The sequence below is a fragment of the Cynocephalus volans genome, chromosome 16 (assembly GCF_027409185.1).
Source record: "Cynocephalus volans isolate mCynVol1 chromosome 16, mCynVol1.pri, whole genome shotgun sequence".
NCBI lineage: Eukaryota > Metazoa > Chordata > Mammalia > Dermoptera > Cynocephalidae > Cynocephalus > Cynocephalus volans.
In genome coordinates, this window is record NC_084475.1 from 30,959,363 (window position 1) to 31,031,451 (window position 72,089).

The following is a 72,089-nucleotide window of genomic DNA, read 5'->3' on the forward strand; positions in this document are numbered from 1 at the left end:
GATTATTTGCATACAAGGTTTTGTGTGGACTTGTGTTTTCATTTCATTTCTCTTGGGTATTTAGGTAGGAGTGGTATTGCTCAGTCAAATGGTAAATCAACACTCAGGTATTTGAGAAACTACCAGATGGTTTTCCAAAGTGGTTTTCCTTTTTTTACATTCCCACCAGCAGTGTATGAGGGTTCTAATCTTTCCACACCCTTTCCAACACTTTTTATTATCTTTTTTATTATAGCCGTGCTAGGAGTGGGTGTGAAGTGGTATTTCATTGTGGTTTTTATTTGCATTTCCCTAATGATTATAACGTTAAGTATCTTTTCATAGGCTTGTTGGCCATTTGTATATCTTTATAGAAATGTCTATGGAGTTTTGTTTTTAATACAGTATTAGAGTCATTGCTTTTGAAGACAGAAGAACAACCTATTTATATTCACCGGCTAAACCAATATTTGTTTTCTATCATATTATGTTTTTTGATATTTTACTATACAAACTTTAATTTTTGGGGGGTTTTCCGAGTGATTTGGCAATTATGATTTTTAATTATTCTGATGGTTTTATTCAAAATTTGTATAAAGTTTTACTTACACATCACTAGTTTTTAAAATAAAACGAGAATTCAAAAATATCTCCTGAGTTCCACTCAGGTAAAATGTTTACTTCTACTTCTCACTCCACCCCCAGATTTTGAATATAGAAGCTTAGAATATGAGGACCAGCTTATTGCTATTAGATTAATGTATAATCATTTACAAACAGCCTATTTTTAGAATCACTGTGCATTCAATTCACATTTAGTAAGATTCACTTCTATTCTACATTTGATTCAATACAAATTTGTAGTTTTTAATTGTTTCTTCATTAGTATACTATCATTTTTGGTTCATCACTTGGTCAATTGTTGTGCATTGTATAATATATAATTTTTTTCAAAAAAAAGGCACAATCTGAACACTGGCATATCTGGAAAAAGTTGTTGCTTTCACATGTAAATAACAAATTAGATAGCAATAAAAGTTTGGATCTATAACCTTTTGCTTCAAAGATACATAATGAATTATTGACCTATTGTCTATTAATATTCGAGACTGTAAAATAAGCTTGATGATATAACATTATTTTTATGTATTTTTTCTTCTAATATGTTTGAGGATATTTTTATTATTCTTATATTCAATATTTTTTCAGAGTATGTTTACACATAGATTGTTTTTTTAAAAATAATTTTTGCCCTTCTTTGGTGAAACTTTTTGTTCTTTTAAATTTTTGCAGTTCCTAGAGGTATTTTTAATTATGTCATTGCTTTGTTTTCATGTCAAAATTCCTCTTTTGTTCTTCAGCATTAAATATTAAACTGACTGTTCTCTTTCAATTCAGTCCAATTTAATGTTATTAAATTATATTCAGCCAATAGGTACTGAGGATAGATGACAGGCCAGGACTTGTTCTCATGGAGCTTGAGGTCTAGTTGACAAAAACAGGAAAAGTAAATAAGCATAAAGTGAGGAATCTTATGTTATCAGTGAAGGCAAGAAGGTCTTCCAGAGAGAGTAAAAAATCAAGTGAAATTTAAGGATGAGTAAGATTAAATGAGGGTCATGGTAACATATTAGTAGTGTTAGTAGTAGGGGACAGAGAGATTACTTAGACTTCTTGGAAAAAGCAAAGTTAAACAAAACCTAGACATGCCATAGAGCAGGGATCACAAAACTATAAACCATCATCTGATTTTGTAAACTAAAGTTTTACTGAATGACAGTCATGCCCATTTTTTTACATATTGCTTGTGGCTTCTTCCAGTTTACCAAGGCAGAGTAGAATAGTTGCAGAAAGGATTTACGACCTGCAAAACCTAAAATATTTATCAGCTGGCTCTATACAGAAATTTTTTTCAACCTATGCTATAGAGGATAAACATCCAGTGTTTATCTATATTTCTGTCTGTCTGTCTATTTTTCTGTCTATCTGCCTATCTATAACAGTTGAAACACACCACAGTATTCTTAGCCACTAGGCATATACTTTGTGCGAGGCCTAATTCATATTCTTACTTTCTTTAAGCCATATGGGTAAAATACCTATTCCCCCTACCCCCCACCCCTGATATTCTCTGTGGATTTGTTGTTTATGGAAATCCTCAGATCCTGGCAGTAACTAGTCTGTCAGCTTTTGTTTCTTCTGCATAATGATATTTATTTTCAAGAGAAATTATGAGAAGCCACAGCAAGAAAATCTGCACAGATATAATTGTACCACTGAATTATGTGCATCACTTGAAATGTTAATAATAAAGGAATCTATCTTTGTTGAGTTAGGAATTGTTGACCTGGTCTAATCTTCACCCTGTGGGCTGCTATAATCTATTATTCCTTCAAATATTTAGTTTTAAAATACTCCAGTTAACTTTGACACTTTTTCTTTCTATCCACGGCATTCCTTTCTTTCTGCTTAACAAAATAATCTGAGCTTTTATGCATTGACATTGGTGTGCTCTTCTTGTCCGTTTCTCCAGTTGCCCTCCTGCAAGTACCTGTTCGTGCGCTTTGCCAGACTAAATTGCACAACACTAATCATCAGCCCTGCTGCCCCAGTTCCTACTCCATTCAGAAAACTCCCAGGGTGTTCTATTGCATCTAGCAGGGTCTGGCAAACTATGGCCTATGGGCCAAATCTGACCCACTGCCTGCTTCTGTATGGCCTGTGAGCCAAAAATAATTTCTACATTTTTAATACTTGCAAAAATAAAAAGAATAATGTTATTTCCTGATATGTGAAAATTACATGGAGTTTAAATTTTAGCGTTCATAAAAACAGTTTTATTGGAACACAGACATACTCATTTGTTAATATTTTGTCTATGGCTGCTTTTGACTATAGTGGGCAGAATTGAATGGTTGCAACAGAGATGGTGTGGCCCATAGAATTTAAAATATTTACTAAATGGCTCTTTACAGAATAAGTTTGCCAACCCCTGGCCTATAGGATTAGTTCCAACTCCTTCTCATCTCATGTTTTATGTAATCTGACTTCCAGTACTTTTCCAATCCCAAATCTTCCTACACAAATATTGCACCAAGTTGATTTTTTTGACCTTTTGTAAATGTGAGCATTTCTGCTTTAGCTTTGCTCATGCTGTGGCCCCTGCCTTTAATGTTTGGCTCCATGTTTCTTCTTAAGTGCTGCTTTTCCTTCATGATCAATTAAAGTGTCACCTCACTTATAAAATCTTCCCTTATTTGTCCCATCTTCAGAGCTTGACACATAATAGTTGCTTCTTTAGTTAGGGTAATTAATTTCCAAATTTCAGTGCTTCAACTCAGTAATGATATATTTCTCAGTCATGCCATATTAGGCAGCCTTCCACGCGGTAATTCAGGGATCGTGTCTTCTATGTTGTGGTGCTGCTAGCTGCTAAAACTTCATGTGAATACACTGTCGGAACCTCTGCATTCAGCATCAAATAGAGAGAGTGAGGAAGACTCAAAGTCTATTTGATGGCTTGCCTGAAGTGACATTCATAATTTCCACTCATCACCTTGAGCAGTATAGAATTACATGGCAGCACCTAAGTGCAAGGGGCACTGGAAGATGCAGTCTTTCTTGGCATCCTGGAAGAAAAAATAGAATTGGTGACCATCTAGCTGGGTTTTACCACATTGACAAACAGATGTTAACTGTTTTGTGACTCCTCAAGGCAAGAATTTATACTCCTATTTATATCGCCAGCCATGTGGCACAGCACATTGTAGAATCTAAGTAAATATATCTTAAAGACGCTTATGCCAACTCTATGTCCATTTTAAGTCTGTAAAGTCATCTTCTTTTTAAGTTACTGGCTCATTTGAGATGCCAGGCTAATTTCAGCCACCGTTTTGTGCACTGAAACACTATCTTATTTTAGTGACTTGAAAGAGACTAGGTAATACCTATCAGCAAAAGCTTCTTTAGGAGCATCCTTGCCCCAGAACTTCAGTCTTCATCGTAGGGTCACAACATCATCAGAGTGGTTACATTTGTACTATTTAGCCAAATGTCTATTAGATCATAATCTGTGATTAAGATTATGTTAGAAAGTATTTTCAGTCTTTAGGTTGCACAATAAAGCCAATGATAAAAACAATTTCTAAATATACTTTGGATGTAAGCTTTTCCACAGGAATGACAAAGTTGTCCAAGACTGAGCAATAATAACAAATATTCCTCTTACTCAGATGAACCCCGTGCGGCATTGTTCATGCACATAGGAGCAGTTGCTTTCTTCTTGCACTCAAGATTGACTCTTCATTATTGTTTAGTTCCTAATGAACCCTGGAAAAATATTCAGTGCTGCCTGAAATTTTTATCTTTTTCTTAAAGGAGCTTTGAAATGATGCTCTAGAGTGTATGACTAAAGGTATCCTGTAATAAAAGTACATAAAAATGGGTTAACAAAATGAAAGCATCAATAAAAATCGTCTCTGCAATGACTTCTAAAGGATGATTGCTGCTGACCTGACTTTTATTTCTTTAAATATTAATTGTTGATTTGCTGGTTTGAAAGCTGAGCTTTGAGTACTGATAGGTTTGTAGCTACAAATTTCTTACTTTTTTTTTATTTGAAAGAGAAAACTGGATTCTACTACTCCCATGAGGAGTGTTGGGGTTTGTGTGCTAGTTCTGCCTGTATGTGATATGTTGTTACTACACTTGCTTAGTCTCCATATTTCGTTTTAATGCATCGCTGTGTTAGAAATGTGGGTGAGGAAATTTGCCCATGGAAAATAGCAGAGCAGTAAAAATAAAAATATAAAGAGCAAAGGCAGCACTTTTTCCATCCTGAATGTGTTTCTTCCTAATCCTGGCTCAACTCCTCACATCCCAAAGAGGTAGTTCAATATAATGGAAATCACAAACTTTGGCGTATAACCACTTTTGACCCTGCAATTTAAAAACAATATAATTATCAGGAAGATTCTTTATATATAAAATTTGGGATATCTATCTTACAAGGAATTTGTGAGAATTAATTTTGATAATGGGTACAAAGCAGGTACCAGCCATTAAAGCATGAGTTTTGTATATTCATAAAATCTCTGGTTTTAGCCTGGTTTTCCTACCCTTACATATTATTGACTATGCTCTACTCACATATTCATTCTTATGTTGCTAAAGGACATGTGCCTTTGAAAGCTGCCTTATACTTTTGGAAGAATTTTGGGTGTGCCATTATTTACTGTTTCTCAGCACCAAGCCCATACATCCTTGTCTTATACTGTGCTACTCGAGCTGGACTCAGCAAACAACATCTATTCTTTGCTTTTGGGCTCAGTACAGCAGGAGTTTGTGAGGCTGGAGGAAGAGGAAGGGACTTGCTTCCTCTTGGTGTTTGGTTTGCTCATGGTGATGAGTGGCTCAGACTGTGCAGCGCTCTGTGGGTTTCACTGCATAGGTGGGCGAGGATTCTTTCCCTCAGCCCTGACAACTCGTTGGAGGTCTGAATCTTACCTTCATAGTCTCTCTGTTCCTCCTTATTCACTTTTCTCTTACCCTTAGGGGAGGCAGCTGCTCCTGTAATTCCTATTTCTATTACACCTTAGAATTCTCTTCTGCCCCACCAGTTATTAACTCCATTTTACCCTGGTCAACCACCATAGTTAACAGTTCTTTACTCCCTATTCAAAGGACTAGTACAGCTTCTCTGTCCCAACTAGACCCTGATGGATACACAGAGAATAAGCATGTCTGGCAATATTAAATTCAAAATGACTATTTTCATTTGAGACAGGTATTTCACTGGAAGTATAAAAATGAATAAGAGAAAGCCCCTCCTGTTAAGGAACTCACAGCATAGTTGATTTATTTTGTATCACAGAATCATATCATGGAAGAAATGTCTGAGATCTGTTTGTTTAGTTTTCCAACTCATTTCCCACTTGCTTCTAAAACAACTATGGTAGGTCATTTTCAATCTGGGCTGCAGCACTTCATGAGACACGCCTGCATCTCTGCTTTCACAGATTATTGTCCTGTTCTTCCTCATATTCAAATGAAACATATTGTCTTATAATTTCCATTATTAAAACAAATTCTACCTTTGGATATAATTGATTAATTCAATAAATATTTACTGGGCACCACCTACATGCCAAACTCTGTTCTAGATCCTGGGGGTGCACTTATGAATAAAAAGAAGGGTTCCCTGCCTTCCTTGAGCATATGTTCTTGTAAAGAGGCAAAAAAAAAAAAAAAAAAAAAAAAAAGGAGTCAATGAACAAATAAAGAAATGTACTGAGAGGGAAAGAAATAGACCAGGTAGTGCGTACAAAGTGCCAGAGGGAGATAGAATACTCCCTTAGAGAAGGTGGTCATCAAAGTCCTCTTTAAAGGACATCGTCAAGAAGGGTTCAGCATGTCAAAGACGGAATGGAGTCCTAAGCACCTAAGCATGACAGCAGTGGGACAAGATGAGGGCAGAGGGACTGCAGGGCCAGATGGCTTTAGGAACAGTGCACAATGGGAAACCAATGAGGATTTTAAGCAGGTAGTGCCATCACATGCTTTGCAAAAAAAAAAAAAAAGTCTTTTTCCCCCCATAAATGTTTGTTCCTAGCTATCTTCCTTGGACCATTTCCCCTACTCTTCCCTGTGTCCCACCCCCTAGTGCTATCCCTCTCCGTGTTAAAAATTCTCAGCTCTTTCAGCAGTCCTAGCTTTCTCATACACGTGTTGCCCTGGCCCCTATCATCTTAACTGTCTCCAAGACTTGTACTATGTATTTGTCTAGATCCCTGAATGAAACACGTTATTTTAGATTCTAAATATGATTTAAGCAATGTATATTAAGGAAGCCTGTCAACTGATTAGGGCACCAGCCAGGTATTTAGTTGTTTTTTTAATTTTCATTTTATTTTTTCAGAAGTAAACCCTTGACTTTTGCTGAGCCATTGCTTATCTAAGATGGAATATGGTGAAGTCAGATTGTTCTCATCTCAAATTCCATCTTTATGAATTGAGTTCTTATATCTGAATACAGAAATATGCATTTTTTTTCAGTTTTAAATGTTGTCTGGTTGGTATTATCAATGTGGCATTTTTGTCCTAATTATCTCTTTCTTTGGCAGCATATAGGTAAGAACGAATTGCCCTTCAGACACTTTCACAATTAAAAATCAGATGTGAATGATTGTGAAATATCTGAATGAACTTTAGAAATTAGCACTAGAATTCTGGCACTGTCAAAGTGGTTCATGTAATTTCAGTTTCTGAGAATTCCTCAAAATTATTTCATGTTTTTCTCTACCAGATACTCTAGGAGGAAAGTTTTGTTATGGAGAAAGAAGGTAGTCCCTAGATTCTATGGCAAAATATGAGGGTACTTCAAAAAGTTCATGGAAATATTTTTATTATCTTTCAATTCTATTTTCCGTGAACTTTTTGATGTAACTTGTACATGAACAATCTTTTTGTTAACCTGTATTTATGGTAACGTATGTGTAGAGCCTAGAAATAAGGGATAGGCTTAAAGTCAATAGAGAAATCTGTGAGAAATATTTCCTATTTACACTGAGAGAAAGAGTTACACTTGTAGTAGAAGGCATCTGAGAAATAGGATCATGAGTGTACTTGAAAAACACCTCTCAGAAATTATAATACACTTGGAAACCAACTTCTTAAAAAATATTATTAATGTCTACCCACACTAGCAAAAAAGTAAAAAAGTCTAGGATGTTACACTGATTGTGGCTATGGACAACCTGGATTTTCTACAGCTCTTAGGGATTCACTAATGTTTCCAGAGACTATGGATGAAAACACCATATCATAACATGTAGAATACTTTGCATTCTATTGGAATCTTTTTCAACTTTGAAAAAAGCTACCTTCCTGGCTGCTTTGCAGCTATGGGTAGTCATGCAACTTAGCTGAAGCCAATGAGATGTCAATAGAAGTCAACCATGTTGGGATTCTGGAAATGCTATGACTTCCCTGTTTTACAAATTTTTTAAAGACAGTTGTGCTGGGGTGTTTTCTTTTGTGTCTTTGAACTTCCTTTCTTAACATGTGAATTTGAGGCTGAAGAACCTTCTTGAAACCATGAGCCAACAAGTAGAAAGAGGAAAGTCTCAAAATAAGGACAGTGTAATAGACAGAGAAAGAGGTTGTGTGGGCAATATTGACATAGTGGAATTGCTGATCAGCCAGGGGCAACTGTCTCTGGGCTTCTTATTTTGTGAGCAAACTTAAACCTTATTATAGTAGGTTTTCCTTTATATGTAAATGAATGCAATTCTAACTAATTGAAAATTGTGGCCACAAAATATGGACAAATTTGACTTGATGTTTTACAGGAAATGTCTTCCGTGAAGTCAGCAATGGTAGACTAAACTGAACCAACTAAATGTCTAACTTGGCTTGTTTGATGGTTTCAGCAAAACTTTTAAATCAATATTATCAAGGAAAATGTATCATGTTTCTATTTCTATGGCCTCACAGGAGGCCAAAAACGCAGGTTGAGTTTAACTATTTTTTTTTACTAAATATTACATAGTTCATATCATGTGAAAAAATAGGGGAGCAAATAGACTTCTACTTGTGGTTTTTCTTTTAGCTTTGCTTGCAGGCACAAGTGTACACACACACACACATGCACACACGCATAGAAATACATAAAGCATTTTCTGAAAACCAGTACCTTGAAAATAAAAATGGTATCTCCTCTTTCTTTTTTCCAAGTCCTTCTAATGCACATAGGGTTATGGGCTTGGGGCTGTTTGCCTGCTTTTCAGTGCAAATTACCTTTAAGATGAGGACCCTTAATCATAATGGATTTAGCCTGCCCTTGCTATACAATGCTGACAATCACGTCTTGTTTATGAGTATTTCAAGAAACCATTTCTGTATATCTTGTAATGGGTGACAGGAAAACATACCAATAAATCTTTTCTCCTCAGTTCATCACAGGTTGTGATAACAGGAGTGTGAGCAAAGACACAGAGGCATGGAGCTTACAGAGATGTTGCTGCTGTCCCACAACTTATATCACAGAAACTCTCCTCTCTTAAACTCACAGGTAACTGTTTAGTGTTAGCAATGGTAACATTGCTAAACAGCAATACTGATTTTTTAAATTGCCAGCATAGTCAACATCAATTAATTCTACTATACCCAGCATGAGAAGAACTGATCAAAATTCATGTTTCATAAGGTCTGACTACAAAAGCACGTGGCTTAGGCACTATCTGTATTAAGAATCTTCCATCATGATGATAGAATATTGTACCCATAAGCTTGTGAAATTCCACAGGAAACATTAAAATAGTTTCAATCTATTGTTTTCAGCAAGATTACTAGCAATGTTTATTGATTCTTAGCAAGATGAATACCTATAACACCTATGGTTCTTTCTTTCTTGTACAATAGTGGTTGGCTGATGATTGCTGAAGATGATTTTTTTTTTTGCCAAGCCAGAATTTTAAGGAATTGACTTATCTTCTCTTTATCTGTCACCCCTTCTTACCAACCATTTTATACTTTCTCTCTCTCTCAGTCAACAATTTGATTGAGTCTACATCATCAAAGTCTTCTGAACTTCTCAATTCATCCTCATTGCTTTACCTTATTTCAAACCACCACCATCATCCCCTAACTTAACCCCAGGAGGTTTCTAATCGGTCTCCTTGCCTTCATTCTTGATGCTTCTTCAATTTGTTTCCATATTCATCACATGTTAATCTTGTTTCTTAATTAACAGACTTTTTATAACAGTTTTAAATTTACAGAAAAAATGAGCAGATAGTATAAAGATTTCCCATATACTACCCCCACCCCACAGTTCTCACAATTATCACAGTTATGAACAACACCTTGTGGTCATGTGGCACATTTGTTACAATTTCTTTTTTGTTTTCATTTGTTGCAATTAATGAACTAATATTGGCAAATCATTATAAACTAAGACCCATAGTTCAAATTGAGGTTCACTCTTTGTGTTCTACAGTTCTACGGGTTTTCACAAATGCATCATGTCATGTAACCACCGTTACAGTCCAAAGGAAATGAAATCAGTATGTCAAAGATATATCTGCACTTCCATATTTAATACAGCACTATTCACAATAGCCAAGATAGGAAAGCAGCCCATGAATGAATGAATGCGTAAAGAAAATGTGTGATATGTACACAATATAGAATACTCCTTCACCAGGATAAAGAATGAAATTCTATCGTTTGCCACAACATGAATGGACGTGGAGGACATCACTTTAGATAAAATAAGCCAGACCCAAAGTGATTTGAATTTTAGCCATTCTAATAGATATGTAGTGGTATCTCATTGTTGTAATGTACAGTTAGATTACATGTAATGATGGTCATCTTTTCGTGTGCTTATTTTTTATAAGTATATCTTTCTTAATTAGGTATCTATTCTGATTTTCTGTCTATTTTTAATTGGACTTCTTGTTTTCTTGTTGTTGAGTTTTAAGAATTCTTGTATATTTTGGTTATAATTCCTTTATCAGACATGTGTTTTGCAAGTATTTTCTCCCAGTCTATGAATTGTATTTTCCTTTCTTAATAGTGTTTTTCATAGAACAGATGTTTTTATTTTAATAATGTCCAATTTATCAATTTTTTTCTTGCATGGAGTTTTGCTTCTCATTTTACCCCTGAAGTCTCATCACCAAAACAAAGGTCACCTGGATTTTCTGCTATGTTATCTCTGAGAGGCTTGTAGTTTTGAATATTGAATTCAGGTCTATGACTCATGTTGAGTAAATCATTGTGAAAGGAGTAAGGTCTGCATTTAGAATAATTTTTTTAATTATTATTTTTGATTATTTATTTTTAAATAAACTAAAATTATTATTTTTAATTTATTTTATTATATACAATAATACTTGTATATATTTATGGTTGCAGAGTGAAATTTCAATACATACAATGTGTAATGATAAAATCAGGGTATTTAGAACATCCATAACCTAAAATATTTATCATTTCTTTGTGTTGAGAACATACAAAAGCCTGTTTTCTAGCTATTTTCAAGTAGCTAGATGCCATATGCAATAAATTTAGTGTTAACTATAGTCATCCTGCAGTGCTGTGGAGCACTAAAGCTTATTCATCCTATCTAGTGGTAATTTTGTATCTTTTAACCGACCTCTCCCTTTCCCTGACCCTCTAGATTGATTTTTTTAAAACATGTGGATGTGCACATTTTGTAGCAGCATTGGTTAAAAAGACTGTCCCTTCTCCATTGAACTGTTTTTGTTTTTTTTTTTGGCAGAGATCAGTTGTATCTATATGTGTGGGTGTATTTTGGGACTGTCTATTTTGTTCCATATTTTTTCTAATCACACTGTGTTGATTATTATAGCATCATAATAAGTTTTGAAGTTGATTATTGACAGTCTTCCTACCTTCTTCTGGTTCTTCAGTATTTTGTTAGCTATTCTGGGTCATTTGCCCTTCTATATAAACATTAAAATAAATTTGTTGATATCAACAAAATAACTTGATGGCATTTTGGGTGAGATTGCATTTGAATCCATAGGTCAAGCTGGTAAGAACTGATGTCTCAACTGTATTGAGTCTTTCAATCCATGAACATGGAAACTTGGAATAACTCCACTTAATTATATCTATTTTGATTTATTTCATCAAAGTTTTGTAGTTTTCTTAGATATATCTTGTACATATTTTGTTAGATTTATTACTAAGTATTTCATTTTTAGGGTGCTAATGTAAATGGCATTATATTTTTAATTTAAAATTCCAATTGTTCATTACTGGTATATAGAAAGGCAAATGATTTTTTTTATATTAACCATATATTCTGTAACTTTTCTAGAATTGGTTATTAGTTCCAGGAACTTTATTTTGTTGGTTCTTTGATATTTTTTACACACACAGTTATGTATGTGTGAACAAAGATAGCTTTATTTTTCCCTTCCTAATATGCATACCTTTTATTTCCTTTTCTTATCTTATTACATTTTCCTTTTTTATCTTATTGCATTAGCTAGAAGTGTCAGTATGATATTGAATAGGAATATTTGAAGGGGACCTTCTGGACTTGCTGTTGCTATTGTGATACATATCTAGTTTAATACCATTAAGTATGATATTAACTGTAGGTTTTTTTGTAAGTTTCCTTTATCATGCTGAAGAAGTCCCCCTTTATTCCTAATTTCTGAAAGCTATATCATAAGTAGGTTTAAATATCCATTGCTTTTTATGCATCTAATGATATGATCATATAATTTTGCTTATTTAGCCTGGGTTGTGATGTATGGATTATATTGATTTTCAAATTTTGAACTAGCTTTGCATATCTGAAAAAAATCCCACTTGGTTATAGTGTATAGTTACACACTATTCTTATACATTGTTGTTCTAGATTTGCCAAAATTTCATTTAGAACTTTTACATCTATGTTCATGAGAGAGACTAGTCTGTAGTCATCTTCCTATCCTGTAATGTCTTTGGGTAGTGCTGGTCTCATAGAACAAGGAAGTGTTAACTTTGCTTCTTTATCCTGAAAGAGAATACATAACAGTAGTATCATTTCTTAAACTAGTGGAATTCATCAATGAAATCATCTGGGTGTGCTTTCATTATTGGAAGTATATGAATTATTGATCCAATTTCTTTAATACATATAGGCCTATTTAGTTTCCTATTTTTTCTATAAGTTTTGGTAGTATCTGTCTCCAGGAGAACTAGTCCATTTCATCTATTTATCCAATTTATAGATATAGAATTGTACATAATACATGTTTATAGTCTTTTAATGTCCATGTGATCAGTAGTGATGAGCATTCTTTCATTTCTGATATTATTTGTTTCTTCTGTATTTTTTTTTTTTTTGATGGCCTGGCTAAAATTTTGCCAATTTTATTGATCTCAAAAAACAAAATAAGTAACAAGCTTAATTTTCTCCAGTGATTTCACATTTTTAATTTTAGCAATCACAGCTATAATTTTTATTTTTATTTATTTTTTCCTAAAGTGGAAGGTTATTGATTTTAGGTGTTTCTTCTTTTGTAATATATGCAATCCATGCTCTATGTTTTCCCTCTAAGCACCGCTTTTGCTGCATCTCACAAATTTTGATAAGTTATGTGTTCATTTTTATTTAGTTCAAAATATGTTAAAAATTATCTTAAGATTTGCTCTTCGGCCCATATGTTATTGACAAGTTTGTTATGTAATAGTCAAATATTTGGGGATTTTCCTGCTATATTTCTGTTAATTGATTTCTAGTTTAATTCCACTGTGATCTGAGAGCCTGCATTGTATGATTTCTATTCTTTTAAATTTAAGGTATGTTTTATGGCCCAGAATGTGGCCTATCTTTGTGAATACTCTATGTGAGCTTGAGAAGAATTTGTATTCTGTTGTTTTGGATGAAGCATTCTGTAAATACCTAATATATCAAGTCTGTTTATGCTGACGATCAGGTCAACTCTATTCTTATTCATTTTTTTACTGCTAGACTTGTCAGTTGCTGATAAAGGGGTGTTGAAGTCTCCAACTATCATAATGGATTTGTTATTTTCTCCTTGCAGTTCTGTAAGGTTTTGATTCTCTGAGTGCATACATATTAGAATTGTTATGCCATGGTTTTGAACATGAAGTTTTACATTACTCTATACAGGCTAAGCTGTGTTTAATGTTGCTGTAGATGAATGTGATAGAGGATTTAGTTTCCTCTAGCTTCCTTGTTTGTTTCATTTCATGTTGTGTTTGTGTTTTTAAGACCTTTTAAGGTAGAGCCTATGTCTTGAAGATTTCTTGATTTTAACCTACTGTCATTATACTGAAGCTCTGTTGATGTGGTGGTAAGATCTTGAAGCATTCTACGACCTTACCATGATATCTTAGTTTTAGTGGGCTTCAGTCCCTGGGCTGTGACCTGCAGAAGCATGTCTTGGCCTTATTTTCTTCGACTTCTTTAGAAGGAAAGCTAGGGGGGCTGAAGTTGGATAATTGTGCTTCTTCCAGGTCAGATGAGGCTTTAGTATAGTACCTTCCCAAAGAGGACAGAGCTTTCTTATGAAGAACTCCAAAATGTATTTTAAAATGTTTATTTTTGCCCTCCCCTGCCTGAAACTTAAGGGTGTTTTTTCATATTTGCACTTAAAGAGTGTGGTGGAGTTCCTGGAAGTAAAATCCTGAAAAGCATGGAGATTCCCCCTAAAACTAAACCCCCCAGAAATTTTTTAATTTTTAAAAGCATTTGATCAATTAGGAAACATAGTTAAAATATTATAGTACAGAAATCAATAGCATTAATATATTTAAAACTCTTAACAACAATTTTATGAAATTTAGGAAAAAAGACACAAATAAGAAATTTACCCTAAAGATGTATCTATAATTGTGTTTTAAAAGTTCGCCCTTGTCAAATTTTAATTTTATTTTGTTGTGGTAAGAACACTTAACATGAGATCTACCCTCAATAATTTTTTCAAGTGTATAATACAGTATTGTTAATATAGGCACAGTGTTGTACAATAGATCTTTAGAACTTATTCACCTTACATAGCGATTAGAAGTTCCTCATTTTCCTCTTCCACAGAGGCAGTATCTAATAGGAATGCTGCTACAGACTGAATGTTCGTATCCCTTCTTGCAGAACCTTCATGAATGGGATTAGTGCCTTGTAAAAGAGGTACCAGAGAGCTTCTGTTCTTCTGCCACATGAGGGCTCAGTGAGAAGGTGGCTGTCTATGAACCAAGCGGACACAATCTGCCTGCTCCTTGATCTTGGACTCCTAGCCTCCAGAATTGTGAAAAATAAATTCCTGTTTATAAGCCACATAGTCTGTGGTAGTTTTTTACAGCAGCCTAAACAGGAAAAAAAAAAAAAAATACCTAAATGGTAATTTTTATGAATTACTGAAGGCTGAATGTTGACTGGCTTGAGAATTAAAAATTCTAGGAAAAGATACCCCAGAATTTTGAACTCTCAAGCTAGTCCATCCTCAGCCTTCAGCAATTCATAAAAATTACCATTAAAATTTTTCTATCAGTACTGCCTCCAGGGGCTTTTGCTCATAGTAAGTTGATGTTGGCTGTGATTCTCTGCATTTTCCTGTTTCTCCTGATTTGGGGGTAGTAGTTTGTGCTGTGATGTCAACTCTCTGATGGACGAGAAAAGTCACTGATGTTCAGTTTGTTCAACATTTTTGTCATCGTTGTGATGGCAGTGATGACTTCTAAGCTTTTTTCATGTTGGAGCTGAAAGCAGAAGTCCCTGTTTTCTTTTTTTTAGCCTAGTAATTTTTTAGTCAGAGCTTTATTGAGATATAATTCATATACCATACAATTCACCTATTTGTAGTGTATAATTGAATGTTTTTTAGTATATTTATAGATATGTACAACCACCACAGCAATCAATTTTAGGACATTTTTGTCACCTCAAAAAGAAAGCCCTTACCTTTTAGCTATCACTCTATTACCACTTTCTACCAACCTAGAGAGCTACTAATATACTTTTTGTTTTTGTAGATTTTTCTACTCTGGACATTTTGTATAAATGGAATTATGTAACATGTGGTCTTCTATGACTTTCTTTTTTTCATTTAGCATAATGTTTTCAAAATTCACCCATGTTGTAACATGTACATTAATTTATTTTTTAATAATAATAAAAATGAAAAAATATGAAATAATATTTTATTGTATGAATATACCATGTTTTATATATCCATTTGTCAGTTGATGACATATGAATTATCTCTACTTTTCGGATATTATAAAAAATTTACTATAATTTGTGTACAACTTTTTGTGTAAACATGTTTTCATTTCTTGAGGGTATTTACTTAGGAGTGGAATTTCTGGGTTATATGGGAATTCTATATTTAACCTTTTAAGAAACTACCACAGTGTTATTCTAAGTGACTGCATCATTTTACATTTCCACACCTGTGTGTGAGGGTTCCACTTTTTCCACATTCTCAACAATATTTATTATTATCTGATTTTTGAATTATAACCATTCTAGAGGGTATGAAGTATCTCATTGTGGTTTTCATTTGTGTTCCCTTCATTACTAATGATGTTGAGCAACGTTTCATTTCTATTATTGGTCATTTGTATGTCCTCATTTGAGAAATGTGTATTCAGACCCTTTGCCTATTTTTAATTGGCTTATTTGTCTTTTTATTATTTAGTCATAATAGTTTTATATATATTTTAGATAAAAATCTCTCATCAGATATGCAATTTGCAAATATTTTCACTGATTTGATGGGTTGTCTTTTCATTTTTTTGATAATGTCCTTTACAATTCCATTTACAGTGGCATCAAGAATAATAAAACACTTAGGAACAAATTTAGCAAAGTACAAAACCTATATTCTGAAAACTATGAAACAGTGTTGAAAACTTGAAGAAAATCTAAATAAATTGAAAAGCATCGCATATTCATAAATTGGACTTCTTTGTATCGTTAAGATGAAAATACTTCCCAAACTGATTTACAGATTTAACACAATCCGTATCAAAATCTATCTGGCTTATTATAGAAACTAACAAACTCAACCTGAAATTTATCTAGAATTCCTAGGGAGAAAGAATAACTAAACCAATCTTGGAAACTAACAAAGCTGGAGGACTCACATTTCATGATATTAAAAATTACTGCAATGAAAGAATAATCAAGAAAGTATGCTATTGGCATAAGGATACACATATAGATTAATGGAATAGAATTTAGAGTCCAAGATAAACCCATGAGTTTGTGGTCAACTGATTATTGGCAAGAGTGTCAAGATTATTTAATGAGGGAAAGAATAATTTTTTCAGCAAATGGTGCTGGGATAACTGGAGAGCCCTATGTAAAAGAATAAAATTGGACCTTTACTTCACAACACATATAAAAATTAACACAAAATATATCAAAGATATAAATATAAGAGCTAAAACTGTAGAAGTAGTAGAAGAAAATAGGGGTAAATCTTCATGACCTTGGATTGTCAATGGATTCTTAGATATGTTACTAAAGGCACAAGCAACAAAACAGAAATAAATAAATAAATTTGACTTCACCAAAAGTCCCAATGTCTTTTTAAAAAGGACCTGATAAAGTCACTTTCTAGCTCAATATTTTTCAATAGATCCCTATTGCCTTGAAGTTAGAGGCCAAACTCCTAAACATAGATAGCATGTTTGCTTTCTCATTTAAAAATATCACCTAAAGAATTCAATATATTTTAGTGTAATATAATATCTGTATATCTACTTCTTTACTTACATATTGATATCTGTTTATCTGGCCTTATATGAGCAGTTGTTTGGGCATGTTTTAAATTATTCACTTATATACTTATGAAGTTTATTACATAGAAACTCACATATATTCAATAACAAAAGTTTTTGTAGTATCTAAATTATGGAAATAAATATAATAATAGATGTATGATTATTTTCATTCCTCACAGGCTTACCTTATCCTGTTTGCTGCATTTGTCAGACATCAGTCTTGTAGACTGGATTCTTCTGAGAGTCCTAACCTCTGTCTGTCTCAAAAATCTGCCTCCTGGGGAATCCAAATTTTATCAGTTGGTACCAGGAGTACCAAGGTTGGTGTGAGAATATAGATATTAAGATGAGATACAGGAGCTGAATTACATATCATTATATACAATGATGACTTCATCACTGCTGGTAGCTAGACTATGAACAACTCCTAGTACAAAATAGATTTGTATTATTTAAAATTTTTATCAGTGGTTAATTGGGAATGGTATACAAGTTTACCAGTTGTTTCAGTTATGTATTGTTGTGTAACAAATTACCCAAAATTTAATGTCCTAAAACAGAGTTTTGTGGGTTGCCTAGTCTTAGTTGGAGAGCAATAATTTAGGAGGTCCCATGCTGTTGCTCTCTGGTATTTACTGCAACTGCAATCATCTGGCAGCCAATACTGTCTGTCGGCTGGGAGCTTAGCTGGGGCTGTGAAGAGATCTCTGAGGATATGTGGTCTCTGCTTGTGATTTGGGCTTCTCATGAAATGGAGTCTGGGATCAAAGAAAATTACCTAAGAGCAAGTGTTCTAAGAGACCCAGGCGGAAGGTAAAAAATTTTTATAGCCTGATTTCTAAATCACGCAGCATCTCTCCCACTGGATCTCACCAGTCAAAAGCAAGTCATGGGGCCAATCCAGATTCAAGGGAAGAGGCTATACAAGGGTGTGTACAGTGGGATATGTTTTGCACTGTCGGACCTCTTTGATGTCTAGCTACCACACCAGGGGTAATCTACCAAGTATTTGAGAAATTGGGGGGGTGGGGAGGATAATTATAACCATAAGGACAGTAGGATTGGGTGGCTTTCCTAAGCATGCTTGATATTTTGGGAAAAGCTATAAAAAGCAGAACGTGTTTAGTCAGTAATTAGACAGTAAGTGTGTAAAAGCCAGGGGGCCTGGTTAGTAACATGTAAAGGGAATCTCATCTCAGCCAGACAAAAGTAAAAATCATACAATATTTTATCCCAAGCACATATAAATATAAAGACTAAAGGATACAGGGATAGTGGGCTCCCTCATATTTTCACTGTCCCTTAGATCGTAACTTTATGTTGTCCCATAGGGAGTTCCTTGTATCCAGCTGATCAAGAAAGAAAAAAGCCAAGCTTCGTTCATGGATGAGTTGACTTAGTATGTAGGTAAACAAAAAACAACAGTTACTCCAAAACATCCCCAATTGGGGATGGCTTTGAAAGACAGCAATTTGGAGACATCATTGCAATGGGCAAAGTTTTAGGTAAAGTGAAAAGAGAAGTGGCCCATGATAAGAAAGTATACAAACTCATGGGCTGTGGCAAACGGCTTGGCTGACTGACCTAAAAAATAAAAACTGAGAAGATTAAGGGCAAGGAGATCAGGAGTGGAAGCCTGTGGATGTGGCTTTACAGAAGTAAGCACAAAGTATGAAGATATTTGAATTACATTTTAATACCCACCAGAGAACATTGACCATAGGTGAGGTACTAAATGACTGGGAGGGCAATATAGCTCCACCAGCCCCCATCAGCCATCCCAGTGCTGAGACAATGAGCATAATAATTTGATAACCATGGCAGCAGAAGTACAGATTATACATGGGACCTCCTCGCCAATGGTGATTAAGCTATTGTCAATCCCAAATATCTAATTTGTCAGCAACTGAGGTCAGTGACAAGTTCCCAGCCTGAGACCATCTCTTGAGGAGACCTATCAGCATGTGGTGGCAGGTTCACTACATAGACCCCTCTCACCCTGGGAGGAACAGTGTACAGAGGTTTTCAGACTGACAGTAAAGGGATAGGGATGAGGCATCAGTTTTAAGAGGATTCCTTGTGATGATGGGGTGCTGTCCTCCAGGATGTTGTTTATACCCTTATCAATGACATTTATTTGGTGTCGTGTCCTCAGTATAAATCTCAGAACCAAGGGATGACAACAGAAGTTTCTCTGCTTACCATCGCTCCAAGTGACTCAGTTTTGAAATTTGTGTTTTCTGTTCCTACGACTCTGGGCTGTGTGGGTTTAGAGGCTCCAGTTCCCTAAGAGGAAACATTTTCACCACTGGATACAGCAGGGCTCCAGTGAACTAAACTACCAGTTTCTGCCTGGATACTTCCTGCACCTGTGTCAGAAGAACAGCAGTTGAGAAGAGGAATTATCGCCTTGAGAAGCAATTGACCCCAATCATCAAAAAGAACTTGGGCTGCTGTTAAACAGTGGGTGCAGAGAGAAATATGTTTGTCATTAAGGTGATTCATTTGGGAGCTTCTTGAAATTTTCCTGGACAATCTTGATGGTAAATAGACTAGTGAGGTACTCACGGACCCAGCAGCTCAGTTCCTCAGAAATTCCTGTTGAGGTAACACAGCAGAAGTGTTGAATGAGACTGAGGGGAATTCAGAATAGATGGTAGAGAAGGGGGACAAATACCAGTGTGGCCTCAAGGCCACGGCAGCAGGATCCTGTACTTCATCCCACTAACCCTGTCAGTTTTCTCCACAAAAAGGCATGCCAGGATCTTTATATACAAAAAAAAGTGTCTAAGGGGCAAATGGAGTGGGCTATAGTAGAAACGTGGATGAACCTCTAGGTCCCTCTTCAGAACTGATGGATTTACTCTTTGGGGGAGAACTGCCAGCTGCCTGATCTCAGCCATCTTTCCTTTCCAGAAATTGCCCCATTTAGAGAGAGATGCCTGCCCCAGACGATATCCCCTTTCATCCAATGGCTAAACTACGTGGGATATAAAGACCTTGACACCCTCTCCATAATGGGGGATAACTCAGAAGGACCATCCCATTTTTCGAACTCCCTCTGGTTCGGCTGAGGCCTTTATCAAGATCGCATGGGAACCTAGCTTCTTTCTCTGCCTAAATCTTCTGCCTTCCTTTCCCCTCCCAGTTGTTGATTCTAAGAGCACTAATAGATTTTGTGCACACCAACCTCCATCATAATATCTGCTTCCCGGGAAAACTAATCTGAAAGAGCTGGAGTTCAAGCAAGAAAGAATTCGTAGAAGGCATGATCGAGCATTTATGCATTTATTTTTCTAAAGCTGAAAGAGTGATTTAGTAGAAAGATATGAAACTGGAGAACTAACCATGGGTCTTACAGGCTGTTTTAATACTGTGGAACTTTGAGCTAAGTAAAATATGTAGCAACGAAAGTGATTGAAATAAGGGAGAGAGAAGATCACACTCATATTTTTGAAAAATGACTGATATCTTAGTGAAAAACAAATAGTAAAACTGGAGGCAGGTATTCCCATTAGGAGACATTCACAGGATTATTTGAGGGAGATAAGTCTGAACTAAGGAATTGACATTGAGAAGGGAGAACTGTTGATAGATTTGAGATAGAATTGGGTGATGTCTTGTGTGCTTGCTTGAGTGACTGGATGGGTAATGGATCCATTCACAGAGATGGGCAACACAGAAGAAACATCTGGTGTATGGTGACAAAACAATGAGTTTAGTTTGGATATGGCAAGTCTGAGATATCTCTGGGACATTTAAGTGGAGATGTCCAAAAAGCTGTTGGACATACAAAAGTGTAACATAGGACAGAGCTGGTTAAATATAGATTTGAATATTACCAGCCTAACGATGATTGAAGCTAGGGGCACACGAGAGAGTACGTGCAGAGGATAAGATCAGAGAGTGTAGGACAAAACCCTGAGGAGCAGACTATTTACATAATTTGCAGAAGGAAAGGAGGCTTAGAGATGTAGGATGAAAAATGTGGTACTACGGGGACCACGGGAAGAAAACACATCAGAAAGTGGAAAGAAAAGCAGGAGGAAGAGGAGGAGGGGGAAGAGCAACACTGGCTGGCTGTCCTGAGTATTTAGCAAGTGAAGCACCAAAAAGTGTCTTTCGAGTTTAGCAAGAAGTAGAGGGACCTATTCTTATGTGTTAATATTCCGAGGAAATCTAACATTATTTTGACAGTGGTTAGACCCAATGACCTTTAATTTCTCTTTCAACCTTTAAATTCCATTGAAGTTGTTTGAGTTGTGTGTGCTGTCATCTCAGCAAAGAGCTCGGTCTAAGAAATCAATAAATTGGGCTCAAGCAAATATTGCTCTGGATATAACCAGGCCTCAGAATTGTCAATAGTCAGAGCAACGTGTAGGAAGCTGGTAATTTCAGGCTAAATGTGTTTTATCCATAGGCGTACTTTTTTTTTTTTTCTCTCATCATTCAGTGCAACTTCCAAAAAACAAAGTTTAAGCCTAAAATTTATAACATAAATGTACTTAATTTGGGAACCCTTTGAACGCTGCTAGACGATTACATTTACGAAGTGATTAATGTTTACTGACCTTTGAGAAGAGTTGGCAAAAACATTCTATTAAGCAAATTATAACTAAATTGCCTTGGACAAAACTGGATTCAAATCAAAACACCATGAGCAATGGAGAAAAAGACAAAAGTGGAAATATCTACAAATAAAATTTTAGCAGGGAGGATTAATTTGGAAGGAGCATATGTTATGTCATTATTGGAGCTAATTTGTTGCTTAATTTATTAGCATTTCTACTCAATTACTTTGTACACCTTTACTCAATCTGTACTTAAAATGTTCTGACTGCAGAATGTTCTTATACAAGCTTTCAGCTGTGGTGCACTACTAAGAATAGATTAATGTCTGTTATATTTTTAAATTTTATTTACTTTTTAAAATCAGATCTATTTCTCAACTTGATATCATATATTGAGTTGAATTGGTTTCATTATTTTTCCCAGGTATTATCATTACTATTTTTTCTTCTCTTTCTCATGGTGTGATACAGTTGAAAACAAACACGTTAAAAACTTGCGATGTGAAGTACATGTTTAACACAAAAACTGTAGAAATCACTTATCTGGGAAATGAATGATAGAACTGAAAAATTGAACTCAAATATATATTTCTATAAATGCTGCTGTCCTATAGGTGTATATTTTTAACTATCCCACTTCCCTACTATTACTACAGAAACTGAATACATTCATGGAAATAAAAAGGAATTATTTTGTATTTCTTCAGTGTTTCGCGGATCTCAAATATTCTGTAAACCTTTTACAATGAATTAGAAGTCTCAGAACATTCCTTTGAAGTGTTAGAATCTATTAAAAGCAAAACTGAACTAACGTAGTTAAATTTCAGTAATCCAGAATGCTTAGGGTTTGAATTATTCAATGTGGTTCTTTCCTGAAAGTTTTCTTTCTTTAGACAACAAACATTTTAATTTCAATAGTGTTGGTTGGAATTTTTCTTTTCTGAAATAAAATACAAACTTCCCATGCTTTTAAGTAATTAGGGTTTATTTTTACAAAAGAGAGTATGCAGATTAAAACCTCAAATAGTATCTCAAAATTTTTAATAAAAATCAGGAGATCCTTCCCTGTCCCCCTATTCCAAACCTCAATTCTTCCTCCTTAGAGGCAACTACCTACAAACATTTAGGTCATTCTCATATTTACCTCCATTTAATAAATAGTATAGCTATACTATTATTTCTTGATTTATCAAGTTTATACTATAAATTGACATTTTACTGTGCAAGAGTACAATTTATCTCATTTACACCACTGTGCATATAAACTCTTCATTTTCCAATTCTCTCAATTCAGTTATCTGATAATTTGATAAATCAATATGTAGTTTTCAAATCTTATTATGATTACAGAAAATATTTTTCACAACACGGATGTATAGCATACACCAGAATTATATATATATATATATATATATATATATTTTTTTTTTTTTTTTTTGACCAGTAAGGGGATCACGACCCTCGGCACAGTGTGGTCAGCACCACGCTCAGCCAGTGAGTGCACCAGCCATCCCCTGTATAGGATCTGAACTCACAGCCTCAGTGCCACCAGTGCCAGCCATGGGGCCGGCCCCAGAGTTATATTTTCTAATCAAATGTTTTTCCTGTAGTTAGTCATTGATTAATATTTTCCTTACTTAGTGTTCTATCAATTCAGTCCCAAGATTTTAAAATTATGACCAAATATATTATCATTTTCTATTTCCTGTTTTTTATTTAATTTTATTTTTAACTGTTTTATTCAAGTGCAATTTAAATACAAAAAACTATACAATTGAAAGCATACAATTTGATAAATTTTAACACATGTATACATGCCTGTGAAATAATCATCACAATCAAGATAATAGCATCTTTATTCTGTTCCTTTGTCAACCCACTCTCCCACCTGTCTCTTACTCCAAGCCCCTTCTCAAGGCAAACACTGATGTACTTTCTATCACAGTAGCCTAGTTTGCCTTTTCAATGTAAATGGAATCATATAGTATGTACACTTGTTTTGTGTGGTTTGTTTTACTCAGTACAATTATTTTGGTATTTATGCATATTGTGACATGTATCAACAGCTCATTCCTTTTTATTGTTTATTTCTGGGCTCTTTATTCTGTTCCTTGGTCTATTTGTCTATTTTTTATGCCAATGCCATGCTGTTTTGGTTACTATAGCTTTATAGTACATTTTGAAGTCAGAAAGTGTGATGACTCCAACATTGTTCTTTTTGCTCAAGATTGCTTTAGCTATACAGTGTCTTTGGTGGTTCCATACAAATTTTAAGATCACTTTTTTCTATTTTTTGTGAAGAATGTCATTGGTATTTTGATAGGTATTACACTGAATGTGTAGATTGTTTGGGGGTAATATGGACATTTTGATGATGTTAATTCTTCCAACCCAAGAACATGGGATATCTTTCCATTTATTTGTGTCCTCTCCAATTTTTTTTTTAACCAGTGTTTATAGTTTTCATTATAGAGATCTTTTACCTCCTTGTTAGACTTACTCCTAGTATTTCACTTCTTGGTAGCTATTGTGAATGGGATTATTTTCTTGATTTCTTCTTCTATTTTGTTATTGGCATATAGGAAAGCTATTGATTTTTTTGTGTTGTTTTGTATCCTGCCACTACACTGAATTCATATATTAGTTCTAGAATTTTTTTGGTGGAATCTTCAGGATTTACTATGTAAAGGATAATGTCATCTTCAAATAGAAATAATTCAACTTCCTCCTTTCCAATTTGGATGCCCTTTATTGCTTTCTCTTGCCTTGTTGCACTGGCTAGAACTTACAGTACCATGTTGAATAACTAGAACTTACAGTACCATGTTGAATAAGAGTGGGAAAAGTGGGCATCCTTGTCTTGTTCCAAATCTTAGAGGAAAAGCCTTCAAATTTTATCTGTTCAGTATGATATTAGCCATGAGTTTGTCATATATAACCTTTATTGTGTTGCAGTACATTCCTTCTATACCTAGTTTGTTGAGTGTTTTTATCATGAAGGGGTATTGAATTTTATCAATTGTTTTTCTGCATTTGTAAAAATGATCATATGGTTTTTGTCTTTCATTCTGTTGATGTGATATGTCATGTTTGTTGACATGTTGAACCATTCTTGTGTGTGTGTGTGTGTGTGTGTGTGTGTGTGTGTATAGAACATTTCATCCAACAGCTGCAGAATATACATTCTCCTCAGCAGCACATGGAACAGTTTCTAGAGTAGACCATACATTAAGTCACAAAAAACGGGAACATACCAAACCCAAATCAGTAGGAGAGAAATAACAAAGATCAGAGCAGGAATAAATGAATTAGAGATTTTTTTAAAAATGCTAAAGATAGATGAAACAAAGAGTTGTTTCTTCAGAAAGGTAAACAAAATCAATAAAACTTTAGCTAGCCTAACGAAGAAAAAAGATGGCTCAAATAATTAAAATAAGAAGTGAAAAGGAGACATTACAACTGATACCATAGAAATACAAAGGATCATAAGAGACTGCTATGAACAACTATATGTGAACAAACTGGAAAACCTAGAAGAAATTGATAAATTCCTGGACACATACAACTTACCAAGGTTGAATCATAAAGAACTAGAAAACATAAACAGACCAATAACAAGTAATGATATTGAAACAGTAATAAAAAGTCTTCCAACAAAGAAAACCCCAAGACAAGATGACTTCACTGCCAAATTCTATCAAACATCTGAAGAAGAACCAATACCAATTCTCTTCAAACTTTTCCAAAACTTGAATAGGAGGGAATACTTCCAAACTCACTCTCTCGGGTCCAACATTACCCTCATGCCAAAATCAGAAAAAGATACAACAAAAATACCCACTACAGTCCAATATCCCTAATGAACACTGATATGAAGATCCTCAACAAAATACTAGCAAACAGAATCCAGCACCACATTAAAACGATCATCCACAAAATTCTGCCATTTACAGCAACATGGATGAGCCTGGAGAAAATTATGCTAAGTGAAACAACCCAGATTCAGAAAGAGAAATACCACATGGTCTCATTCATAAATAGGAGCTGAATTCATAAATAAACAAGCAATGAAGAGAGACAGAGAAAAAACAAACAAACAAACAAAAAACTACAATAATATGTTGAACTTTTAGAAGGACAGAAAAGAGCTGTAGTTACTAGAGCTGGAAAAGGGGAGGAAAAGGGAGGAGTTTGTGAGAAATGGTTAACAGATACAAAGAATGATTGTGTACTGTAATGATGAATAAGCTAACTATATGGATCTGACCATCACACATTGTACACAACTATTGAAAGTCACCTTTGTACCCCACATATATATAAAATAAATTATCTTAAAAAAATAAAAAGATTATTCACCATGAACAAGTATGATTTACCCCAGGGATACAAGGATAGTTCAACATAGGAAAACCAATAAATGTGACATATCATGTCAAGTGCAAAAAATAAGGAGGTCACCAATCCCAGGTAAGTTTGAAATCATAGAAAAGAAAAGGGTGATGGGTTCCAAGCAAGTCCAAAGCCTAGCAAGGCAAATGCCATTAGAAGCAGCAGCTTTACTCCCATAGCTTTCTGCAAGGGTGCCCCCACATCCTGGCCCACTGAAATCAGAGAGGTCAAATTGGCCTATAGTAGAGATTAATTCTAATGTTTCCTGATTAATTTTCTGTCTAGATGATCTGCCCATTTTCTGAAAGTGGGGCGTTAAAGTCCCCAACTATTATTGTGTTGGAGTCTGCTTCTCCCATTATGTCCAACAGTAATTGCTTTATATAACTGGGTGCTCCAGAGCTGGGTGCATATATATTTGGAATTGTTATATTCTCTTATTGACTTGATCCCTTCATCATTATGTAATGACTTTCCTTATCTTTTTTTACTTTGCTTGGCTTAAATTCTATTTTATCTAATTTAAATATAGCTGTTCCTGCTCTTTTTGGTTTCTATTTGCTTGAAATATCTTTTTTCCATCCCTTCACTTTCAGCTGGTATGTGTCTTTGCAGATGAAGTAAGTTTCTTGTAGGCAGCATATTGTTCTTGTTTTTTAATCCATTAAGTCACTCTGTGTCTTTTAATTGGTGCATTTAATTCATTTACACTTAGAGTTAATATTGACATCTAGGTACTTGTTACTGCCATTTTGTTACCTTTTTCTGATTGTTTTGTTAATTCTTTTTTTTTCTTTCTGATCCTACCATCTTCCTTTGTGATTGAGTGGTTTTCTCTAGAAGTATATTTTGATTTTTTGCTATTTATTTTTAGTATGTCTGATAAGTTTTTGTGTTATGGTTACCAAATTTTAAAAGAATTTTTCATCTGTCTATTGGGAATATCAATATAAAGGATCTTTGTCTTATAATGTCCGGTATTGGTATCAGGATAATGTTGGTCTCATAGAATTAAGAGAATGAAGAGTTAACATGTATTCCCTTCTCTTCAATGTTGTGAAATAATTATTTTTAATTTAAAAAAATTAATAAAATTGACTATCCCTGCAGATTTTCATTATTTTTAAAAACAATTTCTGATTTTTTTAGGGTTTGAATTTTTCTTACTCTTTGTTTTTTAAGGTGAATACTGTCATTGTTGATTTGACTTTTATATATTTTATTTATGTGCATATATAAGTATACATATATATCTACACACAATCCTATATATGTCCTATTAATATATAATATATATATATATTAATATAAATGTATCATACATCATATATGACGGTTCTTCAAAAGTTCATGGAAATATTTGTACTCTTTTATAATTCTGTTTTTTCATACCACATATGCATGTTACATCTACCTGATTTGAAACCCTCTTTATCTATATATTTTTCTCTATTGTTTATATATGTGTGTGTGTGTTCTTTTGATATGGCATGTGCTACAACAAAGTGATATGTAAACCAACAAAAAGAATATGATCTCAAACACAGGGATTCTGCATAGACATGTGACCATTAAATGAGACATCCATGTACAATAAGATTGTTTTAGATTAAACATAAAACTCGATGAGAACACTAAGGGAAGCAAGTCTTAAGAGAAATACAATTTTTAACATGGCTACTCTATATAGTATCAATTGCCTAAGAGAAAATTGTATTAAAAGTTAAATATCTATTACCTTTTGAAACAAAAATATTAAAAAATTAAGACATAGGGCAGGCCAGTTAGCTCACTTGATTATAGTGTGATGCTGCTAAAACCAAGGTCAAGGGTTCAGATCCTCTTACCAGCCAGCTGCCACAATAATAATTGAATAAGTAAATGAATAAATAAATATATTTAAATCAAGCCATAGAAGAAAAAGAAGAAAAGAGAAGAAATATCTAGAATAAATTCTAGAAGAAAAGAGAATCAATTTTTACTTAAAAACCTATAAAATTGAGTCTTCTGCTTCCAAGAAGATGGCGAAGACATACTTTTTCCTCTGAAGAAAACACTAGAGGTATGGCTAAACAACAATTTTATAAGGAAATTATACTAATTTTATTAGTATGGTTATGAATCACAAATCTAATTAGCCATCTTAACAGAAGCCAAGAGTTGAGATGGGATTTTTCTAGCAGATACACTGACAGCTGGGACTAAAGAAAATAGATAAAACAGGATGGAATGAAGGAAGACTGTGAACATGCTTTGTCTTTCAAGAATATGGGCAAATAACCTCAAAGCCTATGTAAAGATCATCGGGTTTCCACTCCCATCACAGGCCCAGGAGTCAGAGCCAGCTCTTCCTCAGTTTCAAAGGGTGAGACCCATTCTCTGATTTCAGTGGGCCAGGATGTGGGGGCCACCCTTGCAGAAAGCTATGGGAGTAAAGCTGCTGCCTCAGTGGGCCTGGAGGGTAATGCATTAAAGCAGAGAGGATTATTCCTGAGCATTAAGATCTAATGGAATTTGCCTTGCTAGGTTTTGGACTTGCTTAGAACCCATCACCCTTTTCGTTTTTATGATTTCAAACTTACTTGGGATTGGTGACCTCCTTATTTTCTCCAGATTTTTTCTTTTTGGACTAACAGTGTCTGTGCTATGCTTGTCTCACCATTATGGTTTGGAAGCAGGTAACTTGTCTTCTAGTTTGGCAGTTCCATAGATGAAGAAGAATTTTGCCCTGAGGTGGATAACTGGAGTCTTAGCAATACCTGACTTACATGATTTAGAAGAAGAGATTTGGGACTTCTTGAGTTGATGATGTTTAGATGAGAGTATGTACTCACAGTTAATGTTCTAATGGGTTAAGGCTTTTCAGCATCTTGGAAAGGGGTAAATGCATTTTGCATGTAGCATGGGTGTCAATTTGGGGGGAAGCAGAGAGTGGACTACAGTGGACCCCAAAAGATAGGTTACATGACCTTTGTGGGTTTTTTTTTAAAAAAAGGGTCTTTGCAGAGGTAATTAATAATATCTCAATATGAGATTATTCTGAATTAGGGGGCTTAAAAAGGAGAGCACGTGACAGTCTCTCTCTCTCCGCTCTGGCATTTTCTGCCACGTGAGACCCCTGCATTGCTGTAAAGCTACTACCAAAGAAGACCCTCACCAGATATGTTCCCTGGACTTTGGACTTCATGGCTTCCAAAACTGTAAGCAATAAATTTTGTTTTCTTATCAATTTCTCAGTTTCAAGTGTTTATATTATAAGCAACATAAACAGACTAATGCAGTCCTTAATCTGTAGGACTGCCGCCTTAGAAGAAGAAAATCTCTCTCTCTCACCCTCTCTCTCTCTGGCTCTGCCATGTGAGGACACAGCAAGAAGGCAACCATCTGTAAGTCAGGAAGAGAGCCCCAACAGAACCCAACCATGCTGGCACCCAATCCTCATCTTCTGGGCTCCAGAACTGCGCAGAAAATAAATTTCTGTTGTTTAAGCCACTCAATCTATGGTATTTTGTTATGGCAGCTTGAGCTGACTAATACAGATGCTTATAGAACAAAATGAAATTTTGCTCTTTCACAATAGCCGCAAATTGGAAATGGCCAAGAAAGCTTTCAATAGGTAAATGGTTAAATAAACTGTGGTATGCTCATACCATAGAAAACTTATGAGCAATAAAAATAAACAAAAACAAAAAATAAAACAAAACAAAACAACCAAATTATTGATACAATCAAGAATGTGGCTGAATCTCCAGAGATCATGTGGTTATGGGAGTGTTCTGTATTTTAAATGTATTGATGTCAATATCCTATTGTGATATTGTGCTATAAGGTTTCAAGATATTACCATTAGAGGAAACTGGGTAAAGGTTAGATGGATCTTTCTGAATTATTTCTTACAACTGGAAGTGAAGCAACAATTATCTCAAAATAGTTTAATTTAAAAAAATCTATGGAACTTATCCAAGATATTATAAAAAGAAATACACCTGTCACTAGAAGGACAGATTTAATACTAGAATAATATCCACTTTTCCTAATTGTTTGACAGATTTAAAGCACTTAAACCTTCATTTGAACAAAATTTCATTTTGCACTAATAAAGTGATTAAAAGGTTTGCTTGTGTAAGAAAATAGCTAAAATAATTTTAAATAGGGTCATAGCATTCAAGTTTAACTATCTCATAGTAAAAGTTGTACAAACCTACAAATAAAATAATATGAAATGGGCATGAAGATCTACAGATTATTCTTGAAATAGATATATGTACACATTTGTATGAGTATGTGTGTGTGTGCACACTTAGGTATACCTACAATCTTCATTGTTTAAAGATCAGTAAGATGAATTTTAAGGTCTGGTACAATGTACTCTGGAATGAGAGTGAGCCTCAGAATGTTAAAAAGAAACACAATAATTACTTCCTCTGTCCTAAGTGGAGAGGGGCATAAATGGCTAGAGAAAGAATCCTGTAGAAAGGGATGTCTGAGCATTATTTTGGGGCAATGAATCCATGGTTTTCCGGAAACGGTTCTTTTGCCTGCAATTCTCCGTAGTGTGAAGCACATTATTTGACTCAGTGCTGTAGGGTTACTAATGGCAGAAGCAGAGGGAAATTGAGGACTCTAGGAAATGGGGAATCATATATACCAGCAAGAAAACTTCAATTGCCACCAAAAAAATTGTATGATATACCTAACACAAAGGGAGAAGAAATCTTTGATTCCCAGTGATGTTACTGATCAAATTCCCAGATTTTATCCTCAGATCTCAGTTTCAACCTTCTTATATAAAAATCTAAGAGGAGGGAGCACTGGTTGTAGGACGTATTACTTAGAAGTTCATTTCACTTCAAGGCACAGAAAACCTTAAACAGCTCCAACATATAAGGTGGTTTATTCCACACTGCAAGAAGTCTGGGAGGATGGCCCAGGTGGAAATTGCCGCTCAAGAAATTTACAGGGACCCAATTTTTAATGCTTCTCTTTCATTTTTCCCATATTATTCCACCTCCAAATTCATGTCTGTTTTAGGCAAGAAAAAGAAGTAGGGGAAGGGGCTCACACAGGGGTTACATCAATCTTGGAAAATTTTCACTGTGCATGTTTATTTAATGATAATATCAGCCTGAATTTAGCCATAACACAGAAACATTCTTTACTACGAAAATTTTCTCTTGCAAATGCACATTGATGGAAAGGAAACAGGAAATGATAAGAAAGAGAAAAATGCATTCAAACCAAAGCCAAATTAATATATATTTGGGCCCAGTTCAAGTGTGCTAAGCTTACATGATAGAGGAATTTTATACTTTTCCATAATTGGTTTATTAATGTAGTGTGCGAATGTACCTTTGTGTCCCCTTTAATAATGTAAAACGGTATGACTTCCCATGTGACTATGATAATTTTACAAAAATACATTTGTGTAAATTGTTTATCATTTCTTTTGAATGAAATACAAACATCTCCTCCAACTAGCATTTAGGATCTTGTACATTATAACCCCAACTTATTGCTGTCGATTTTTCTCATACTACTCCTGTGCATGCATTCACTGTAATAGCTCTTGCTGTTTCTTGAGATGTCACACATTTGCTTATGCTGTTTCCTCCACATCTGTCTGTCTGTTAATGTCTTGTCCATAGAAACCAGAACAGTGGTTGTTTGAGAAAAAAACATTTGTGCTTAGGATTGTCTTGGAAGAGGCACAGGAATTTTTTGGGTGACAGCAATGTTCGGTCTTGAAATGAGTATGGATTACCTGAGTGAGTGTATTTGATTCAACTCACTCAGTGGCACAGATAAGATCTGTGCAAATGCACATTTCACATATGCAATGCAAATTATACCTCAATGTTTAAAGATGTACTAGCATTTAAAGCCCTTTTCTAAAGTTATTAAATAACAAAGACAATCCTGATCACCTCCTTCTATCCCCTAAAAATGATTTGGGCTGGGTTTTCAAGCTATTTAAAATAATAATGTGTGTGTGTATCTTGTGCCTCATACATGTTTAGTAGCATCTGTCGAATTGTGAATAGTCAACCCAGCAGCAGAGCCTCCTCTAGTGACTCTAGTAATTCCCTATGCATTCCTTCATATCTCGTGATATCTTCTTAATTTATGGTTGTAATTTAGAAGTCATCAACACAATGCTGGCTTGAGGTCTTAGAATCCCAGGTAATCTTGATGGGTACTACATAATTTCTATTCTATGTCTTGTTGAAATTCAACACTCTCTCTCCCACACAGGATTTCTATGATGTCTCCAGGGTTAGGAGGTGCAGAAAGATGACAGCAAAGTTGAGATGTTAATTCCTCAAGGTTATATTATGACTGACCAATTTCCTGCATTAGCCAAATTCTTGTTTTGTCTTGTGGTTGTTCCTTTATCTCTAAATGGAATTGAACCAAACATGGATATTCGCCTCTTTTCTTAATTTCTAATTCCTTTCTCTCAAAAAAAAAAAAAAAAAAAAAAAAGAAAGAAAGAAAGAAAGAAAAGGAAAAAAAAAGACATGCTTTTGTCTGTGTGACAGGTTTAATTTAATGCCTGTGGGTAATGGGAAGCGGTTTTCTTCATTGTGGAAACAAAATCAACTTTTAATTCAATATGCTTTTGTGTTAGTTGACAATTTACTGTCTGAAAATCCTTACTTTCTTCTTTGCTCCACCCTTTAATTGAAAAGCTTTTTTTCCCCAATTTTCTCATGCAGAGCAATTACATTTATTGTAGGGTTTACCTTCAAACTTAGCCAAAGTCTTGCCAATTCAAAGGTGAAGTGAAAATTAAAATTTATAGCTAGTAAGGACTTGAATTGAGAATATTGGAAAAGACGCCATCCTCTTCTGTGGTGTCAGCTGGGGAACATGTATTTATTCTCTATTATACATCAATATTTCCTTAATAATATTTATTCTCTATCACACACCAAAATTTCTTAAATCAGTAAGAGTCAAATATTGAAATGTCTGGGTCATTTGCTCCATTATATCCACCTCTTTCGTCAAGAATTAAAGATCTCTTTCATTGAGAACTAAAATTTCCACATCATTTCAAAGGGTAAAATAGCCCAGATTTTTAGGATTCAGGCATCATTCTTGCTACAAGGACACAATCCCTTGCCCTTGAACCTCTACAATGACTGTGTTCTGGTATTAAAACAAAGAAACACTGCTTCTCATACCCTGACATTTTCTAACAAACAACACAGGGAAGTGAAAAGTTTTGCAAAGTCTCTAAAGCCTTCTTGAGAGCTATGCATACTCAATGATATTATAACCTATTATTTTGATCACCCCAGTTGCCACTGTTGGAGTTTATATTTGTAGTAAGCTTGCCAGATTCAGTAGAAATGGCAGGTAAGAGAGGGAGAGAGAGTTGAATGAGCCTAAAGGGATTTGAATTTCAAAGCTCAGCAGCAGTTCTGTTTATAACAGTAGTGATCTGTTAGTCTCGGTATACAGCCAAAAATATCTCATTTATCTGGCTTAGGAAACTCTGCAGAATATAAAACATAAAGCCTCTTCAGTTTCAAACTAAATCTGCTGTAGTACTCTATTAATTTGTTAAAAAGCTGACAATGTATGTTCATAATTTCAACACAATTTCACACTGAAAATGTGCTCTTTTTTTCTGATTAGGAGAACAAGATCACATTTTGTTAAGTTCTAATATAAAGTGGCATCTAACAATACAAGTCTTTACATTTGTGTGCGTGCATGTGTGTGCATGTGTGTATAACTGATCAAGCATCATTTAATGTTTTGTTATGTGTTGATTGTATTCTTACAGTAAAATCTCTGAAGATCAGGCATTATTTAATAACATACAATGTAACATATAAAGTAACATATAATAAAATTGATTGTAATTCTATTTTTTTCCAATGTGCTGACCTCAAGACTTACTATAAAGCTATAATAATCAAGACAGTATAGTATTGGTAAAGACTAAATGAATTGATTAATGAAATACAGTAGAGATCCAGAAATCAACCCACATAAATAGAGTCAACTGATCAAAGTAGCAAAGGCAATACAATGGAGAAAACATAGTTTTTCCAACAAATTGTGGTAGAACAACTGGACATCTACATGCAAAAAATAATAATTCTAGGCATAGACCTTACACTCCTCACAAAAATTAACTCAAAATGGAAGACAGATCTAAATGTACAACACAAAACTCCTAGGAGATAACACAGAAGAAAATCTAGATGACCTTGGGTGTGACTTTTTAGATAAAAACAAAGGCATGATTCATGAAAGACATAATTGGTAAGCTGGACTTCATTAGAATTAAAAATTTCTTCTCTGTGAAACACACTGTCAAGAGAATAAGAAGACAAGTTACACACTGGGAGAAAATATTTGCAGAAGACATATCTGACAAAGGACTGTTATCCAAAATATACTAAGAATTCTTAAAACTCAACAATAAGAATACAAACAACCTGGTTAGAAAATCTAAAAAGGAACTGAGTAGAAACCTCAACCTAAGAAGGTATACAGTTGACAAATAAACATGAAAAGATGCTTTGCATCATCTATCCTCAAGTAAATGCACATTAAAACAACAGTAGGATAATAACTACACATCTGTTGTAATGGTCAGAATCCAGGACATTGACAACATCAAATGCTGGACAGAATGTGGAGCAACAGGAGCTTTCATTCACTGCTAGTAGGAATGCAGAATGGTAGGGACACTTTGGACAGTCTGGCAATTTCTTACAAAACTAAACATACTCTTACCGTATGATCAAACAATTGTGTTCCTCAGTATTTACTCAAATGATTTGAAAACTTATGACACAAAATCCCACTTATGGATGATTATAGCAGCTTTGTTTATAATTGCCAAAACTTGGAAACAACCAAGATGTTTTTAGTAGGTGAATGGATAAACTGTGGTACATCTTACACAATGGAATTTTATTCAGCACTAAAAAGAAATAAGCTATCAGGACATGAAAAGACATGGAGAAACTTTAAATGCATATTACTAAGTGAATGAAACCAAACTGAAGAGTCTATATACTTTATGATTATAACTATATGACATTCTGAAAAGGCAAAACCATGGATATGGTAAGAAGATCGGTTGCTACCAGAGGTTAGAGGAGAGGGGAAAATGAATAGGCGGAGCACAGAGGATTTGTAGGGCAGTGAGACTGTTCTGCATGATACTGTAAGGTTGTATACTTTCCATTCTACATTTGTCAAAACCCATGGAATGTACACCAGGAGGGACCCCCTAATGTAAGCTGTGGACGTTGGGTGATAATTCTGTGTCAGTGTGGATTCATTGATTGGAACAAATGTAGCACTTTGGTGCAGGATGTTGATGGTGGGGAGACAATGGGGGTGGGTGATAGGGGATATATAGGAACTCTGATCCTTCTGCTTAGTTTTTCTGTGAACCTAAAACTGCTCTAAAAAATAAAGTTGACTTAAAAGGAAAAAAAATCTATTATGGTAGAATGTAGGCTTTGACTTCATCTGGAAGCTCTAGATAAAAATGAGTTTTCAGGGTTTTTGCTGCATGCATTTTATAAAAGTTTTTATCTAAGGTCATGACTAATCATAATTGGAGTTAGCCTATATAAAACACTGTCAGGATCAGAGCTCAATTGGGTCTCTAGATTCAGGAAACAAATCTAGAAGAGTTGCTGTGTATTGATTTGTTGGGGGTGGGAAGAAGAGAACATATGAAATGGAGCGAGGTGGTTTAATAGAGTATGTTTTGATGATGACATGACTGCCTTTTAAAATAAAGATGAGGACCCAACTGAAATTTAAGTCAGATTTTTGAAATGTCTTCTGTTACACCAAATAGTAGGAAAAAAATATGTGGCAGTCTGATAACCCTGATAATAACCTTAACACTTGGCTTAATTGTAGGTATTAGGGGAAGTACTTGGAAAGGAAGCTGTCTCTTTTTTAACATCACCATGAATGTTTGGATGGGTGAATAGGATCTTTGATACTTCTGTGTTTGGCCATAAAATATTTGCAGCTGAGCGGTGATATGTGAACAGACCTCAGGTTGGTAAATGATTAAGTGAAAACGTTGAATGTGTATGCATTTGTGTCTGTGACAGAATCTAGAAGAGGGGACATCTCTGCTGTAGCCATAGAAAAATTAAAGCAATTTTATTTGCTGATGTATTGATTTGAAGAAGATTCTACTTATAGAACTTATAGTACTTCCACCTGAGTAAATCAATAAAATTTGAATAAAGATAATAATTACCCAATTACATGGAATGGGTGATGATATGATGATGCATGGAGATGAGATATCAAAGGTCTGGATAAGTAATTAAAACATTTGCTAAATGACCTTTTAAGGCTAGGGGATACCTGAGGAACTTTTGATAAAAGTTTGTGAATCTAAGTTGAGCTTTAGGAATTGGGCTGGTGCTGAACATTGCTCTGAAAATTAGAGGACAGAGTAACGAAAGTTGGGTACGAATGGATGATTGTAAGAAGAATCATTGATGCTGGCCACTGAGTGACCAAAACTTCAATCTTAATGTCACTAGGCTTTTTTACTTTTAGTTATTTACAAGGTGATTCTAAAATTTATAGGGCTCCTAGAATATCAAAAGCAATCTTGAAAAATAAAAATATATCTGATTCAAGAGCTAGTATGAATCTATGGTAATGAAGACAGTCTTTAATTTGAAGAAATATTAACAAATAGATCAAGGTAACAGTATCAAGAGCCCAGAATTAGACCAACATTTGATTTTTCAATCAAAGATTCGAAGCAATTAAATGCAGAAAGGGATGTTTTAAAATAAATGGTGTTACAACAAATGGACATTCATGTGGAAAAAAATGAACCTAAAACACCACCTCTTATCACACCAAAAATTAATTTGAGATGGCCCGTAGATCTAAACATAAAAGTTTAAAATATAAAATTTCTAAAAGAGCACAGAGGCAAATATCTTTGGGTCTTGGTGGTAACCAAAATTTTCTTGGGCAGTGTAGAGAAAGAAATAGCTATAAAAACAAACAAACAAAAAGATAATTTAGACTTCATCAAAATTAAAAATTTCTTATTATACAAAAGATATCATTAAGAGAATGAGTTAGAAATCCACAGAATGGAATAAAAATATTTTCAATACATATATCTAACAATGGACTGATATACAGGATATAAAAATAACGTCTACAACTCAATAGTAGAGAGATAAACAGTCCAGTTAAAACTTGAGCAAGTAATTTACAAAAGAAGATTTACAAATTAGCACATGGAAAAGTGTTCAACAGCATGTCATGGAAATGCAATTTATTTATTTATTTATTTATTTATTATTTTATTTTTATTTTTATTTTTTTATTTTTTTATTTTTTTTTTATCTTTCTTTTTCTTTTTTTTTTTTTTTTGTCTTTTTCATGACCGGCACTCAGCCAGTGAGTGCAGTGGCCATTCCTCTATGGGATCCGAACCCGCGGCGGGAGCGTTGCCGTGCTCCCAGCGCCGCACTCTCCCGAGTGCGCCACGGGCTCAGCCTGGAAATGCAATTTAAAATCACACGAAATATCACCATACACCCAGCAAACCTTATTGAATGTCATTCTTAAGATTTGTGTATTTATAATAGGTAAATTTTACCTCATAATAAAATAACTGTGAATAAATATTAAACTTGAGTTAATAATGTGCATACTGAAGTATTTGGCAAGCAATGTAATGAGATTTGCAACTTACTTAGGCATACATCAAAGATAAAATGAGTTGAATAAGAGATAAAGGGGTGGAAAGTTAAATGAATATGTAATAAAATAAGTTTAGTAAAATGTTATTTGTAGAATCTAGGTGGTGGGCATTTTTTCATATTGTTATATGTTTGGATATTTTTATAAAATGTTGGATTATTAATTCTTACATGGAATTGATGTAATTCAGGAATGACAGAAGAGCACCGAAGGGGGCACATTTGTAGATAAATCTTCTAAATAAGTATTAACTTCTTAAAACAATAATAACACACTGTGAATTTTAAAATATTGCAGAATTATAATATATGACAAGAAGAGTACAAGGGAGAGAGATAAATGAAGTTGAAGGTTTCTTAGTTTCTTGCATTATCTGGAAAGTGTAAAAAGTTTAAATTTAACACAGGCACTAATAAATCTGCAATGTAAGTTCTAGTTGTTAAGGTAAGTTATAAAAAATACGAACGGAAGAAAGTATAAATAAAATTGATACAAAGAAGGGGGAATAAAATGATAAAAAGATTGATTACTCCATAAAAGGTGAGATGGAGAAACAGAAATTAAAAAAAAAAAAAGCAAATGGGATAGAAAACAGAAATAATACCATAGTAAGTATAAGTCCATATATATATATATTAGTAATTATGACAAAGGTAAATAGATCAAATACTAAAATTCAAAGAAAAATATTGCTAGACGATTAAACAACAAAACGATTACATGCTGCTTATACAAGACTCACCTTAAACACAAAAATTCATAAAATTTGAAAGGAAAAAAATGTTAAAAACATATCATACATACATTAAACAAAAAGTGTCAGTGAAGATATATTTACGTTAGTCAAAGTAAACTTTAAGGGAAGAGATATAGAGATAAAAACAGGAATTTTATAATATTGAATAAATTTATCAAAAAGAAATAATAAGCTTAAATTTGCATGCACTTAATATCATAGGCTTGAAATATACAAAGCAAAACTTGACAGAAACAGGAGGAGAAATAGATAAATCCACACTTATAGTAGCATTCACATCTCTCTCAATAAAAGACAGAGTAGCAGGGGAAAAAGTCAGTAAGGACAGAAGATTTGAACTTAAGGAATGCTACCAAATCTTAAGTCATGTATTAAGTGCATGAGTCAAGGACATTTAATAATAGCTGTAACAACGAAGCTAAGATGTGCTACTGATTTAAGAGCCCACCACAGCAAATAGCCATAGAAATTAGCTTTAGAGGAGCCATTTTGTAGAATATAGATTTAAGCAGAATGCTGGCCGTAAAAAAGTATTTTTGTAAACCTGTCTCACAGCATAGCTTGTAGGAAAATGCTGCAGGACTTAGTGCTCAGGATAATAAGAGCTAATCAGGAACTTGATGAACTAACCATTCTTCCTTTGGAGTCACAGCTGCCCAGAAACAAGATGACATCCAGCTTGTGGGAGCCAGATAATGCCCATGTCCCAAGAACTAGACGATGAATTAGAACTGACTATGAGATAACAAAAGCCTGGAGTCTGCAAGTAGCAGCCCCTTAAAGAGAATAATCTCCCCCTTTTGTTTCCCACACTTTTCCCCTTAAAAACCCTGCTGAGGATCCTAAGCCTTTGAGATAGTTTCTAGTCTGACTGTTTCCCAGACCCAATAATAAAACTTCCAAACCTTGCATCAACAAAGGACTCTCAAGTCCTTTATTCCTGGCAAACTTGGGTGCCTGTGACACTAAGAATCAGAATTTTCTCTAATTTGAGATTCTCCTTTATGAGTTTTGTATTTATCAAAGACCTTAGATTTAAAAATCATGAGAATAATATGTTCTCAAAGTGATCTTCTGAATATTGCACAGCAGTCTTCTGCAAGAGACAATATTTGGCTCCGTTTTAAGCCATTAAAAAAAATCCATAGACGGACCAATTAACATGCCCTAAAAGGAGTAAGACTTTGTTACATAACTGGGAACCACCCCCTTAATTAAATACTCATTAGATAACATGAATATGTGTTAGATAGTAAAACTATAAAAGTGGAATCCCAGTAGGAGGGGAGGTTGTGGCTCACTTTCCTGAGGCCACCCTGCACTTCAGTGGCTGACTGGAGAGTTCTAAACTGGAGTGTCTAAACTGGAGAGTTCTGGTCAAGATGGCAGAATAGACAGTCCCCAGCATCACTCTTTCCCACAAATCAACCAATTTACAACTATAAAAATGTAACATCAGCCAAGCTGGGGCTGCTGGAGCTCAGGGGAAGAGGAGGAAAGACCTACAGAGCTCATGAAGGCAGGAGAAACCACGATGGGAGAAAGACAAAACTGCTCTAAGTGTTTTGGGACCCAGCTGCTTTAAGGCTCTAGCTGCTGAGTGCATGGAGCAGGAGCTGGAAGAAGCTGCAGCTGTGCCCTTCAGATGGAGTTACTTGGGGGCAGCAAGGGAGAAGAGGGCCTTGGTGGTCCCCAGGCCAGGAAGACCACTAATAGGGTTCCCGTGGACTCACAAAGGAGCTAGGAGCCAGAACAGCTGAAAAAGGGGAGCCATTCAGAGGCCACTGAGTCATCACAAAGAACCTGTGCAGGTCTGGTTGCATGAGAAGTGTTTGGAGCATGGGCAGTGGGGGAGATGGACCTACTGGGAGAACACTGGGACACAGCAAGGACAGCTGATCTACCCCCCAATCAGTGCAGGATCACTCAGAGGAGACTGGTCAGGAATGCGGAATTGCATGGAGTACAGTTTGATGAAAAGACTCAGGCCCAGATCAGAGTTTCTTCACAACCAAGGTGCACTGAGTCTCTGGAGAGCTGGAAGTACCTATAAGGTCAACCATTAAATCCTGAACTGCACACAAAGTCTTCCCTAGGGAGACAGCAGCAAAGCAGCAATTTAGCTCAATGACACAGCTCAGCTACTGGTTCCCACAGGAAGTTCCCCCATTTTAGAAGTAAGCTAAGGGCAAAAAATTAGTTATGGCCCAGGCACACCACCAGCATCTTGGAGCCCACCAGGGGACATGAGGCATGGAGCTGAAAAGAGACCCCTGCCCACAACCAGGCACACTGCCAGTGCCTCAGGGCCGGCTGGGGACCTGAGTCATAGAGCCAGGGACCAGATGCACTCCACGACCAGGCATACTGCTGGCACAGAGGATCATTCCAAAAACATCACCTCCATGTGGGTGGCCCAATACAGCCACCACAATAACCATAGCTACCGCAAAAGTGGCCAGATGCTACAACCACCACGCAGATGGTCTGCCAGCCACTGGAGTGCATTGACACAACAAGAGTCACCAGCAGAGATAAAGAAAAGAAGAGGATGTCTCTCTCCACAAAGCCCATTTCAGAGTGATGGAAGAAGCATCTGCTCTGTGATAATACTGGGGGACCTGAACACAACTCTCAGCATTGAACAAATCATCTAGGCAACAAATCAACAGAGTAACCATTATTCTTTCAGAAGGAGAGAAGAAATCTAGGGTAAATGGGGGGGAGGGGATGGGGAGAGATTGGACAAGGGGAATAAAGAATAATTACGATTTGTAACAATATGTATGCTAGTAATATTGATTTGATCAACATATCTCAATGTTGAACCCCCAAAATATGTATAATCAATTTTGATTCAATAAAAATCAAAAAATAATCCATAGTCAATTTCCATTAATATAATTTCACTACAATAAAGTGTGCAGGTATTATGGCAACTAAAAGAATGGGGGCTCCTTTTCATGTTGTGAGTCAAAAATGGCTTGGGCACAAACTTGTGTAATTTTCTCAGTCTTACCTACCAGTATTTCCCAATGTAAGTTCATTACTTCTGAAAATAGTAGGAAAATAAAAGATGTGTTATCAACCTTTATGTGGAAGATAGCATCCCAGTGGGCCCCAGAGAGGGAAAACAATATCTAATAGTCATTCAGAACTGGATTGGACAAAACTAAGAATTAGGTATTATATTTATTAGTTGTTTACAAAGATGAGTGTGTATGCCTTTGCAGAAGATTCACTTTGGCCTAGATGTGAAAGTTCCTGAAGTCCTAGGAGGCAGAAGTACAAAATAAAAGTTTCTTGTGCCTTTTTGACACATTGACTGATTGATTCCTTTCTTTACTTAACAAATATTTATTGATTTTATATTATCTATCAGGGAGTGTGTTAGTAATTAAGAGATAAGTGACTAAGATTCACAAAGCTTTAGCCCCTTACCCTTTATAAGTTCACATTTTCGTTTGGGTTGCCAATATTTAAACAAACAAGTAAAATTTCTCCCAACTTACAATATGATTAATTATTTAACTGTGATTGTAACAAGTGCTGTAAAGAAATGTAGGGTGCTATAAGGAAGTATAAAAAGGGTTCCTGACTTAGACTTGGTAGTGATCACGGCAAGTGTGGTGTGTGTGTCAGAAAATGTTTATTGAAGACAACGTCTTTGAACCATACTCTGAGGATAAATTAGATAAGGTAGTCGGGCATGGGCATATCTCCCAGAATGAAGGAACAGCCTATGTGTCAAAGGTGTATGCCTTCCTTCAAGGATATAGTGTGCTTAATAAATTAAGAAGCCAAATACGACTTCAGTGAGAGTTGGCGGTGATGGGTGGAGTAGAGGAGATTGTATCCAGATCATACAAAGCTTTTAGGAGATGTTAAGAATTTTCTTCTTTATCCTCAGAGAGCAGAAAGTCTCCAAAGGATTTGAAACATGAGAATGAAAAAGATTTAAAAAGATTATTTTCAAGAAAAGATTCTATGCCAGTAGACCATCGGGAAAAATTGGCCGTAGTCCAAGAAAACCTCCCTAATGGCTTGAACTAAGATGGTAAAAGCAGAAACTGAGAAAAGTGGCTTCATTCAAAAGGTATTCTGAAGAATAGAAAAACAACAAAAACCAAAACCTGGTACTTGATTGCACATGAGGGATGAGGAGAGGGAAAAGTCGTGGCAGGTGCCAGGTCCCCAGTTTTCTGACTATATGTGGTGATGCTTCTCTTTTCGATTTTAAACCATGGAAGAAGAGCAGGGAGATGATGTTCTCACATGAGGTGCCTCTGAGACTTCCAAGCAGAGATGTAGGCAGCTGCACATTAACTAGTCCAAAAACTCAAAGAAAAGATGTGGCCAAGAAATAAGAAGGTGATAATCTGGTGACATTGCCTAGAGAGCAAACGCAAAGTAGAAGCAAAGCAAGTTTAGTTACGAAATTTGAAGAGCTCTTGTATTTAAAGATCACATAGAAAGGATGGCCAGTAGACACTGAATGAAAGGTGATATTCATAAGAGCAAAACCTATAGGTATGGTGTCATCTAAGTCAAGGAAGAGTGTTTTGAGAATAAGGGAGTAATAAATGCTATTCCTTAGAATGAAATCTTCTCACTGTAATGGAAGAAGGTTTGTTTTTTGTTCTCTTTGAAATGATAATGTTATCTGCCTCTGCTGAATGTGATAGTCTAGTTACTGCAGGTGACAGGAAATAAAATACTTGAGAACTGGTGACTTTATATTGCTAAGAGTGCATGGTGCCAAATCTATTCTAGAATAACATTTATCTCTTGACTGGTGTAATTTAGGATGTCTTCATTTAATTCACTGCTAATGTTTTATTAGAAGTTAATATGACTTGTCAGTGCATTATTGTACTCACATAGAAAAGAATTCTTTCTGACATTAAGTATGAGCATCTGAAAGTCTGAATGTGTTTGAAATCATGCATAAATACAAGTATTATACCATTGGTTACTTATCAAGGAATTTCTGATTTGCTCTCTCATTCAGAAAACATTTCTTAATTGCCTGATATATGCCAGCAGTTACCAAAGGCTGGGGATGTAAAAAATGATCTTGAAATACAGTTCTTGTAAACCATCACACTCTTGGGAAGAATATGTGTATGGCAGGGAGGTTAACCTGAGAAGATAGGTCAGGGCTGATTGTGGAGTGATTTCAGCACTTAAAACTACAGTTTAGGGTAACCAAATCATTGGTAAGTAAAATTTCTTTTTTAGAGAAAATTTCTAGCAGATAAATTGAGACAGAATGATAATATATCAGTTTTGCTTATGATACTCAGTGAATTAATAGAACTAGGCAATGGCTGTTCTCAGGTGTCTCTTGATGTAGGTGTATGAGATGACCTGGGAACTTTCTTGCCTAAAATATTAACTGAGAAACAGAGCACTCCTGTAGCTCTAACAATGTATAGGATATACACAGAGAACAAATGAACATGTTAAATGATACTCTGGGGATGCAGTCAGCAAAAGGTAGATAGAACAAAAAATTCACTTTCTTCAACAACTACAATGAAAGAAAGAAAGAAAAAGGGTAATGGACATCTATAAAGTAAAAGAGACTTAACAGACATGGAAACAATTGCAGTTTACAGATTGTATTTAGACCCTGATCCAAACTATAAAATAAAAATACATAAGACTAATCAGGGGGATGTGGGCATTGTTGAATTTGTTGCCATTAAGAAATTATAGTTAATTTTTAAGTGTGATAATGTTTTGTAATTAGGTTTTTTTTTTTAAAGCTTTGATCTTGTGCTCTTTAAAGTTGAAATATTAGGATGCCTGGGATTTGCCTCAGTATAATCAAGGGTGGGATATAGATGAAACTAAGTTGGTCATTGAAAGAAAAACTCACACTATTTTTTCTTACAAAGTACTTCTGGCCATCAAATGTGTGGTGTTTTTCCCCATGTCAAGCAATTCTCCAGTTCACTGTGGACACCCATTGGGGTGTTTTAACTCCATTCTGACACTATCTATCTGGAGATGGTATCAGATCCGGCAGGTTAAGGGCTCAGTCCCACAAGACTGCCCCCATTTCAGCTGCCAATCATCAGTCCAGGTTGGTACCTGTACTTCTGACTAACTGGCTATAAAGTGGAAGTTCCCATGACCCCCTTCTCATCATTTGCTAGAACATTTCACAAAACTCAGGGAAACAGTTCACTTACAAGATTACTAAGTTTATCAGAAAAGGATATAACTCAATGGCAGCCAGATGGAAGAGATGCATAGGGCAAGGTCTTACAGGAGAAGGGACATGCAGCTTCCGTGCCCTCACCAGGTACCACCTTCCCAACACCACCACATGTCCAGCAACCTAGAAGCTCTCTGAAACCCATCCTTTTAGGTTTTTAGGGAGGCTTCATTAGACAGATGAAATCACTGGTCATTGATGATCTAGTCAATCTCCAGTTCTTCACCTGACCCTGGAGGTCAGTGGGTGGGGCTGAAAGTTCCAACCTTCTAATCACATGGTTTGTACTCTTGGCAACCAACCCTCCTCCTATAGTTATCTAGGGACTTTCCAAAAGTCACCTCACTAACATAAACTCTGGTATAGTTGAAAGGAGCTTGTTATGAATAGCAAAAGATGCTCCTTTCTTCTTTATCTCTCTTGTTACTTAAGAAATTCCAAGAGTTTTGGGGAACTCTGTGTCAGGAATACAGACAAAAACCAGATACACACACACATACACACACACACACGCACACACACACGCACACACACACACTATCTATATCTATTTATTTATTTATTTTCAGTTTTGCTTTATTATGTTGCAAATTAAATTTATTGATAATTTCTTTCTTTAAAAAATTTTTTTTCAAGTCGAAATGTCCCTGTTTGCAGATGACATGATCTTATAGAGAGAGAAACCTAAAGACTCTACAAAAAAACTCTTAGAGCTGATAAACAATTTCAGCAAAGCTGCAGGATGCAAAATCAACATGCAAAAATCAGTAGCATTTTTGTACTCCAACAATGAACTAGCAGAGAAAGAAATCAAGAAGCAGCCCATTTATAATAGTCGCTAAAAAATAAAATACCTAGGAATAAAGCTAACCAAGGATGTGAAAGATCTCTGTGATGAGAACTACAATCCATGTTCAAAGAAATTAAAGAGGACACAAGAAGATGGAAAGATATCCCATGCTCTTGGATTGGAAGAATTAACATTGTGAAAATGTCTGTGCTACCCAAAATGATCTACAGATTCAATGCAATCCCCGTCAAAATACCAATGACATTCTTCACAGAAATGGACAAAACAAAAAACACACACAAAAAACAATCCTAATATTCACATGGAGCTAAAAAAGACCCCAAATAGCCAAAGAAATCCTGAGCAAAAATAAATAAATAAATAAAGTTGGAGACATAACACTACCTGACTTCAAATTATACTACAAAGTTATAGTAACAAAACCATGGTACTGGCATAAAAACAGACACATGGACCAATGGAACAGAATAGAGAACCCAGAAATCAGCCCATGTGCCTACAGCCATCTGAGCTTCAACAAAGGCTCTAAGAACACACACTGGGGAAAAGGCTGCCTCTTCTGTAAATGGCGCTGGGAAAATTGGACATCCATGTGTAGAAGAATGAAACTAGACCCATACCTCTTGCCATATACCCAAATCAACCCAAAATGGATTAAAGAATTAAATAAACATCCTGAAACGATAAAACTCCTCAAAGAAAACATAGAGGAAACACTTCAGGAAGTAGGAATAGGCATAGACAATGAATATGACCCCAAAGCACAGGAAACAAGGAAAAATAAACAAATGAGATTATATCAAACTAAAAAGCTTCTGCACAGCAAAAGAAACAATTAACAGAGTAAAAAGACAACCAACAGAGTGGGAGAAAATATTGGCAAAACAGGCCAAATGTATATTTTTTATAAATCACAATATCACAGTCATGCATTGGGAACTGTCAAAAATGGTTTATAGATACACAAGTTTATTTTATTATTTTCATTACTTTCTATAAGTTTGAAAATAATAAAAAGTGAAAAGTAAAAGTTTGTAACTACAGGGAAAGTAGGAACAGAAAGGAGGAAGAACTTTCTGATGGCAGGAAACTGAAACTATTTAAGTGGGTATTGTAAAATCTGGTTAAGACGATAAGGAGTTGAGGCTTTGATGTTGAAGATGGTGAAAAGAATGAGTTTAAGATCCTTGTCATTTGATCATTTGGATGTAGAGCTAAGATGGCTCTAAAGTTTAAATCTTGAGCAATTTCATGATGAGATTAAATCAAACAGTTTAAAAAGAAGCAAATGTCCCTGGACACATAATGAGTTCTTTTTATTAACAGAATAGGTTTGAGATTCTGGTAGGATATCAAGGGAGAGCTTTCCAATAGAAAGTTGTTCATATAAGACCAAAACTGAGAAAAGTTATGGGTATTAGACAGTTGTCAAATTTTTTTTTAAAAAATTCAGCAAATTCATTTGGAGGAATGAACTCAGCTCCACTGAAATCTCTTCTCCCCCAGCGCACACTCACCAACTCCTTTCCTTAAACCCATTATCATATGGAAGAAAATGCTACCTATTGAACAGGATCTAATGTTTTCTTTTCCCCCTGAAACTATTAGTTCTGTTTGTTTTGTTTTGTGAAGTGGTTCTATAAAACGAGAGGACTTGTGGACAGTTTGGGGAGAGTGAGAAGAGATAAAGAAAGGACCGATTTTATTGGAAGTAATTTTAAGGAGAAAGATTTCAAGGAAAATGTGGGAAAATGTGGCAGTTGTTGGAAGAAAAGAAACTTGGGAATCCTATTTTTATAAGATGGAAGCCATGATTTCTTTCTCCATCTCTTCATCAAAACAACAAACAAACAAAAATGTGTTATTCATCGATGCTTTGGGGTTAGATTTGTGTCTGATTGCTTTTTTCTTTTCTTTTCTTTTCTTTTTTTTTTTTTTTATGCCAGGTTGTGTGCTTTCAAAAGGAATTGTTGAAGGGAGTGAGATATACATTTGTATAAAAAGTGTTTTATGCTTGATTTTCGCCTTCTATTTTTGCCTATTATTTTTATTTGCTATGAAGAGGAAAGCAGAGGTTCTACCAGATTTTATATGTTAAAAAAATAAGCATGTGGAAAAATCACAAGAGAATGAATATGGTAGTGGTAATAACACCTCCAGCAGGAACATGGAAAAACCTTTTGAATATTCCATGGAGGCTTCACTTAGGAAATTAGTATAAATAGACAATTGTGTTCTGAAGACTGGAATCATGCAAGAATGAAAGGTGATATGATACATAGTTGGCCATGTTTTCAATAACAATTGTGAAATATACTCCTTTTTCAGATTAAAAAAATGAGGTAGTATTTATAAAAGTAATACAGTCAGTGCTTGACAGATACCATCATCATCACTGTGTTGTCACTGAAAGAAAGTGAGCCAAAACACGGGTATGATCAAGCTTTATTAAAGGAAATAATATCTGCCGGGATGCACTCAAAATGGAGAGCAGCAGCCTGGGCTGCCCTCAAAGTGGAGAGCAGCAGCAGGTGTCGGGCTGGGAGAGCTTTTGTAGGCTGTAGGGCACTAGGGCTGGCTGATGCAATGAAAGAGGAGCATTATGCTAGTGCAGAAGCTCCACCTGGCTGATGCAACTGGGGTGGAAAATTGCAACTATGCAAGCCAAAAGAGTTTCTTTTTCACACCTAAAATGGCACTGGTTATATTCAAAACCTATCAGTCACCTTTGTCATACATCATAAAAACCAACTCAAGAGAAAAAAGTAGATACATGGAAACACCATATGGAAAGGAAACAGCTTCCATGGCCAAAGCTTGCTGTGCTTGCTCAGGATGTTCTGAAGTGTTGGGCAGGATGCACAGCCCTTGCATCCACTGTCACTGGGATGGGCATCTGTAGCTTCCACCTCCTGCGATTAGATGCCTTCAATTATCTCCACTGGGGCTGAGAGAACAGTAAGGTCCAAGAAATGTTGACATATTATCTTAAAAAAGAGCATTTTATGGAGGCGGGACAAATAAACTGGCATGTGAGGAGAAATGAAACAGCCATCTGCAAATACATTAAGTGGGACAGAGGAAGGCTCAGGAAATGGGGACCGTGTACTTGAGCCTGAATTGGGTCTGATTAATTCTGAAGAAGCACAGCACTCTCACTCATGGGGCTTAGTTATTTGAAACAGACTCGGATGACAGCTAGGAAGAAGAACATTACTGAAATTGGCTTCATAATTAAAGTATGGAACGATCGACGCATTGCTATGGAGAAAAAGAGGTCAGGGCTTTGTACTAGATTGTCATAAAGTAGTTAGTACAAATGATGTGATGGTTTCTCCTTAGAACAGCATTTTCAGTAATAAGGGAGCATAGTTTAGCACATTTTAGCACAGATGATCTCCAGACTGTAAGTTACGTGGAGATGGGATCCATCGGTTTCCTTTTGCATCTCCTCAAAGTTTCCAGTACAGGCAGGAACATAATGGACAGTCAAAGATTTTAAAATTAGTGAAGCAGAATGGTGACCTGAAAGGGAATTAGATTGGAACTTTTTACTAGATATAGATAGCTCTGCTGTTCACAATCCTTTGACATGGAGAAAGTTCTTTATTTGATGGGATTGGGCCAGATCTTTTCTAAGTTCCTTTTTTGCAGGATTCTAAAAATAATTAATTTTAATTTAGAAATAAAATAAAGTCCAATGTACACACACATAGACACACACACACACAAGAAACAAACAAAACACCAAAACTAGAATACATTTTTCCTGTGACAATGAGCCACTGTAAATAAAACGTTGAATTTTTGCACTAAAGCAAAAAAGTCTATATTGTAAACAATGTATCTTCTTCAGTGGGTACTCCAGACCCTCTCCTGGCTGGCATACTCATCCCTCAGTTGTTGGCATGTCTGCTGCTAACAGCTCACAGCAGCTTCCTTTGCTGGGCATTACTTTTGGTTGTAGGAATGGACTCACCCCAGGTTAAACTTCCTCATAGGGAGCTACCCAAGGCCCCAAACTGGCTGCTACAAGGATAAAGGCCAGACCCTCGCCTCAATTGGACACACCTCTCAGGGGCCATTTCATCCTCCGAGCTCCCCAGGATGGGCAGATGCCCCAGCTGCAGCCACATTGCTGCTCAGCTTCTCCCCCTGCCCAGTTCTTCCATATTCCCTTTCTCAAAAGTATAGCTCTCAAGAATTCTCCCTGGTTAGCCTTCTGCATGAAATGCTCCATCTCAGTATCTGTTTCCAGGGGACACAATCTAAGACACAATGTAATCAAATGTACCTGTTTATCCACCTAAAAAGTGTGTGTGTGTGAAAATGGATTTCAGTCTCTTTCTTGGATTCTCAAATGTCGCTGTGTATGTGTCATTTCTTGTACCATCATGAAATAATACTGTCAATATGAAACTTGAGCCATCTGGGACAAGACAATACTGGTCCAAGACAAAGTACAGCCTTCAGCTTAGGGTTAATAAAAATAAAGCCCTTTTCTTTTAGGTCAAGTATATAGTCTTGGACATGGGATAAAGCTGCGGCTGAAGAACGTCATGATGAGATGCTCGCCTCCGCTGGAATATGATAGGGTAATCGACAGAGGAGTCTTTTACATAAGGGTCCCTTAATTCCCATATATGGTGAAAACTGTAAATAAAATGTAAACGCCTGAAAACCTTTGAGGTATGAGAGAAGAGACAGAAGGAAACTTTTTACAGATATATAATAGAAAGAAACATTCTCAAAGCATGAAACAAAATAAGACAACTAATCTCAATTATCTTCCTGCCAATAGAAAAGATACCTCTTCTCATAAATAATCTGAGTAAATAAAACCATAATGGGTTCTATCATTTGTTTGCTCTAATTTAATTTTTATCACTTTTAGAATGAAAAGTTTTCTTAACCACAAGGTAGGAGAGAAGAAGGAAAACTAAAAACAGATTTTATCATTAAAAGAACAGAGCATGTGCAACACATAAATGTTTTAATGTGTTTTTATATAAATTTTTATGTGTGGGTATTTCATAACAGATGCAGTAGCATCTCTTGTTCAATCTTTCTGGTTCTTAAAACCACAGGACAATAAAGCAAACATGAGTGAACGTGAAGAAATATTCCAAGAGAGGTGATGAATTGAACTGTAGTAAAAAGAGACTTGAAGTCAAACGAGAAAACCATCTCTTTTGATTTTGCTTATTATCACAATTTGTATTCTATTTTGGCCATTTAGAACAAAACCAGATGTACTTATTGTTTGTCACTCTTTATTTCTAAATGTTACTATTAACTTCAAAACTTTTGAAAATTCTAGTTACCTCCCCACTATAATCAGAAAGTTATTTTTCTAATGCAAGGGGAGACTAACTCCTTCCTGATTATCAAATAGCTCCAGGGCTGTGGAGAGGGTGCCAGAAAACACTGAAGAGCTGTTTAGCAGGAATTCTTCTGGCATCCTTTCCAGGCCCCTTTCTACTTTCCTCATGACCAAGCTTGGTTCATCTTACTCCTTTCTCTTTGCAACTTTGGCCCCGTTACTTTTCTATATTAGCTTTATTTCTTCTCTCCTGGATGAAATCAACAAAAGATGCTACTATAGCTACCCTCTTTTGTGCAGAATTCTGCGAAGCGTGGGACCTTCAGGGGCATCCCAGGATGAACAAGTTAGAGAATTATCAGTACACAGCCAGAATTTCGGTCCAATGCTACATTGCTTGGGAAACTGACCTATTGTTTCATTTCTCTGTATCCTTTAAAATGGTCAGTGATGCTTTCCTTGATCTGAACAAGTGATTTTTTCCATATTATACAGAAGATTTGAATTTTAATCCTTTATTTGGAATGGTTTGATCAAGCTGGCAGAAAGTTAAGGGCACGTCTTGGCTACACTGTACTTAGGAAATCAAGGATCACTTTCTAGTGCCCAAACCCTATTGCTGCCTTGGCCTACTGAAGACATAACAAGTTTTCAGTAAAATCTTTTGTGTCTTTTGAGTGTATTGCCAAAGGCACAAGGAGAAATTGACCAGGCAAAATAAAGCATGCTGTCCAAGCACGACACAGTGAAAATCTTGATTTATGGTAATTTATTTGGTTATAAAAAAATATCATACAAAAGCATACGAAAATACATCTTATCATTAGAAAGTCTCAGAATGCTCTATCTTGTCTTTAGGCAGTAATTTGATCACTCTATACAGGTTTGCCCTATATTTTTGCTCCACTCAAGCAAGTTTGGGGTTCAATCCCAAGCCACACAGTAGAAGGCAGGAGGTTAGTCTGCTAGTTTAAGCAATACGTCTGTAAAGGTTCTGTTTTGACCCAAAGTTGCTTTGGAAATATTTAGATTTGCCATCTCCTAACCACACCTCCTATTTCTGGTGCATAGTGTGATGCTAAGGGAGGTCAGCTTTTAACAGCCTCACCTTATTATAAATAATCAAAGGTATTCCGTCAGCAAAAAACTATTAAGGCCACCTTATCTATACAGCTGAAAATCCGTGAGTGAGGCCACTGCTAAAACACTTCCCAAATTCACTGGATGGACAGGATGAATTTATACCCTTACTGGTCAAATTCAGGAAGTAAAGAGACATTTTTCTACAAAATATGTCTTACTCTTTCTTGTGATTCTAAATTACAGGAGCAGCAGCCACACTCCAGAGAATTCCAGCGAATTGCACTATTTGTGCACAAAAAGCTGCTTAGAATGAAGGGTTAGTCTTTTCCATCATAAAAACATTTTATGTGATTGGCAAATCAGAAAGTGGTCAATCAGTAGATGGTTATAGAGCTGTTTTTTCATCTCTAGTAACAGCAGGATGCTAACGGGGGAGTTAAGATGAAAAGGAACAAAAAAAATACATTGATTTGTTGACAGAGGCCTAGCAGCTGTCACAGTAAAACATGGTTCTCTTGCACTTAATCAATGTCAGTCCCCAACCCAATCGTTTTGTAGCCCAGATGAGAAGCAATCAAGAGGAACACCTTCATAAGCATGAAGCTTGCTAGATGGGGTTCAATGAAGTGTGTCTTCAAGCTTAGGCACTCAGAATGTGAGGCATGACCCAAAACTAATCAGAATCATTTAACCCGTTGAAAGGAGGCAGCAATTGCTTGCTTGTTTCTTTCTCTCTGATTTTTTTTTTCATAAGATAGAAAATACATTTCTTACGTCATCTACAATTTTTCAGACTCTTGTGTCTGTTTTGATGTGCCAATTCTTTTTCTCACTGGATAAGTTGGAAGCCTTCATCATCATGACTCCCATCTTAAAGTGTAGGGTGCTATTTTAAATGCATGTCATTTCTTAGAAAGACAATACAGGAACAGTGACGAATTTCACTGCTGATTTTTCATGGCTTCTTTCTGTGTGAATATTTACTTCACCAAATAGTGTCTTTATTATTAGTGCCTCTGGCCCAAGGATAATTGCTCGGGAGATTTGTGTCCTGGCAAATCAAGACCACCTTAAGGACCTCAATCACATTTCCTGTAGAATGAGATTTAATTTCTCCTGAGCTTCCTTTTCTGGTAACCAAAAGAAAGATGCTGTGAGAAACAGAATGCCAGTGACAGGTTCACTCCAATGGAGACAAATTCCAGGCAAAACTCCTGTCTGGAAGAGATGGCAGCACTCTGGGGCCACAGTGCTTTTCACACACTTGCGTAGGCGGTGCTCAGAGACGCCAGGTTCTAAGGCTTATATTTCTTTCTAGGTCTCACAGAAATAGGATTCATAAATGATGGTGCAGGGGGATGATTGGAAGTGGGCTATAAACTACCCAGGGGAAAACAAAACAAAAACTCCTTTTCTTCACTTATTGTGAAATATCAAAAGAAAAAAAAAAGTATCTGTCTTTTCAGTCATTTTTCATTTTAGTTGTTCTCAGAGATAATCTGTGAGTTAAAGGCATGAGAGACTAAAAGACCTTGATAGTGAGTGATGAAAATAAAAGTATTTGATAGAGATTATGAAATATAAAACTCCTACATAGTAATTTATGCTTGAGATTGCCAGAAAAAATTTTAAAAGCATGAACAAGAAATTGAAATAAGCTTTATCTTTAAGACAATTGTGTATTCCTAGGCTTTTTGAAATAAAGTTGCCCCCCCCCCACGCACACAATTTAGATATAATCTGTTTAGTGGGTAGATTATAACGGCGAGAGTCAGGAGGTTTTATACAGGATTTCTCACTGGTCATTTATGCCAGTAGGAACCAATGATTCAATCAGTTTGTGTTCAGTTATTCGTCCCACACTCAAATTCCTATTAGTTGATATACAAATACTTTTATTGATATCTTTTCCACATTTGTGAGAGTTTGGGGTCTAACATAAAGAAACCATGATTTACTCTGACTAGTAAAACAAAAACAAAAACAAAACAAAAACAAAAACAAAAACAAAACAAAACTTTAAAAATAGGATGGAGGACCAAACAGATTTTTATGTCTTTGCTTATAGATATTATTGCATCAAAACAAAAGAAATACAGGACCATCACCATGGAAGAAGAATATTTTCAAGTCTTTAGAGAGCAAGGGCGAGACCATAGAAATTTATTGTTTAGTAACCACTTTTTACTAATTCAAGATATGCAAGAAAACACTGGTATTTTTCTTCATGTGCTGTCATAGTCTTTTCCTCCTGGTTTTATTGGCTGTTATTAGGGCATATAAAAACAATATTTTAAATACTTCCACAGGTATGCTTATGACTCCTGTCTCTCTAAGCCATTCTGACTTCATAAATTCTTAAGTTACTTGCAATAGCAAGTTCTTTTTCGTAACAAACATATTTAGGAATATAGCTATGGAAATTGTGGAGAGAGAATATATTGATAAGTTCTTAATGCCTCTTTCTCCCACCAAGATTTTGGCCAACTTTCCTGCTCAGAAGGTCCAAATCCAAAGGATTTATCATCTACCAGATTAGAAGGAAACGGAGAGAGCAGTGTAGAACAAGAAGCAGATGCTGTTCAGCACATTCTTACCACCTGGGTACCCTTTAGCCTTGTCTTATATTTGCACCTTAATGAGGTGTTAAGACTTTTGTTTTGTACATCAATACTTCTTTAATGCTGGAGCTTTTGTCTCTGAAGTCTTTGTGGAAAATCTTCCTTTGCCTCCATCGGTATTAGTTAAATATCACAGCTGTTAGGTTCTCTTTATTATTAATTTAGCAGGGCTTAGTATTAAGATACACTGATCGATAGCTACTAAAATGCTGCTGTGTAGACTAGGAGTTCAAGTTGTAGAAAGATGGGTTATTAACATTGTCTGGACACAATTAGATAAGTAAGCATTGGTAAGGGCTTTTTTCCTAATAAGAACACCTGAGTAATGGCAAAGCCCACCACATAAAATGAATGAGGTAAGCATTTCACATGCAACCATCATTGGGGTAATGGTAATCCCCAATGGAATGGCAACCACTGGCCTTATGTAGCTAAATACATGTGTGTTACATATGATCATGAAAATTCCAAACACACAAAAAAGTAGAAAGAATAGTAAAATGAAACCAAACATCCATCCCTTAGATTTAATAACAGTTACTCTTTGGCCATATTTGCTTTATAGAATACCATGCCCCCCCCCAACACACTTTTTTTTCTCCTTCTAAAGTAAGGTGAATTACAGAACGTGTGTGTTTTGAAATCTCTACAGCATTGTACTAATTGTGTGCTCATCTCGCTTATTTTCATTAGAGTTGTATGAGAGACATATGAAGTGTCTCAGATGATACACCAAGTGAATGTTAAGAATCTTAATCGTCATTTTTCTTGTGGTGACATCCTTTATTTTTTATTTGAGGATATAGTTACATAATTGCATTAGTTGTTAATGGAAAATAAGGTTGAAAATGAAAACACTCATTGTCTTAGTCCATTCAGGCTGCTGTAACAAAAAGGCCATAGACTGGGTGGCCTATAATTAATTAATTTCTAACAGTTCTAGAGACTTGAGCCAATGTCAAGGCTCTGGGTGATTTGGTGTCTTGTGAGGGCCCACTTCATGGTTTATAGGTGGCCATCCTCTCTGTAACCTCACCTGGTACAAGGGGCAAGGGAGCTTTCTGTGTCTCTAATCCCACTCATGAGGGCAACACTTTTATGACTTAATCACCTCCCAATGGCCCCACCTCCTAACACCATTACATTGGAGTTTAGGATTTCAACATATGAATTTGTGGGGGACAAAAACATTTCCTCCAAAGCATTAATGTTGTGTACATTGGGATATTTATTTATTTATTACAAGTCCTTGGGTAGATGTATTCCTTTTAAAATTATCTTTTTAAATCCACACAATACAAGGACATATGAATAGGATTTAATGAAGGGAAATCAAGGACTTGGATCTAGTGGCCTCTTTAGCTGCAAGGGGGTTTTCAAAACTTCAGGAGGACAACTTAGATATACCTAGAAAGCATATAGCACCTTATTGCCGCTTGAGGGACACAAGCTCTAGAATTGGGATTTAGGCTTACTTTAAATTGTACTAGACCTTTAAGAATAAAAATAATATGCAAGCAGGGTCACACTGGGATGCAACTGGCTGAAAGTCACTACTTCCTTATATTGATTGAAATTGTTAATTCCTATGGAGTTATCAATTGCATTTGTCCTGGACTTGGTGACTGAGCTTATCTTTGTCTGAAAAGATGACAGTCTAACTTCTGATTTACAAAGTCTGATCTGTTCACTTATAAAATGGTATATTCCCAGGGACTGACTACTCAAGTGACTTACTACAGAGTCTCTTTACATAATATTCACATGAACTTGCTCCTAGTTCTTTTCATATATTTACTTAAGGAAAGGCAAGAAAAAAGGCTCCTAAATGTTCTCAGTTGAATGCAGTTTTAGTCCATTTACACATGACAGCATGTAGAATGAGCAGGCAGGCAGGGAGCGTAGCACGAAGGCCCATGGAGCCAGCAGAGACAGCAGGATCCCCAGGCTAATGAGAGACATTGTGAGAAATCAGGTTTACCAAATCTTTTCCTGAATGTGTTATTAAAAGCTAGCTTCACAGGTTTTCAGTTATTTAGTTGCCTCTGTATGCAAAGCATTTAGAAAGTAATTCTGGATGTTATTTGATCAATGGAAAGTGATGAGTCATCACATTTCAATAATACCGTATGTACAGGAATGATAAATGAGCAAGTGATTGGTGTCTGGGGAATGAAAGCAAATGCAAGAGATGCAGATGTTGCCCGGCTCTGGACAAGAAAATTAATCGGTAAGGCACATTTGTCAGAAAATTCTCAGTGTTATTTATTTCCCCTTCCTTCACTCATCATCTAGCTTTTCTTTATGCTTAATTATGCCCCAAACTACACTGAGGTGGCGAAGGTCAAGTGAATAGAAAAATAACATAACTTTTTCTCTTGATTTTTGTGTTTTATTTACTTATTTTTTTGTACAAGTGTGTTACTACTTTCAATGGTGTTTCATGCTTTCTTCTTATTTAAAATTTCTATTATATTTGAATGTAAAAATTGTTTAAATTTAGCACTGAGCATTATACAGTCTTAGTTTGTAGTTTAATTTGTAATTACTGTAAAAAAAATTAGACCTCTGAATGATTTCAGAATAAATATTGGATTTCCAAACCCACTCTTGCCAAATGAAAATTCATTTATGAGCTACTTATTTTATCAGTAGCTAATGAGAAGAGATTAATGAGAGATGTTTTAGACCTGAAAAGAATAAGGGACCCATCAGTGTACATCCTACGTACAATATATTTAAAGCATATTTCTGGAATTAGTTGAATAATTCCCTTGAAAATCAAGCATATTGTGTTTGAAAAAATCAGAATTCTTTGTACTGTGTTTTTCCTTTTCTGTTTGATATAACTCATTGCAGGCAAGAAAAGAAAAAAATGTGCTATATCTTACTGTGTCTCTTCTAGAGTAAGATTGCAAATGTTGTTTGGAGTGTAATAATGACCTTGAATTGATGTGACTTCCGTCTCCCTCTCCCCTACCCCAGAGCTAGTCCTTGAACTATGTAAAGCAATTGGTCTGGAGTCCATTAAGGATCAATTATATATCAACTATGTTCACCCTCTGTTGCTACAGGGTGTGGAAACGTGCAAATTAGAGTACATGGCTTTATGAGTTTATGATGGTTGCCATAACAAATTACCACAAACTTGGTGGCTTAAAACAGCAGAACTTTATTCTCTCGCAGTTATGGAGGTTGTACTCTGAAATTAAGGTGATGAAGGTGTGTTGGCAAGTCCGTGCTCCCTCTGAAGTCTCCATGGGAAAATCCTTCTTTGCCTCTTTCAGCTTCTGGTGGCTCCAGGTGTCCCTTGGCTTGAGGATGCATCCCTCAGTATGTGCCTCTGTCTTCACGTGGCCTTTATGTCTTCTCCCTGTTTCTCCTCTGTGTGTCGCTTACAAGGACACTTGGCATTGGATTTAGCTCTCACCTGAATAAACCAGGATGATCTCATCTCAAGATCCTTAACTTAATTACATCTTTAAAGACCTTTTATCCAAATAAGGTAATATGCACAGGTTCCAGATGTTAGGGCATAGGCATATCTTCTGGGTCCATTCAGCCCTCTGTAATGGCTTGTTGGAGCTATATCATGGAGACTGCTGAAAAACTATGTCAAGTTCAGACTTGACATAGTACAGTTGTAGTTTTCTGCTCTGTGGAACGTTCCCAATATTTAAATTTGGCCATCTTATCTCAGTACTGCTGCATCCTCTGACCAAACCAGCAGAGCTTTGCCCTGCAGCTAGAATACTGCCTGCTTTACAGTATATATATGATGAATAGTTGTCGAATAAATGAGCTTTCTCTTCTATAGGTTTTATTATGGAAACAATACGTGTTTTTTGAAAGCTTTCCAAATATGTTTTGGAATTATAATTACAATAGTAAAACTGCTTTTTGGAGCATACATTCCTCCTTCTCTTCCCAAACACCCAGTCACTTCCAGTGTGATATGCCCCACCACGTGAGGGTCAGTTCTAGAAATATGAAACTAATGAATCTTTTGGACCAGGAGAGTGGCATGCTAAATCCACATGTGAAGATTGTACTTGTACCATGGCGAAGATCTAACATCTAGATCATCCTTAATTAGCTATAATGAGTGTGCAAAAATGAAAGCAATTTTGTTTTTACCCCCTTTTCATTATAAAGATATTATTAAAATATCTTTACATACAGAAACTTAAAGAGGAAAAAAACTCTCATAACTTTAAAATTTTGTGCATATCTGCTATGGTTTGAATGTACATGTTGGTCTTGACTTGCCTTATAAGAAACGCTAAATTGAGTTCTTCAAGCTGAAGGAAGATGATGCTAAAGTGTAACAAGAAAATATCTGAAGATACAAAACTCACTAGCAAGTTAAGGACACAGACAATTTCAAAATAAAAATAAATAAATAAAATAAAATTTATATATTGGAACTTAAACCCCAAGATGTTTGTATTAAGATTTTAGGAAGTGATTACCTCATGAGGATTTCATCCTCATGAATGGATTAGTGTTCTTATAAAAGAGGTAGAAGAAAGCACTTTAGGGCCCTTTATGCCCTTTTGCCCGTACATCTCATCCGTCACACAAAGATACCTCAATGGCACCACTGTAAGGAACGGGCCTTCACCAGACACTGAACATGCTGGCACCTTGATCTTGTACTTCACAACCCCCAGAACTGTGAGAAATAAATTTCTATTGCTTATGAATTACTCAATCTCAGGTATCTTGTTATATCAGCACAAATGGACTAAGATAATACCCCAGGACAGTTTAAAAGGGCAGCTGAAGGTTGTCGATCTGGAGGGACAGTTGGATTCATGATGAAAAAGAGAACTGAGTCCTCCATAAGCAGCAGAAGCAGGGCTAACATTGAGTGGTAGTGAATCAAGATGAATCGTGAGGTCAAAAGCCAAAGAGATTAGAAAGAAACCAGAAACCATGTTGCAGGATGAGGTAGAACAAGTGGTTTACAAAGTTTGCTTTTGAATGGTGCCAGTAGATGGCCATGATTACAGACCCAGGGGGTCAGGTGTGCTGAGAAGTACCAGAAAGCATGAGACTCGGGAGAAATTAAGGCAGTAGGAGGAAGATTCTCTACTGTGAAGAAATGAAGAAACAATTATATCATGCCAAGGACAACATGAAAATTAATTATCACAACAGTAATTTCCATGCTAGAATATATTTTTGTTACTTTATGATGTATAGCCTCACTACTCTAAAAAGGTTTGAAAGAGCTTCCAAGCTAGAATCGTGTTTACATTGCACACGTGTTGTCATACTGGCCAGGGCTGGCTTTGTCTCTAAGGCAATGTTTCTCATTCTGAGGGAGTGAAACTGAACTTTGAGCCACTACTCTAGTGGCTGATTCTAGAGGACTTGGTTGCACTGCGAGTGGTGGCAGTTCTCACTGGTGTCAGAGATTTGGAGGGACAAATCTGATCTTGTGGAGTGTTCGCTGGCAGAAACAGGCAAGGTCATTGGAGTCAGGCTTCACTTTGAAGTAACCATACTGGAGATGTGGACTCACAGCCCTCAGAGCCTAGGGATACTGAGAAAGAACAGAACAGCCACACTCAGTGGCAGCCCTGTGAGCCCTGAGCACCTCAGAGGATGAAGTTCTCCCCAGACCTACGAGGTGGCTTCCAGGCCTAGTGTGCTCATAAAGCAGATGCCCCTACCTCACTTCCAGGCTGGATTCTCATGGGTGCAGGAACTGGCATGGACAGGCCTGTCGGTGGCAGAACTTTGGCACCATCTGGGTAGGACAGGGCTGGCAGGGAAAGACACTTCCAGAACTAGGACTTGCTCGACTCCTCTTTTTGTCTGAAGGATTAATGCAGATGGCCATGTGAAAGCTCAAGGGTCCATCAGTGCCTGAGTTAGCTACTCTTTGCAGGGGAGAATGGCTGCTGAATGCATAAAAATAATTTTTAAAAATGGACACATTTTCAGAGAATTAGATGTAGTCACTCTCTTAATCCCTAGGCATTATCTTCAACACCAGTTACTTCAACCCCTACACCTAGTCATTTATTTGCTAAACTAAATTCACTCACTTTAGAAGATAATGGAATAAGAGTGGAAGCTAAAACATAAACAAATTAAAAAGAAAGGAAGGAAGGAAGGAAAGAAGGAAGGAAGGAAGGAAGGAAGGAAGGAAGGAAGGAAGGAAGGAAGGAAGGAAGGAAGGAAGGAAGGAAGGAAGAAAGCAATCAAATATGTTGAACTTTCAAAAGGAGAGAACAGAACTGAGGTTACCAGAGGTGGGAAAGGGTCGGGGAAGGGGAGGTAAGGGAGGAATTGGTAAAGGGCCATGAAAAACGATTAGATTGTGTAATGTTGAATATGCTAATTGTCTTGATTTGAGCATCACATATTGCACACAGGTATTGATATTCAACACTGTACCCCACATATATGTACAATCAACTATGTTTCAATTAAAAAAAAACAGTAGAGAAAGAAAGAAGATAACAGAATAAAAGTTTCCATTTGGGCTATGTGCGTGTGCACATGTGCAGGTGTGTGTGTGTGTGTGTGTGTGTGTGTGTGTGTGTGTGTGTGTGTGTGTGTGTGTGTGTGTGTGTGTGTGTGTGTGTGTGTGTGTGTGTTGGAGGGGTTTGATGAAGAGGTGAAAGGTTCTCGGGAAGATAGCAAAATGCTCAGTAGGCATAAACAGCAAAACACCACCACCAGTTAAAATACAAATAGGAGTTCGGTTAAACTGAGCCATTAAAGGATGATTTCATATCAAAGTTTAAGATTAAAAATAATCTAGAATAAGTGTGCATAAAAATAATACTAAGATATATGAATTAATTCAGAGTCAAGGGTTTTTTGTTTGGTTTTGATGTGGGACACAGATACTAAAGGGAATTTGGAAATTGAGGAAAGTAAATCTTTTTACAAAACAGATTTTAAAGAACAGTAGCAGATTTCAAGCTCAGACCAAGGAAGGTACAATACTACATGGCTGTAGGCACCGCTGTGTGCTGATTAGCTGTGGCTAAAAGCAGAGGATGACAGGCCTGGAACAGTGATTGTTGCTGAGGGCTGAGGCAGGATCCCTGGGATTCGGAGCAGGCCAGGTCTCCGGCACAGCTTTCAGCTCACTGGCTTTCACTCCTCGCAGGTCAACTTGGCCTGATCGGTCATCTTCAATTCAGGGTAATAGCAGTAATTTTCACTTTATTCATTTTTGCCTCTTGGCTGGAGATTCTTCAGCACATCACTTAGTGAAGGCCTTGGCCAGTTGCTGTCAGCTTTTGATGAAAAGAAAGCATTAGATTGTGAGTACCATTTTAAACTCTTACAATTGCCTTTACCTCAATCAGTTATTTTCTTGGCTATTTTACATGTGACATATTGGAACAGAGGATCCCTCCCCCTCTCCCTTCTCTCCTTCCTTCCTTCTTTCTCTCTCTCCGTCCTTTCTCTCCCTTCTGCTTTTTCATCTTTCCTTCTTACCTTTTCTCTGCCAGGACATTTTCTTACCATGTAATATAATTAGGGAAAAATAAACTATGACCTATTGGGAAAATATCAGCTGCCCCTTCCTTATGTGCTAATATTCTAAAGCTGAATATCTTCTTCCGTGGAAAATAGGAAATGTTAAAGGACACGGTGTCCCATGGTGAGTACGGTTTCTATAAACATTTTCAGTCTTGCAGATCTATGGGGTGAGTCTCATCCCACAGGAACGTCTTCCTAATCGATTCACAAATTTCTCCAAGCATATTCCTTAGGCTCCACCAATAAAGTTCAATGGAAAATATACCTCAGGGAATATATATTTTTTTAAAAACTTTTCAAATGATGAGCAGTGATAAAATAATGCAAAACTATCTTCTCTACGTTCTCTTTGCTGGGCACCTTCTCTCAAGTCCACCCCCTTCTGGGTCACCAGTCTTGGCAACTCTAGTGAACACGAGTTCTTTCTGCCTTGACGTGGCCACTGAAATGGTGTGAAATGCTTTGAAATGGCTCTTATAACGAGGTGCTCTGTTCTGTGCTTATTGCCGCTGTTCTAGTGACAGTCCCCGTCATCTGTGGCACACACAGGTGCAATCCCACGCTGTCCTCTCTGCTGTCTCTGTTTTAACACTGTTACCATGGATCCCTTCCTGAAATTTCAATTGTATCATTTCACTCCGTCCCTCAAAATAGTCAAAGAACTCTTAGTGCCCAAGTCAGGAATAAAAACGAATACCCACAACATGGCATGCACGATCCCCTTAGGATTCTAAAAGTAACTAGAAATGTTAAAGCACATTGAAAGTGATAGTTTGGGTGAAACACGCATATTTGAAGTTGACACTAAGAGGAAACATCACGAAGAATCTATATCGATTTGTTTTACCTTCATCTGAATAAGTACTAAAAACTTTATCCATCATATTAAATATATTTTAATCATCTGAAATAATTGGCAGAAAATATTACTTGGTCACCAGAAGAAGCCTACGTTGTTCAGAAAATTCAATATAAATATAAGGGTACTTCAAAAAGTTCACCAGAAGATTCATATTATTTTTTAATCCTATTTTTCACCAACTTTTTGAAGTACCTTCCTATATTATAACTATTATGTAATTATAATTATTAGTTTAAAATAATTATAGAAATGTAAATATGGAATTTAGAAAAAATTGAAACTTCAAATAGTCAAGTCTTCAGAATTTTATAAAATTTGAAAATTCATTTTGAAAATTTAGTAATATGAATGGTAGTGTATATTTATAACCACGTACGAGTACCAAAATTAGAAAATTAACAGCAATGTTATTACTGTTTTACAGACTTCATTCAAATTTTGTCAATTATTCCAGAGTATTCTTTTTTTGATCCAGGATCTAGTACAGGATTACGTGTTGTATTTACTTGATGTGTCTCACTAATCTCCTTTACTCTATCATTTATTTGTTTTTGGAGCACAGCAAATAAGAATATGTGATAGCCCTCACGTTCCCACCCCTTGCCAAAAAAACCCACAAAAACAAAAACAAAAAAACCTGAAGTCTTAAGATGCTAAACTGAGGTTCTAGAAGCCAATAAGAAAAGATATATCACCTGCAGCTTGGACTTTCCAAAGCAACACTAAATTTCCCACAGATTTTGCTCTCCATTATGCAACTCATTAAAAATGGATTTTGGATCTCCTGAGGCTTCCCAGACATCAAACTGGAATACCAGTAGTAAATGAACAGATTTGCTCAAGCATTGTGCTATTACTTGCTGTCTTTTTCATTACATCTCTAGCTAGTGATCCCGCCAGATGGAGTCAGGACGTAGCATTTGGCCCTCTGCTGAACAGTCAGAAAGCATTTGAGGAAAACCATCTCTGTGTAATGTGCCAGGTCAAATAACAGGAAGGATTATGGACATAAACAAACATGATGTAAAGGTAACTAAATCAAATTATCCATCCAAAGAAAACATTAGAATTGTCCCCAAACTGTCACATCTTAATAATTAAAAACAGAAAATTTAGGACATCAAATGTTTCAATCCTAAAGTAGCTTTTGCCTCTGCAGATTAGCATACTGTTTGTAGCTCGAGGACATTAACAATAGCTATTAAAATATATATTCAATTAAAAACATTTTAATTGAACATTCTCTATGTAATTGGTATTTAAATACAGACAGTAAAAGATGCTTCTTATTTTCAGGATGCTCATAATCTAGGGCAGTGATGTTGAATAGAAATGTAATTCCACATTTGTAATTTTAAATTTTCTAATAGTCACATTAAAAATAGAAATAGATGAAATTAATTTTAATAATTTATTTTGTTTTATCACCTATTTCCAAGTATTATCATCATATCATTATAATATAAAACAATATTAATAAGTTGTGTATTTTGTGTTTTCATTTTTCATCCTAAGTCTTTAAAATTTGGTGTGTATATTATACGTATAGCATATCTCTGTTTGAAGTGGCCACATATCAAGTGGTTAATAGCCACATGGAGCTAGTGGCTACCATAGTAGACAGTACATATTGGACAGTCTGGGGGAAGAAATGAAGATAAAACTACATTGCATTACAAATGAAAAGGTCTGTGGTCCAAGTATATCTAAGGGTTCTGCGAGAACACAGGTAGAGTGACTTGATTTTTAGGACAAAGATTATATATTGCACTCCCAGCATATATAACAGCACTTATGTACTCAACATATATATTTTTAATACATTTGCTTTCTAAAATGAATGAATAGAGGCAGAGTCAAGGAATTAATCACTGAAACATTTGAGCCAAGTCTTGGAAAGTATGCTGGGGTCCACTTGTTAGCAAAGGAAGTAAGAGTGGGAAAAGGGGGAAAAATATTGCCAGATGGAAGGAAGAAGATGCAGAAAAGGCCTTGAGAGCTGAGGTTTATTTAAAAGGAATCTGCATTTGTTGTAATCACAAGAACTGGTTTCATTTCATAACTGAAATAATCTATTAAGTTTGCTCATAGTCTCTGGATCACACATAATTTTCGAGGAGAACACTGAAGAGTAAACACAGAATTATCAATGTGGTTTGTGACAGACAGCTAACCAATCTGGAGAATCCAGGTCAATATTCTTTGCAGCTTCATTTTACCAAAATGCTTTCCATAAAAAATAAATAAATAAAATGTATGTACGTGTATGTATCTGTGTGTGCATGCATGTGTGTTATTCATATTGCCTGTGATTAGTGTAGAAGGGTTCAGAATTCTGATCCAGTTGGGCATGATGAACATGGGTTTTAGCTTTTTTTAAAAAAATCAAATGAATATCAGCAGCACCCTCATGTTAATGTTTGAAAGATGCTTCATGTCTTTGAAGTGAATTGAGTACAAAGTAAATCTCTAAAATCCACTTGACCAAAGCCAGCTCCTCTTGAGGGAAACAGATTGTTCCATATCAGTGGAAGGAAAGAAAGAATCATACAGGGGAAAAGGTATGTCAATAGTTCTTCCCCAGGGATCCCTTTTAAGTCTGGTTCAGACTTCCCAAAAGCAGATGTACAGTCATTTCCTCCCTGTTAATTATGTCCTTGTTTTGTAGATAAATGATGAATTTACCGATCTAATGCTATCAGTTAGCAATCATTCATTCAGCTCCTAAGCTGAGCAAAGAAAGAAAAAAAATAATAAGGGAAGAAAAATCGATTTGAAAAATGCAAGAGTTAAATATAACTCTTTTACCTAACAAGCGTCAAGCATGTGACATTTCTTTCACAAAGGAAGGGGTTCACTGAACAATCCTTAAATTGAGAAGCACACCAGGCTCTCCGAATTGCTCATTTTCCTCAGGAAATAGCAAGAAAGGTGAATACGAAGACCTCGTCCAAATGCAAATGTGCTCACATGAAGTATGAACGCCCATCACCCTTAGCAGCGGTCCAGCAGCGGTAGTTCCCAGCAGCAAGTTGAGACTGCAGGTGCCAGTGTCACCTCCAGCTCTGTTCCCTGGGCTCGGCTAGGCTGGCGGAACAAGGCGGCTGATGCCCACATGGAGCAAAGGGCATGTGGGGTCCCCGTAACAAGAGACAGAATCTGTGCTCGTTATTCTGGCAGCAAGCTTGCACCAAAGTGGTGCACAATGTTTTTGCCAAGGACTGCCTGTTATTGGTATGATGCTTTTCCGTTTTGATCCATGTGTAAGGAACATGTGGAAACTTGAAAATCAATGATTGAGTGAACAATGCGTACATGAAAAGCAACCCTTTTTATTTACACTAGATTTACTTAGCCTTTGCTTTAAAGGCTCATTTAAAAAAAAAAATTATTTTTCTGGAAAAACTGCCTTGAAGTCTGCATGTATGCATTTTTGTATTGAATTCCATACATGATAATTTTTTGAGCCAAACAAAGCAGGAAGCTTACAAAAAGTGGAGTGACACTTATAACAGTTAATACTGTAAGCAAAGCCACTCAGATGTAACAACTTTTGCCAATGTTAATCCAGAGCAAGACATTTTAGAAAAATCTCTGCAAAGTCAACAAACATTACATCATAATATAATAATACTGTTCTACTAACAAAATATTTCAGAGTTGAAAGGGGAAAAAATCTTAATGAACATGCTTTTAAGTTTTCATGAAAAGCAGAAATTAAATCTATTGTGAAGCCCATGTTAGTCTGCATGAAGTTCAAAATTAGCTAAATATTTGAATTAAATTTGTAGTAGCACCTTCCACTATTTGACTAAGCTTCAAGGGGCGAGAAAAAGAAAGTGGTGACAATGTCACAACAAAGGCAACACGAAATAAAAGTGGAAACCACATTTTGAATAACCTCCACCAGGTATTATTAGAATTTTAATAATCCAAGTTTTCAGCATTCCAAGATTCTTCTGTAAAACCCAAAATGTGACCAGACAACTAATAGAAAATCTAAAAATGGGAATTTTTTAACTTTAAAAATAATAATACTCTTTATCTGTAGGTCAGACATCCAGCAACATTAATGACCCCAGACAGACATGTGAAACCAAAGTTAAAAAAGACCAAGGGGGGGAAAAAAAAAAAAAAACCTCAAAATGAGTAAGAACTATCACAAAGCTCATGATTTTTTTTTTTTTTTTCGTGAAAGAGTTGCTATTATGCTATACAGTTGTTGAAAGTAAGGCAGTAGATTAAAAATAGTTGGGAATACACAAAGAAAAGAAAAAAAAAAAAAAAAAAAGAACAGAGAAAACTACCACCCACAATAAATCCTTACCAAATAGCAAAATGGAAGGAAAAACATCCATTCAAAAGCCCCTGAAAGCATCACTGTCCATACTGTGGCTGGCACTGTTTGTTGGCTGTTACAATAGGCATTAGCACGTTGTCAGCCCCTGCCACATTTGTTACCTTCCACCATAAAGGCTAGAAAAGCTAATTACTCATTTTCCCAGCCTTCCTTGCAGCAAGAAGTGACATGTGACACAGTGTAGGCCAATGAAACATAAACAAATATTTGTTGGGAAATTTCTGGAAATATTTTTGCATTCCTGATATAAGAGATAGAAGTAGCTGACATATCTCTCCTCTTTCCTTTTTTATACGTTGAACATGACTATGATGTTTAGAGCTGGGGTGACATCTTGTGACCTTGCAGGGAAGATAAACATAGATCCCTGAGGCATCATCCCGGATAGCTCTGAGCTGCCTAGTCACTGCCAACTGTCACATACCTCTATGTATTATTTACAAGAGAAAATTAAACTCCTATTCATTTAAACCATTGAGATAGATTTTCCATTTCTTGTGGCAAAAATGTTACTAACTGAACAACACAACAAAATTGTTATCTTGGATTCATCAGAAAAGGATAAATTATATTCCCCATTATTGGGGTTTAGGGGGCTAGTAAATAGTAAACCCTGTTCCCTGAGTTTGGAATCAGTGGAGAGTCACAGTATTCATACTGAAACCAAAATATTATTGTCTTCTTGGAGAATTGACCCCTCTATCGTTTTGTAAAGTCTATATCTCTGGTAACTTTCCTATTTCTGAAGTCTGTTTTGTCTGAAATTAATATAGGTACTCCAGCTGCCTTTTGATTAGTGTTAGCATAGCATATCCTTCTCTATCTTTTTACTTTTAAGTTGTCTTTATGAAAGCAGTTTTTTTGCAGACGACATATAATTTGGTCTTGTTTTTTCTTTTCCCTCTGACAAACTTTATCTTTTAATTGGTGTATTTAGAACATTCACATTGATTTCTGATTCTCTTCTACTCATTGCATATGTTCTTTTTTTTTTTTAATGTTTCCTCTTTTTCTGTCTGTTCTGGTTTATATTGAGGATTTTATATGATTTCATTTTATCTTTTCTCAGCATATCAATTATGATTTTCACTTTTTTCCTGGTTTCTGTAAAACTTGCTACATACCTTGATAAGTGGCGTTAGGTCCACCTTCTAACGACATTATACTGGTTTATGAGTCATACAGGTGCATTTATACCTCTCATCCCTTATGACAATGATGACATCATTTTGCTTAAAGTACATGCTAAAATCATTCTACATGTAGTTACTACCAGTACATTAAATAAATCATTATAGTTCTGGTCAGTTAAGAACATGAAAAGTAAAAGATTTTATTTTTCTTTCATTTATTTCTTCTCTGATATTCTTCCTTTTTGTAGATCTAAGTTTTGTACCTATTTCTTTATGTAGATCCAAGTTTGGGAAAATTTAGGGAGACTTTTCTTTCTCCCTGTAGAGCTAGGGCTGGGTCTGGAGCTCACAAATCCCTTGAGCCCATTCACAAACCCTTCATATGCAGGTCTATGAGCTAGGTAACCGGCAAAAAGTTCCTTGGAGCCTGGGCTGAAGTAGGAATAGTCTTTATTCAGCACACACAATGCTATGAGCCAAGCAGTCCACAGAGAAACTCTGAAACTCAACTGCTACTGGCAAAATCCAAAGAAAAACTGAAACTGAGCAGCTGCCAGCAGAGTAAACATGCCCTATTTTTAGACATGAGCTCTCTGACTCCAGCCTGCTTCACAAACTGAAGAACACACAATAGCTACAAGACTAAAAGGATACAGTGGTGCACATGAGCACTATCTACACCCACACACAAATTGTTTACAAGGAAATGTGCTGCTCGACCCCCATCCAGACCTGAGCTGAGGGAGCCTGACTAAATTATCCTATTTCCCCCACACTCCCTAAAGAACTCCTTATAACATTTCTTACAGGGCCAGTCTTCTGGCAATGAATTTCCTTCTTTTTTATTTGTCTGACAAACTATTTCTTCTTTGCTTTTGAAGATAAGCTCAGTGGATATAGAGTCTTAGGTTGGTGGTAGTTTTTTTTGTTCTTGTTTTTCCCTTTCAACACCAAATATGTCACTTTTCTCTCTTCCTGCTTGCATAGTTTCTGAAGAGAATAGAAATCTACAATTCTTATCCTATTCCTTTATAAATGAGGGTTTTTAAAAATTATTCTCTGGCTTCTTTCAAGGTATTCTCTTTGCCTTTTCTTTTCTGCATTTGAATATGGTTAGTTTTTTTGTTTGTTTTGTTTTTTGTGCTTTTAATCATGCTTGGTGTTCTGAGATTTCTGGATCTGTGGTTTGGTGTCTGTTATTAGTTTTCAAACATTCTTGGCCATTATTATTTCAAATATTTCTTCTATCCTTTCTTTCCACCCTTTCTGGTAGTCCCATTATATGTATGTACACCTTTTGAAATTGTACCAGAGTTCTCGGATGTTCTGTTCTTTTTTTTTTATCATTGCTATTCTTTTTTTCTTTTTGCTTCTCGGTTTTGAAGTTCTGTTGATGTATCTTCAGGCTCACTGATCCCTTCCTCGTCAGTGTCCAGTCTACTGAGGAGCCCACAAAAGCCATTTTTAAATTTCTGCTGCAGTATTCTTGATTTTTAGCATTCCTTTTTTATCTTTCCTTTGAGTTCCTATCTTTGTTTTTAAATTACCCATATGTACTTGTATGTTGTCTACTTTTTTCATTAGCTCTCTCAATATGTTAATTGTAGCTATTTTAAAATTCCCTGTCTGATAATTTCAAAATACGTGTTGTGTGAGTCTGGTTCTGATGTTTGCTTTGTACCTTCAGGCTGTATTTTTTCTTGCCTTTTAACATGCCTTAAAATTCTTTGCTGAAGGTCAGACATGATATATGGAATAATAGGAGCCAAGGTAAATTGGCCTTTAGTGTGAGGTTTTACATTAGCCTAGCTATGAGTTGGGCTATGTTTAAAATTTGCTGTAGCTGAAGGTGCCAGAGGTTTCAAATTACTTTAGTTTTAATTACACTGTGTTCTTTGCACTTCCCTAAGAACTCCTTTTAAAATAGAATCTACACTTTGAAGCTCTTTTAGCTGTAATCCAGGTACCCTGTTGATGTAATTGTAAATTGCTGGGGAGGGGAAGTGTTCCATTCTATTTTGACTAAATCTCAATCTTTTAATCAACGTGTGTTCCTGGGTTATGACCTTTACAAATATTTCTTGGCTAATGCACTCCACTTACCCACACCTTGTTTGAGACAGAAAGTCTAGGAGTGAGTAACTGCTCTTCCAAGTAGGTGGGATGAGGCTATGGTAAAGTTTTTTCCACTGCAGAGTAGGTGTTCTAAAATATAATGTGGTACATCTACACAATGGAATACTACTCAGCTATAAAAACGAATGAAATACTGCCATTTGCAACAACATGGATGGACCTTGAGATAATTATATTAAGTGAAACAAGTCAGGCACAGAAAGAGAAATACCACATTTCTCACTTATTGGTGGGAGCTAAAAATTAATATATAAATTCACACACACACACACACACACACACACACACTCTCACACACACACACAAAACGGGGGGGGGAAGAAGATATAACAACCACAATTACTTGAAGTTGATACAACAAGCAAACAGAAAGGACATTGGTGGGGGGGAGGGGGGGAGGGAGAAGGGAGGGAGGTTTTGGTGATGGGGAGCAATAATCAGCCACAATGTATATCGATAAAATAAAATTTAAAAAATAAAAATAAAAATATAAACAAAATAAAATATAATGTGCTAATAGAAAATTTGAGGTATAGTTAGGCCCACAGATCAGGAGACAATTGGCATTGAATTCTCATGGTTCCCAAAAGGAGAGGGCATGTCATGCTATGGGGTGGGGGAGGAGAGCACAAGAGAAAATGCTGGGGCCTGTCATCATGAGGCAGAGGTAGCGGGAAGAACTGTGAGAAAGAGTCTTTATTATGGTTTCTGACAAAAAAATGGTTGATGGTAGAGGCAGGGTAAGCAAGACTAAGACTGGCTAGTTTGAATAATTTCAGTGGGCTTTAGGGCATAGAGGCTGCCCCTAGTTGTATCACACCTGGCTGTAGTTGACCAGGGCAGGTGGATAATGGCCAAGAGTGTAAAAACCTGATAAAGGAAGTGGTTGGGGTGTGGGCTCTGGGTTGGTTGGTTTGCATTTGAAAAATACACTCCCAAGTGAGTTGTTAACTATCTCTAGGAACTGGATAACCCTGGGAGAGCAGTCCCTCTAGGGTTAGCAAGGCCTCAAGATGTCACAGCATCATAATACAGAAAATAAAAGACATGGTTAATACAGTAGGACTTTCTTAGAGAGGATGCTCTTGGTGTAATTCACAATGGTTACTTTTCTCCTCTGTTGCCAGAAACATGAGGGAACCTTTCCTGGCTCTTCATTTTGAGAACCTGGTTTAGTATCTGCAGTGAAAACCCACAAAAGTGCAAGGAAACCCCAAGACTGTGGCCCCCAGGACTTTCTCCCTCTCATGCTGGTCCACACTCTGTCTAAACGGCCTCCAGCAATCTGTCTAAACGGCCGTGTC